The sequence below is a fragment of the Meriones unguiculatus genome, chromosome 4, assembly GCF_030254825.1.
Source record: "Meriones unguiculatus strain TT.TT164.6M chromosome 4, Bangor_MerUng_6.1, whole genome shotgun sequence".
Classification (NCBI taxonomy): Eukaryota; Metazoa; Chordata; class Mammalia; order Rodentia; family Muridae; genus Meriones; species Meriones unguiculatus.
The window spans coordinates 116,276,788-116,335,744 of record NC_083352.1 but is presented as its reverse complement, the minus strand read 5'-3'; the positions used below and the strand labels follow the sequence as shown (position 1 = coordinate 116,335,744).

At 48.6% G+C, this 58,957-nt stretch overlaps 2 protein-coding genes across 4 annotated transcripts; both read left to right on the top strand.

The window, feature by feature from the left end:
* The first annotated feature begins 1,261 nt into the window (after positions 1 to 1,261).
* L3mbtl1 (L3MBTL histone methyl-lysine binding protein 1) lies at positions 1,262 to 26,163 on the top strand. The gene is made up of 21 exons (XM_021636310.2): positions 1,262 to 1,884; positions 2,220 to 2,434; positions 2,667 to 2,799; positions 2,979 to 3,114; positions 3,280 to 3,397; positions 4,201 to 4,282; positions 10,170 to 10,258; positions 10,735 to 10,839; positions 11,288 to 11,423; positions 11,776 to 11,867; positions 13,829 to 13,980; positions 14,451 to 14,527; positions 14,981 to 15,066; positions 15,228 to 15,338; positions 15,756 to 15,870; positions 16,224 to 16,323; positions 16,494 to 16,694; positions 16,802 to 16,851; positions 19,583 to 19,740; positions 20,408 to 20,470; positions 23,473 to 26,163. Exons 1-21 carry the CDS (start codon positions 1,539 to 1,541, stop codon positions 23,605 to 23,607), a joined length of 2,700 nt encoding a protein of 899 aa, XP_021491985.2. The 5' UTR covers positions 1,262 to 1,538; the 3' UTR covers positions 23,608 to 26,163.
* Positions 26,164 to 35,299: 9,136 nt separating this feature from the next.
* Sgk2 (serum/glucocorticoid regulated kinase 2) lies at positions 35,300 to 58,691 on the top strand. Of its 3 annotated transcripts, XM_021636300.2 has the most exons (16): positions 35,300 to 35,481; positions 37,239 to 37,345; positions 37,592 to 37,749; positions 39,992 to 40,284; positions 41,575 to 41,634; positions 42,168 to 42,217; positions 42,720 to 42,777; positions 42,952 to 43,035; positions 43,818 to 43,949; positions 45,623 to 45,735; positions 46,007 to 46,043; positions 46,784 to 46,870; positions 50,458 to 50,553; positions 51,395 to 51,550; positions 53,738 to 53,827; positions 56,153 to 58,691. In XM_021636300.2, exons 5-16 carry the CDS (start codon positions 41,599 to 41,601, stop codon positions 56,315 to 56,317), a joined length of 1,104 nt encoding a protein of 367 aa, XP_021491975.1. In that variant the 5' UTR covers positions 35,300 to 35,481; positions 37,239 to 37,345; positions 37,592 to 37,749; positions 39,992 to 40,284; positions 41,575 to 41,598; the 3' UTR covers positions 56,318 to 58,691. The 3 variants fall into 3 exon arrangements, with proteins under 3 accessions (XP_021491975.1, XP_021491974.1, XP_021491976.1); XM_021636299.2 differs by lacking the exon at positions 37,592 to 37,749; XM_021636301.2 differs by lacking the exons at positions 37,239 to 37,345; positions 37,592 to 37,749.
* Positions 58,692 to 58,957: the final 266 nt, after the last annotated feature.

Sequence of the window (58,957 nt, the reverse complement as noted above, 5' to 3'; positions counted from 1 at the left end):
CTTCATTGGTTCTCCAGGGCTTGCTGAGACCAGACAGCAAGCCGGATCAGAAAGGCTACCTTCAGCTTCTCTGAGACACCTGCAACATGCGACTGCTTTTTGAAACAGAGTTCTTTGAATAGGCAGCCACTCTTCACGATCCTCAGTATTTTAAACAAAAAAGTCTATTCTATTTAAAACGATTAAAAGAAATGAAAATGCGGGGGTGGAGAGATGGCTCAGGGTTAAGAGAACCTGTTGCTATATTGGACCACCCAGGTTCAGTTCCCAGCGCCTACGTGGTAGCTGACAGTCGTGGTAGGAACTCCAGTCTCAGGGAGAAATCAGAAGCCCTCTGGTGTCCGCATCAGGTACTACATGCACGTGGTGGTGGTGCACAGCCTTACATTCGGGCAAAACACACATAAAATATAAAGTATAAAAGTAAACATTTCTAAGTGGTGTAAACGTGTCATCTGTGAGAAGCAAAATAATTGGAACTGAAACTTGCCTCCAAATTTCTGGATTATAAGTTTTCAAAAACTCGTTTTGTTAATCGGGTCATATATCTGACCTTGTCTACCTGTTTATACCAGAGCTTTATGCTTCTAATGATAGACATCTATAATATATTCTATGTTTTAGGGAGGAAAATCTGGGAAATAAGTGCACATATAAGAACAGCTCGAGGGAGGGAGGGCACAAGACAGCAGCTATTGCAACCTGATTTTGCAAATAGGCAGTGTTCATGTTACTGGCTGGAAGTGGCCAGGCTACCTGGAGTTTCTGTCTAAAGGAAGACAGGAAGGATTGCTTTTTGGTGAAGGCCTGCTGGTATCAATACTTCACTGACAACATTCACCAAAGGTAGGTGCCATTACTACTTTATTTCTATTTTACACTTAAGGAAACTGAGGCTCAGAGTGGAAAAGCTACTTCTCTGGAATCACAGTGTTAAGTAAAAATGGAGACGCTCAGAGTCCAGCTCAAGACTGTCCTGAGCTAAGCCTCATGTTCCTTCCTTGTCATATATGCCAGACACCATCGCCAAGTGCTGCTCTGAAGCAGCTGAGTAGCAATCATGTACAGAGCACCATCCTTTCTCTTCTCCATCCCCCAGCCTCTGCTGGGTTTGAGCACAGGATTCATGCAAACTAGGCAAGTGCTTTGCCAATAAGCTATCCCCAGCTTGTGAACCTTGCGATGACTAGGTTTTCAGGTGCTACCCTTTTGCTGTTCAGTTATGTGACCCTCTTTCATCTAACCATCCATGGCTCTTCCTGGGGTTGGAGGGAGTGGTGCAAAGGAAACACAAGAGAACAAAAGCAGGAAGATATCACCTTCCACAAGGACCAACCCTATTTGGATAGAGTTGAAGGTGGTACCTGAAGACTCTTGAGTTCTCAAAGAAAAGGATGGCAGTCGGGGATCAAGGAAGAGGTGAATTTGGACTTAGCCTGGGCTCTGCCCCTGGCTGAAACAGGACCTTGGCCCGAGTCATACTTCTATAAGCCATCTCTGTACACACAGTGGGCACGGTGTTAGCGGTACCATCGTACATGCAATTGTGCGCATCCTCACAAAGGGCAGGCCTGGCCAGAGTTCTGTCAATAACCTGGGTAATTGCCAGGAATCTCACCGAATGCTGGTATTCTAAAACACTATTCTCAGAGAGGAGACCTCTCTCTTCAAGATTCTCCTTCAAGAAGCCCCTTCCCTCCACATGCTCATCACCCTGGTGGCTGTGTTTGGCTTGTAGACCCATTTGGATGGAGGGGTACAGTGACATGGAGATACTAAGGACACTGAAAGGGTCTTCCGCAGGGGAAGTCAATGTGCACCTGGTGGCCAGAGACAGCCCAGCTTCCCGTCCTCACCTGCCTGCAACTGCCTTCATTATTCCTAGTAAGTCAAGGCCAGGGGTCTGGAGGTCCCCATACTTGTTCAAGAAGGTGTAGATATTGGGAAAGTGTGATGCTTTTCGACCCTTTTGTTATTGTTTTTTGAGAAAGGGTTTCACTGTGTAGTCCTGGCTGTCGGAACTTGTTTTGTAGACTAGGGTGGCCTCAGACTCAGAGATTCCTCCCGAGTGTGCCTCCTGAGAGCTGGGATTAAAGGCATGTGCCACCATGCCCAGCCACTATTCAGTCTTCTATAGCTGTTTTTCCGCTCCTGCGTGGCAGGAGTGAGAGGCAGGGTCACCAGGCACATCTGTGCCTATCTTATCTGTGTGTTTCTAGCCAATGCAGCTACCCTTGGTCTGCCCAGCACTGCCCTGAATGTGTCGTACTCCCGTGAGCCAGTCCACGTGGGTGCCCTGGAGCGGGTGGCTGGCGGCGAACCAGTCACAGCCACCATTTTGCCACAGCTAAGCACCGGACCAGGGACCAATAGCACAGTCAGGCTTCTGGACTGGACAGGGGTTTCCCCATCTCCAGCTGGGAGTGGCCTGCGGGTCAGTCTTCATGAGGACTGGCAGGTGCGGGGCGGGGCCTGTAGGCTCGAAGGCGGGGCTTGAGACTGACTTCCTGGGACTTATATATGTAGGTGGTGGGGGAGTGGTCAGGGGAGGGGTTCTGAGGCAGGGGCGGAATCTAAAGGACTGTACAATGTTATAGTGGGTGACCCAAGGTGAGTGTGGAGAGCTGGTATAGAAGCCACAGTCCTCAGAATTTTCTGTATCCCAGTTCCGGATAAGCGAGTATGCGCCACTCAACATGATAGGACTGGAGCGACCACAGAGCCCGGAGCGCCGGCAAGAAGGCCTGGTCCAACATGAAGGTGGCCCGGTTGGAGGTGATGCGGGCACCCAAGACCCGGGTAGGGTCCTACTTCCCAGGGGCAATGCGTGGGTGCATACGGCTTGGATGGGAACGTCACCGGAAGTGGTCTTAAGTAGAGGATGCTGTCCAGTAGGGGATGGGCTATAGGGGATGTGGGCGGAGCCTACGTGTGGCTGTCCAGGGCTGGAAACACTGAGGCCCAGCTGGCTCCCACAGATGTCCACCAGGACCCTCAAGAAGTCACCTCTCAGGAACCCCCAGAAGACGCAAGTTCCTGCAACTGCCAGGCTTGTGGGCCTCAACAAAACATTGGTTCTTCAGGCGACCACAGTGCTCAACCTTTCCAGAAGCGGTAAGAATGAGGGGTTATGACCTTTCCTGACTTTTTTTTTTTTTTTTTTTTTTTTGGTCCTTAAAGCATCTTTCCAGTTCACGGCTTAAGGGAATGTGGATAACCCTGGGGTGCTGCTGAACGTATGGGGTTTTTCTCTCTCTGGTGAGACTGTTCCTTTTGTAGGTCAGTCATTGTGGAGAACTCAAGCTGTACCGTCGCTTCTGAACTCCTAAAACCCATGAAAAAGAGGAAACATAAGGAGTACCAGAGCCCATCAGAGGAGTCGGAGCCGGAGGCCATGGTAAAAAGAGGGCCCCACGGAGAGAAATGTGAAACTGGAGCCTCAGTTTCATATTCTTGTCAATCCAAGATAGGGGGCTGGGTCAAGAAGACTCCTATTGCAACCTACTCCCATCTTTTCAGGTTCCATCTTGAATAATAAGGTTGTAGACCACCTTATTAGAGGAAGGAAGGAAGGGAGGGAGGGAGGGAGGGAGGGAGGGAGGGAGGGAAGACTCAAGGAAAAAACTCACTTAGTATATCATGCAGGCTGGATTTGACTTATTCTGTAGGTGTGACTGGCCTTGAACCCTGTCTCTCTGCCTCTACCTCCTAAGGCAAGCATATGTCACCACACTTGACCTATAAACTACTCTCCTGGTTTTCTGTAGCTGCCATCACACCCTGATGTCAGGATTGAAACACACACAAGCGAATTGACACCCAGGGTGAATTGCAGCACTGGAAAATGTCGTCTCTAGAGTCTAGTACCTACACGAGAGATCAGGAAATGCAGAGCTGAAGCTGTAGATGTATGAAGACTCTTGGGCAGGCAGGAGGAATCAACACAGAGCAGAAATGTTCGCGCACTCAGGCTCCCATCTGTGAATGACGATTGTACTCACACCAATCTTTGCCACCTCCCAGTGGCACAGACCCAAGCAATGGATTGACTGCAGGAGTTCCTGAACACCCTAGAGAAAACTCTTAAGATTCCGGGCATTACATTGAACCCGAGAGCCAGGCAGGGGCCAGGCATCAGAAGGCGAGCTTCCATCCGAACCCATGAGGACAGGAAGCTGGAATCAGGCTTTCTTTTTGCAGAAGCAAGAAGAAAGAAAAGATGCAGAGAGAGAGCCAACCGCCAGCACCCCAGAGAATGAAGAGTGGGGCAGAAGCCAGCCGGGTATGATGGCCTGTGTATATTTGTTTATGTGAAGTGTTTATTTACTTTTGGAGGAGTGAGACTGAAAGTGTGGGTCACAGCTGAGGTCATACATGTGAGCACAGGTTAGTATATATGAAAGAGACAGTAAGACCCTTTGTAGTTTGTTCATGACTATATGTTTCTTTCTTCTGGGGGTTGTTTATCTTGCATTATGCCGCTGTGAGGCAGCCCTAATTAGAAAGTCTGTGCTCAGTATCTGTAGACTTGAGGAGCCATATTGCATTACTTCCATTTGGTGTTGTTGGTAAGCCCACACTGGTCCTTAGCCTGGCCTTTCTATTTAGGCCCCTGGCCTGGTTTTTTGTTTCTAAAAGATCCTTCATGGTGAGTTTTTGCCCTCAGACCTGCTGCTAGTATTTCTGTTTGTACAGCTGCCAAGCAGAGAAATAGAGATATACTATTCATGTTTACTTATGGTAAACCTAAGCAGAGCTTCCCATACTAGTCAGCATCTGTGTAGCAATTTGTTATGTCTTCCTCCCTCAACACTTAAACTCTGTGAACACAGGGCCTGGATTTGTTTGTCTATTCATTCATAGTTTAATTACATTGGAGGGAGGTAGGCATGCGTGCCTCGGAGCCAGTCTCCTGGAGTCAGTTCTCCCCCTTCCACCACAGGGGTCATGGGGAATCAGTGATTGCTCATCAGGCTCGGCAGCAAGTGCTTTTATGCTGAGCCACCTTGCCATCCCAGGGCTGGTGCTGGCAAGAGGTATGGTGGCCTGAGATCCCTGTGTCTTGGCGGCTCAGCCTAGAGCATTATGAATGCTTTTTTAGTAGGTGAATTGACGGTGTGTGTGTTGGCGAGTCCTTCTGGACTGTGCTTCAGTTGCACAAGTCTTTCCCATCCTGGAAAGAACCGGAAGAGTGAGCCGATTAGTGCCCCTCGTGTTAATGATGGTGACGGGTGGGGCTTGCTGTCATACTCCTTAAGTCCCAGCATTAGTGAGGCAGAGGCAAGGGCATCTCTGGAAATCTGTAGGTCGTCCTGGTCTACATATTAAGGTCCAGGCCAACTGTCTTGAGTTACTGTTCTATTGCTGTGAAGAGGCACAGTGACGAAGGAAACACTTACAAAAGAAAGCATTTAATTGTAGGACTGGCTCACATTTCAGAGGTTAGTTCATTATCACCATGGTGAGGTACCTCAGAAGGAGAGGGAGAGGAAGAAGAAGAGGGAGAGACAGACAAACAGAGAGAGAAGGAGAGAAAACTGGGCCTATCATGGGCCTTTGAAACCTTAAATCCAACCCCTAGAGACACACTTCCCCCAACAAAGCCACACCTACTCCAACAAGGCCATGCCTCCTAATCCTTGTAATCTTTCAAACAGTTCCCCTCTCAGGCATTCAAATATATGAGCCTTTTGGGGACCATTTTTAGTCAAACTACCACACCAACCAAAGCTACATAGTGAGACCCAGTTTCCAAACAACAACAGAACAAAGTCAATGATACAGGCTAGAGAGATGACTCAGCAATTCAAGAGTATCCCAGAAAACCTGGGTTTAAGTCCCAGCACTCAACATGGTGACTCACAACCATCTAACTCCAGTTTAGAGGATCCAGCACCCACTTCTGATCTCTACAGGCGTCAAGCATGCACATGATGCACAGACATACAAGCAGGCAAAAAAAAACCCAAACACATGAAATTTTTTAAATGTATTAATAGAAAAAAGATGATCCTTGAGAATCTCATTCCACAGTGCTGGGCATAAGTGCAGAGATATCCGAGCATCTCAGATTTGAGGAAAGACCACGCCAATCTCTCATTCCATACCTATCCAGATCACATCCAGATCTGTCCAGATCTTGGCACTCCAAGATCGAGTGGTCACAGCCTTTTTTAGATTCAGAACATCTCTCACTATTTCTTTTCTTTTCTCTCTCTCCATATCGGTTTTTTAAGACAGGGTTTCTCTTGGCTGCTCTGGACATGCTTTGTAGACCAAACTGGCCTCGAACTCACAGAGATTGACCTGCCTCTGCCTCCTGGAGTGCTGGGGTTACAGGCATGTTCCACCATGTCCTGCTTCTATTTCTTTATTGTTATTTTATTTTTTTTATATTTTACGTTGCTGAGGATGAAATCCATGGGCTTGCGTGTGCTGGCCAAATGACTTGCCCCTGACTACACAAGTATAAAACTTATACTTGTTTTAGACAAATACAATTGGCTTAGTTATCTTCTACCCTAAATTTCTAACCTATTAGCTTTTGTTTTTATTTTGAGGTTTTGGTACAAAATCTCTGCGCTCAGAGATTGACCCAAAACTGGTGATCTTCTTGCCTTAGTTTCCCAAATGCTGGGGTTACACACCTGTGCTCTTGTATGCAGCACCAATAATAATTCTTCTTCTTCTTCTTCTTCTTCTTCTTCTTCTTCTTCTTCTTCTTCTTCTTCTGTAGCTTGTTTATTTGTTTTTATCTTATTGTGTGGCTTGCTTGCCTGCATGTGTGTTTGTTCACCACATGTGTAGAATGCTCACAGAGACTAAAAGAGGGCATTGGACCCCCTGGGACTAGAGTTATAGACAGTTGTGGGCTGCCAGGTAGGTGTGGAGAATCAAACCCAGATTCTCTGGAAGAGCAGCCAGTGCTACTAACCTCTGAGCCGTCTCTCCAGCCCCCAGATACAGTCAGAGGTAAATACAAGTTTTGAGGGTTGTTTTTTTTTTTTTTTTTTTTTGTCTTTTAAAAATGATGTCTTTTGAAAAAAAAGTTTTGGGCTGGAGAGATGGCTCAGAGGTTAAAAGCACTGGCTGTCCTTCCAAAAGTCCTGAGTTCAATTCCCAGCAACCACATGTTGGCTCACAACCATCTATAAATGAGATCTGGTACCCCTTCTGGCCTGCAGGCGTACATGCAGGCAGAACACTGTATACATAATAAATAAATCTTTTTTTAAGAAAAAAGTTTTTAGTTGATTAAATCTAGTTTATCTTTTGGGAGGATTATTGAGACAGGGTCTCTCCATGTCATCCTGGCTGTCCTAGAGCTCACTATATAGACCAGGCTGGCCTGGAACTTACATCCACCTGCCTCTGCCTCCCAAGTGCTGGGATTAAAGGTGTGCACCACCATATCCAATTAGTTTATCATTTTAGTGGTTGGTGTTTTAGACATAGATTTTTTTTTTTTTTTTACAAAGTATAGGGTTTTAACAGCTTTATTCAGAAACCTTATCTCAAAAAACAAAAACACCTCACTAAACCAGATGGGGTGGTACATGCCTTATAACCTTAGTGCTTGGCTGAGGCAGGAGAACTATTTCTTTGAGGCCAACTGGGTTATATTGTGAAACTCTGACTCAAAACAAAACAAACAAGCAAAAACAACAACCAAAAAGAAGGGCTGGGAGTGGAGGCACACATCTTTAACTCTAGTACCAGGGATGAGACTAAAAGTTCACCAGGGGGAAAGGATGCAGGAGACCAGAGGAGACCAGGGCCTGGTCCACAGAAGGAATCCAGGTATTGCCTAGAGGTAGGAAGCCAGGCCTCTTTGCAGTGGATGATATTGAATATAAGATCCTTTTCTCCTCTATGAAAGGGGCACTTGCTAGCTATCTCTGTCACCTCAAGGCACTGGGAGTTCTAAAAGAGACGATGTATATGAAATCCTGGAAGCATCTCTGGCACCAGACGTGCCATACAGGTGGCTCCACTAAACTGTAAAAGGAATAGTTAAGATAAAACAAGGTGGTGCGTGACAGGAGACCGAAGGCTGAAGACCCGTTAACATGTTGTGTCTGGCGAGAGCATGAAGATAGCACTGGTGGAGGCTGTAGAGATGGCTCAGTGAATAAGAGCACTGGCCATAAACCGGGCAGTGGGGGCATCCATCTTTAATCCCTGCAGCTAGGAGGCAGAGGCAGATGGATCTCTGAGTTCCAGGACAGACCAGGCTACACAGGGAAACCCTGTCTTGAAAACAAACAAACAAAAAGCAGCAGAAGAGCACTAGCGGCTCTTCCAGAGACTGCCGGTTCAATTTCCAGCATCCACCCTTTGTGACTCCAGTTCCAAGACTTCATGGGCACTGCATACATGTGGTGTGCAGACAGACAGACATGCATACACATTGAAAAAAAAATCCTGGTGCAGGGAAGGAAGTGGTGTGAGGGTGAGCTGGTTGTATAAGAGCTGCCAGATCAACAAGATGGCTGTGAGAAGTGTCTGCTATGGCATGGCCCGGGGCTCTTTGAGCTTGGTTATATTGGAGGAAAGGGAAGTGAACTCAGGACTGAAGTGCCTAGGAGCATCAGAGGTGCCTGAGGTGAGAATGCCGGCAAGTACTCAGCCACCGACTGAGCGAGTGCCGCAGTTCAGGGAAGGTAAGGCAAACAGTGTATTATCTAGGGAGAAAGACCCGGGTATTGGGAAGGGCTCAGGCATAGCAGTGGTGACCTGGATAAAATAAAGAATCAGACAGAGTGGAGTGGCATCCCAGAGGCAAACGAAACAAACAAACAAAAATCAGCACCGACCTGATTAGCCTGGCATCCTGGGCTCTGACTTTGTTTCTTCTTGTCCCTGCTCAGTGAGTATAGATGAAGCTGTGTAGAGAGCTAGGTGTTCTGGAGGAACGTAGTAGGGGCCTTACTCAGGACAAAGCATGTCCTGAAGAAATCTGCACTAGATTTGGCATTGGCATCAATCTTTGAGAGAGTTTGATAGCTCGATTGATCAGTTGATGTACAAAATACTTGCCTTAGCCCAGTTGAGTCAGGTCATCAGGAGCTCAAGGTTTGGTGCCGTGACTAAAGGGATTTAAGCAGCTGGAGAACAAATCACCACGAGTTTGAATGACACCCCCCCCCCCAAGGCCAAGTGAACCAGAGTAAGGAAGAGCTGGATCAGTCAGTCTTGGGCAAGATCAGGAAGGATGGGTACCATGACTCTAGTCTTGGTATTTCATAAGGACCTATTCTAGACTATGTGTTATAAAATCCTCACACGCTGTCTATGGTCAGTAACACCCCAAAGCTGAGTCAATTTCCTGAAGAAGTTAGAACTGTTTCTTATGTGTTGGTGGGTCTCTGATTGTCTGTGGCCTTCAGTGGAAGGCAGCTCAGCTGAACTGGTCAGCCTACCTTCTGGGTCACTGGCTGTCAGAGCCTTTAAAGAGTTCTGTGCAGGAATCCCCTGTCCTTCCACCCCCAGGACTCTTAAGACTATGGAGTATGAACAGGACCTGAACTGTAGGCTCTGAAATACATAATAGATGCATAGTTGTGTGTGCACGTGTGCATGTATGTTTGCACACACTTGTGTCGATGAATGCGTGTGCTCATCACACACTTGTGTGCCCACACTCAGCATGTACATGTCAGAAAATACTGTGGAATTGGGCCACATATTGAGGCACACCAGGCTCATGCCTACGTTTGTATGTCCATAGCTATAAGTACTTAAGAGAACAACATTTAGAGGAGTTTCTAATTTCTGTGTGCTCACTCCTCCACTTCTTCCTCCCCGTTCTCCCTCCTCCTTCCCTATTTCCTCCTCTTCTCTTCATGAGCTTAGATAGCGCTGTGATTAAGTCCTCTGGCCGGGGCCTCATCACTAATCCTCACCCTGTACATTTCCAAGGAGAGAATGGCTGAGACTTTGTGAGCTTGGTTGCTGTGTAATCCAAAGGGCTTCTGGTGGCCTGGGGGTGGAGGAGAAACAGATTCTGGTGACCTCACCTGAGGTCTGAGCCCCCTGTGTCATAGCTGAGTGGAGCAAGAGGTACAGGTGAACAGTCAGAGGTTTACTGGAGCCCAGTCGGGGAAAAGGAAGAAGCTCCATGCCTCAGGAGCAGCCCGGGAGCCACCCTGTTTGTCTTGTCTCCTCAGTGTCCAGCGAGAAGAAGGAGGGCTGGTCCTGGGAGTCCTACCTGGAGGAGCAGAAGGCCGTCAGTGCCCCAGTCAGCCTCTTCCAGGACGTGAGTTGGGCAGCTTCAGCCTAAGGAGAGTTTATCCTCTCAGGTCAGGGACTCACCACCAAGCGCAGGCCTTCTCGTGTTTTCTGCTGAACAATCCTTGATGCACAAGCAGAATGAAGAAGTCCGGAGTTGAAAAAGGTGTACTGCAAGGGACTTCCTGCATGGGAGGAAATAGGGAGACAGCCTCCAAGATCACCCCTCACTTGCTGACTTGTGGATTTTAGTACCTTTTACCCAGTTCAACATATCATCACCATAAGGTAGATGAGAGAGCCCTTAAGTCTAGCCCTGATCCAGCTCTTCAGAATAGTCCTGCAGCTCTCACCCTCTGGGGACCCCACCGGTCTCATCCCCAATAAGTCAGCCTTGAGGCCAGCAGGCAGATGGGGCCTAAAGACAGCTGCTTCACCCAAAGCCCACTAGACAAGGATAAGGCTGGATGGAAGCTGGGTCCTCTCCACTCTGTGCGTTGACAGTCCCAGGCAGTCACCCACAACAAGAATGGCTTCAAACTGGGCATGAAGCTGGAAGGCATTGACCCCCAACACCCGTCCATGTACTTCATCCTCACTGTGGCTGAGGTGAGCTGGACGTACCCTCCCAATGTTTCAATGTAAAGTGATGGAGCCGTGGGGACTCGGAGGGTGGGAGGGAGGCACTGCCCTGCCTCGGGAAGCCCGGACATACAGGGGGATCCACTGGAATATAGGGAAAGCTGAAAGCAAATACCGGAAAGAAGATGACAGGCAGCAGAACACTGGCATTACCGAATAGTGACCCTAGCAGAGTACAGTGAGGAGGTGGCAGAAGGAAAGACCCCGAGGCACAGAGCAATCTGTAGCAGTTTCCACATCCTGTCTGGGGTCTAGGAGGGCAAGAAGCTACATTCCGGTCTACCCACCTTGCCCTTAGCCCTCAGGGAACCTGCTAGCACTGGACCCCTGAGATGCAGGCTGGAGCAGGAGTGGTGAAGAGGTGGAGGGTGGCATCTGCTGGCATTGACGTGCCTCTGATTCTCTTCACGGCCAGGTGTGTGGCTACCGCCTGCGCCTGCACTTTGATGGGTATGCTGAGTGCCATGACTTCTGGGTCAATGCCAACTCCCCTGACATTCATCCTGCTGGCTGGTGCGAGAAGACGGGACACAAGCTGCAGCCTCCCAAAGGTAAGATCTCCCTAGGTTAGTCCCTGGAAGGCAGTGAGTCCCCAGGCCCATCTCTTCCTCCCTCAGGTCACCCTGCATCCCACACGGTTTTTGTTGTTGCTGCTGCTGCTGTTGCTATTGTTTTGTGTTTCAATCCTGAACTCCAGTCAGTCTCTCCATCCCATTCTGATACAAACTCCACTCCGAGGCTTCTAAACCCTTTACGTGTTTACCAGGTCCTGTCTTCCTTTAGCAAAGGGTCCCTGAGGGTTTTGGGGACCTTCGACCTGTCTGTTTCTACGTCATTATTGGGGCCCTCACCATGGCCCAGCCTCTGCACGGCGCTCTGTTCATTCCCCCCTGAGGGGCCCAGGTTACAAGGAAGAGGAGTTCAGCTGGAGCCAGTACCTGCGCAGTACAAGAGCTCAGGCAGCCCCCAAGCACGTGTTTGTAAGCCAGAGCCACGTGAGTATCTGAGTAAAAGTGAACATCATCCCTGAGGCCAAAGCCACCGCAGCCAGCCCAGGGGACCCGACTCAGCACAATGGAACTCCTCTGTTGCTCTCAGCTCTGTTCGGGTGTCTTTTGGTTCTAGAGGCATGTCTGGGGAAAGGCCGAAAGCCACAAGGTGTGTGTGTGTCGGGGGGGGGGGGGGGGCGTGTCGCTGGTTATACATTTCCCCCAGTTCCCACTTTCATCTTGTCTTCATCCATTTTTTTTTAAATTACCTTTTTTTTTTTTAAGTGTTTTGTGTGTCGATGCACACAGCACACATAGAAGTCAGAGGCCAACTTGTGGGAGTGGGTTTTTCTCCTTCTACTGGGTGGTTCCAGGGATTCAAACTCAGGTTTTGTGACTTGATGGCAGGTGCCTCTACCCCTGATCCATCTCACCAGACCTCATCCATTTTTTTTTCCTGTTGTTGTTGCTATGAAAAAAAAAAAGTGTCTACACCTGGATAATATAGAAAGAAAGGAGCCTTATTTTATCCTGTATCTTCAGAAGCGAAAGTTCATGATCAGGTAGCCTTTTCTGGAGGATCTGTGGCACATGACCCCATGCTGTTGAAGGCATGTATGGAAGAGGTCATAGGAGTCAGGGGGGTTTAAACACAAGCTTGCTTCCTTCCTTCTTTTCTTCCTACCTTCCTTCCTTCCTTTCTTTCTTTCTGTCTGTCTTTCCTTCGTGTCTTCTCTTTTCTTCATTTGGGCTTTTTTGAGATAAGAGTTTCTCTGTGTAGCCTTGGCTTCCTGGAACTCATTCAGTAGACCAGGCTGGCCTCCAACTCAGAGACCCACCTGCCTCTGCCTCCGAATGCTAGGATTAAAGGCATGCATGCCCAGCTTAAGCTTTATTTTTTTTTATGATTTATCTTATTCATTTGTGTGTGTGTGTGTGTGTGTGTGTGTGTGTGTGTGTTCTGTGCATATGCCAGTGCCTATGTCCTGCAGAGTCCAGAAGAGGGCATTGGAACCTGGAACTGAAGTTGCAAACATTTGCAGATCATGGTGATTGAGCAGCAAGCACTCTTAATCACAGAGCCATTTCTCTAGCTTGCTTTCTATTCTTTTAATAAGTATTCCATCTCTCAGTGACTAGCCAAGGTCCTCCAGTCTTTTTCCTGCCCAGGACCCTTTGAGGGATACACCTCAGCCATAGCCTTCTCTGCTGCAGAATTCTCCCCAATACATCACAGAGGCCCTCATTGGCTCCGCAGCCTGGGCGCTGACTTGTGTCTGCTCATTCAGATATTCATCCTTTGGTTTGCTCCTCAGCTTATTATATAAGGGGGAAGTTTACCCTAGAAGCCCTTTCCTTTTTCTCTCCAACATCCTCATCAGCTCACCTCCTGGTTTTAATCTGTTCAGAGGTCGGTGGCAGCTTTAGCAGTTAAGTACCACATAATCCCAAGCAAAGAGTATGAGAGAGAGGGAACCCTGACTGAAAATACTTCCATACTGGCCGCGTAGCCTAGGGGTAAGAGCACCCTTTCCAGATGACCTTATTAAAGGGCAAGGGACTCCACTATGCTATTCACAGGGACTATACTTGGGGTTAACAGGTTAATAAAGTCCCGCATCCAATTGTGACAGGAAATGCAGATTTTTTTAAGTCAATTTTTTTTTAATGTGTTTGTTCAGGTAGGGGAGACTTGTCCTCTGCCAGAACTTTTGGGTAAATACATAGCCTCTGGACAGTCACTTATCTTCTCCCACAGGTCAGCTTGTGGAGATCACTGCGCTTGGAGGACAGAAAGTCCCCAAGTGGCCCAGAGCAACCCTCATTCCCAGCCCATCTCTCCCCGGTGCCCATTTCCCATGCCCAGGCAATCCTCGTAGAAAACCTGCTTCTGTGTTTGCCATGGGCTCTGGGCTAGCTGCCAGCTAGCCTGGCCCTGGCTGTGGCAGCCCTCTTCTTACTCCTAGACTCCTCCACCCGTGGGCTTCCAGGTGGGCATGAAGCTGGAGGCTGTGGACCGCATGAACCCATCCCTCGTCTGTGTGGCCAGTGTGACTGACGTGGTGGACAGTCGCTTCCTGGTGCACTTTGACAACTGGGACGATACTTATGACTACTGGTACTGGGGCCTGCTGGGGAGGAGATACCAGGGGCAGGAGGCATCTCCGCTAGGACCTCAGACACCGTGGGGCCCCACCAGTCCACACCTGGTAGTCAGATCTTGTTCCAGATAGGGGAGGGGTAGGTAGTGAGCTGCCCTGTGGACCTGAGCCATGTCAAGAGATACATAGCTCACTTTTTTCTATTTCCTTTGAAAATACCTTGGCTGAGATGTGTACACACACCCTCCATTAACTGTTGCAGTATGCTAGAGCTTTCAGTTAATGTGGCAGCTCTGCCTCACCTGGGAGCTGCCCCGCTCTCAGCCACAGGAGCCCACCCCACACAAAGACCTCCAAATATAGTTACCTTAGCCATCTCCCTTTCACCAAGAAGGGGGCTGCAGAAGTCCCTGATGCCATGCTGTGAGAACAGCAGGCTCAGGCCTCCCCATGTCTCCTGGGGCAGTGACATACTCTTGGGTTTCAGGTGTGATCCCAGCAGCCCGTACATCCACCCAGTAGGCTGGTGCCAGAAGCAAGGAAAGCCCCTCACCCCTCCACAAGGTGAGGCCAATGCCTGAGTATGCATCCTTCCCAGGCCTGGCTCTCCCACCTTGTCTTATTCATGTTAGACGTGGTCCCTGTATCTCATTAGCAGGCCCTTTGGGATCAGAGTTGGGAACATATAGGGCCTGGAGCCTTGATTTTTGTTTGTTTGTTTGTTTGTTTTTTGGGGAGGTAGGGGTTAGAAAAAGAAAGTTAGATGACTACCTTAAGCATACAGGGGTCTCAAGCAAAGGACATATATGTCCTCTCTCCTAGGACCTGGGAACTGGCTTTGTAAACCAGGTTGCCTTGAACTCACAGAGATCTGCCTGCCTCTGCCTCCCAAGTGCTGGGATTAAAGGCATGAGCCACCATACCTGGCTTCCCTCCATGTTCTTGATCCCAGTTAGGGACAGAGAGTTCCCTGAGTCACCTAGCTGGCTCAGATATTGTTCTCACCCTCTTCTCCAGACTACCCAGACCCTGACAGCTTCTGCTGGGAGAAATATCTAGAAGAAACTGGGACCTCAGCTGTGCCCACTTGGGCCTTCAAAGTGGTAAGTTGCCTCCTGCCTTCCCCAGAACTGAGCTTAGGAAGCTGTGCTCCTGGCCAGTCAGCCACAAGAGAGGTCTTGGCCAAGACACAGTCTTTTCTGTGACTCTGTTCTTGGAGCCTCAGAAGCTGGGCCCCAGCCTGAAAGCACCTGTCTCCCCACAGCGACTCCCTCACAGCTTCCTGGTCAACATGAAGCTGGAGGCGGTAGACCGCCGGAACCCAGCACTGATTCGGGTAGCCAGTGTGGAAGATGTGGAGGACCATCGGATAAAGGTGTCTCTGGGACCCTAGGCCGGGGGGAGTGGACAGGTCAGTGGGACAGGAATTCTGTAGCAGACTTAGAGGTCAAAGGCATGGCATGAGATAGATGCTGAAGATCTCAGATCTCATTATCTCCTTATCTGTGATTCACTTTTATGGGCTTGGATAAGTCCCCCTTTCCTCTCCAAGCCTTAATCTTATCATCTTTAAAGGGGCTCTAATAATTGTTGTTCTACATAAGGACTGAATGGAAATGATGGCATTTTAACCGGTGAAGCCCTCAGAACACGTGGCCAAGAGCAGTTACTGTGTACTCTCCCTCTCCAAGATCTTTGCCATGGCTTGGAGAGCACCTCTGAGCCCAGAGGACCTCCTGACTGAGCTGGGCTCTGAGAGCAACACCTGACCCCCAGGGCCTTTCTTTCCCAGCTCCGCTTTGATGGCTGGAGTCACAACTATGACTTCTGGATCGATGCGGATCACCCGGACATCCACCCTGCAGGCTGGTGCTTCAAGACAGGACATCCCCTGGAGCCTCCTCTCCGTGTGTACCCCCAGGGCACGCTTTTCTTTCCCTTTCCACCAGTCTCTGACAACCCTCCCAGGGTTCCAGTACCCGCAGTGAGCCTGGGATGCCTGTCCCCCTAACTAATCCCCAGGACATCCTGCTGCACTAAACCAAGGCATGCCCACAGGTCCCAGCAAAGTATACAAGAGCCAGACCTTCCTTCCCAAATGACTGCTGGCACCCAGTGGCAGGAATGGTGGCACAGCTTGGCTCAGAACCAGGTCTCCAAAGAACTAGTTCTGAGTACTCTTCCCTCACATGGAAACTCTCCCTTCCCTGTCCAATTGCCCTGTCTCCAGGACTCCATGCTGACTTCTCTTTCCCTGCAGGGTCCAGAGAGTCCAGCTCTGCCTCACCTGGGAGCTGCCCCTCTCTCAGCCACAGGAGCCCACCCCACACAAAGACCTCCAAATATAGTTTTCACCACCGGTAAGTAAAGTCACAGGTGAGACCCAGAGGCAAGCAGGTATCATTCAGGGAGTCTTTTACAGCTGTGGTTTGAGACCCATCAGCCTTTCCCAAGACATGAACAGGACCAAGGTTAGGGAGGCTCTGTAGGGACCAGTGGGTCTGCCCAACTAAAGCCTTCATCTCCCCAGGAAGTGCCCCACTCCTGGCTGTGATGGCTCCGGCCACGTCACAGGCAAGTTCACAGCTCACCATTGCCTCTCTGGCTGCCCATTGGCCGAGAGGAACCAGAGCCGGCTGAAAGCAGGGGAGCTGTCCGACTCGGAGACCGCAGCCAGGAAGAAGAACCTGTCTAATTTGTCCCCAAGGAAAAAGCCTCGCCATCATGGCCGGTGCGGAGGCCAGGGTGTCAGGTCCTGGGCTTCACGGGTGTGGGGCCTCATGTCTTCTTGAGCCAGCCACTGATCTTCTGCTGCGGCCCTGGTCCCTCTCTCTCCAGGATTGGACGCCCTCCAAAGTGTCGCAAGACTCCACAAGAAGATTTCCAAGGTGAGTACAGGTCCCCTGCTCAAGGTCCTCTGTCAAGTGGGTCCCTGAATGCCCTGTAGTTAATGGGATCAGACACCAGGGTACCAGACAGAGAGAAACTGGGAAGGAGGCTGCTGCTTTGAGTCTTTGGGTGCCCAGGACCGAGGCCAGAGCATAGGATAAGGCCTGGAGTGGCATGGCTTCTGGTCCCACAGACCTGCTAGGAGTCTGAGGAAATGGTGAGAAGTGGGTGGGTGATGTATTTCCACAAGGTGGAGCAATGGCCCTGCTCTGTTCTGCAATTCTAGGCATCCTCAGGAGGCCATGCCTGCCAGCTGTGTGTGACCTTGAGCAAGTTGCTGAACACCTCAGAGCCTCCCTTTCCTCACTGGAAAGCATGGAGAAGCATCCACCTTTAGAGTTGATGGTTGAAATGATGATGATAGCTACTACTGTTTACTGAGCCAGGCTTTACATGTGCCCTCTCTCTCTCCAGCCTCCTGTACTGTGTCTAAGGAAAAATGGGAGGTTCAGAGATGAAGCCATTTGCTCAGGGTCATTCCCCTGGTGAGGCGCTGAGCTGGGATTCAAACTTGGCCCTGACTTCTGCTCTATGGCAGTAGGCTTAGCACACTATGCCCTAATGTCCTGTCAGTGCCCAACCTTGTTGAATTCATTTGCATGGATTTCCATAACAAAATATCAAAGAGCAGACAAGTAGTTCTCAAAGTTCTGGAGGTGCAGGCAAGGTGTGAGGACTGGTGTCTTCCTGGGCCTTTTTCCCTGGCATGCAGACCGCTTGCACCCGTGCTGGTCCTGTGTAAGCATCCCTGGTGTCTCACTGTGCAGTGTGGTAGGCGGCTAAGGAGGTCCCAGTAAAGCGTTCAGCACAGCTGCACATCAGTCAAACACTTGCGCCTGGGAGACTCCCTCTTGCCTCTCTCTTCACTGTTTGTTCTTGGTGGAAACAGGACGCAGTTCTTGTTGCCTCAGGCCAGAATGACATCTTGCCTGACTTCTGGGCATAACTGCAGGCTATTTCAGGGTCAGGCTATGGGAGGCCTTTCTTCTGCCTGCCAGGGTCAGCTCTCAGTTGCTGGATTACATTCTAACCACAAGAGGGCACCTCTTGACTGACTGTGTTCTTAAACTGTTAGTCCTGTGTGTATGAGAGACAGACAGACAGACAGAAAAGGGGAAGAGAGAGAAAGAAGAGCATGGAAGATGTCATGGTGTGCACATGGAGATCAGAGGACAACTATGTAGTGTCCGTTCTCTCTTTCTACCTTTATATGGATTTTGGGAATCCAACTCAAGTTCTCAGGCTTGCACAGCAAGTACCTTATGGGCCTTTAGCTGCTAAGCCGTCTCACCAGCTCAGAAGCCAGCCTTTCCAGTGGTTGTAGCTGTGGCCCAAAGAAGAAAAAAGAAAGGAAAAAAAAAAAGCCTCAGGATTCAGCCACAAGCCCCTGAGGCATCTCAGGGACAGAGCCTGTGTCTTTTACCTCCACAGGAGGGACACTGGCCACGCTGACCATTCTAGAGGAGACTCCTCACACATCCACAGCAGACCTCAGTATAGGTTGTAGATGTGACCACTCCATCAGGGGACAGCACCTGGGATTTGGCTGTCCTCATTGCTCAAATGACCCACAAGGGTCATCCCTTTTAGCTGTGTGGCTAGGTGGTTAAGTAAAACGCTGTGACTGCTCCCAAGACTCTGGCTCTGCTCTGAGGAATAAGATAGGACCCAGGGCATCAAAAAGGGTTTTGCATGATGAGAACTTAAAATGTGGCCAGGCAGGGGAGGCACAGCCTTTGGGTCACAGCTGGAGCTGGCCTTCAGTCACAGGGAAGGAACAGCCCCTCAGTGATGCTTAGGTGAGCCGTACACAGGCCCAGGAGAGATGCAGAGGGTAACAGTGGGGCTGTGGTAGAACCCTAAAGGCCTGGAGTGGAGATACGAGTTGCTAAAGAAGTCAAGAGGCTGAGGTGTAGGGAGTGGGTTGGGGCAGGACTGTCTGTAGCAAGCTGGGGCTTCCGTCGGCAAAATGGCACTGGAAGTGCTACACTCTGCATCCAGAATTAGTAGCAAACACTGAAAAAAGAGCACTTACCCTAACTGTAGACTGAGGCAGAGTAGACCCCCAGGAAAATGGCCAAGCTGTGGAGGTCCCTGGACCTGCTAAAGAGCATAGGGTCAGGTTGTCAGCAGCTGAATTGAGTAAAGTCCAAGGGATGAATGCCAGACCAGACCTGTTGAAGAGGGAGCCAAGCAGAGTGGCCTCAGCCACCTGACCCATGGAGCCAGGGACTCCTGAGCAGGTCAGAAAGCAAGCGATAGGCAGCCCAGGCTTGAAGAGCTGATAAGAACTCATTCTCTAGCCACAAAACTGCCCTAGACTAAGAGAGTTGGTCAGAGTCCAAAAGGACTTCAGAAGGGACACACAGAAGTCATCTCTCATACCAGGGACAAACTTGTCTGAACACTGCAGACTGTTTGAAGCCAGCAGCTCCAAGAGAGCATCCTCACAAGTCCCAGGGTACTGGGGTCCCTCCAGACAGTGGGTGCTGGAGCCTGTGAGCAGGCAGCCCATTGGAGCAGCAGGAATAAGCACAAGGTACCCCACATGGCTCTGCAGGCTTTCAATAGGGGCCCTGCTCCTGTCTGCAGTGCCAGCCAGTGTCCCCGGTGGCACAGGCATGAGCTATCCTTGGTTCTAGGCCATCGTTTTCTGCTTCTGCCTTCTAGCCCTCCCTCCCAGCGTGGTGCACCAGTCCCTCTTCATGTCTACCTTGTCGACCCACCCTAATCGCTCATTCTCTGTGTGCTGGGAGCAGCACTGCAAGCTCTTGCCAGGAGTGGCGGGCATCTCAGCCTCCACGGTCTCCAAGTGGACCATTGAGGAGGTATGCAGCCCTTCCTTGGCCGCCTCCTCCTTGTGCTCCCCTGAGTAAGTCTCCCTCTGAAGCACACCCTAGCAGGACACTCAGGCCAGAGCCTGCTCAGATGGAGCCACATAGCGCTCCTAACAGCCTCCAACCCTATGTTCAACCCTCCTAGCCACAGCCCCTTTAGCTGCCCAGCAAGGCTGACCAAAACAGGCCCCTCATGGCAGATAGAGAGGGTTGTCCAGTCAGTCAAGCTGAAGACCATGCTTTAAGGAACAAGGAACCGACCTTCTGTCGTGTGCCACCGTATAAAGACGGGAGGCTCCCCTGAGGCTGATAAGAAAGAACCTGCCCGGGCTGGAGAGGTGGCTCAGGGGTTAAGAGCACTGGCTGCTCTTCCAGAGGTGCTGAGTTCAATTCTCAGCAACCACATGGTGGCTCACAACCATCTGTGAGATCAGATGCTGTCTTCTGGTATGCAGACAGAACATTGTATACATAAGAGAGAAAGAAAGAAAGAAAGAAAGAAAGAAAGAAAGAAAGAAAGAAAGAAAGAAAGAAAGAAAGAAAGAAAGAAAGAAAGAAAGAAGACCTGCCAGCACAGTCAAGGGCACTAAGACCGTAGAGTCTCACCTCCCCCCGAGTCCCCATCCCCTGGTCAATATATCTCCTTTGATTTTTCAAGGTCTTTGGCTTCGTTCAGACCTTGACAGGCTCTGAGGACCAAGCACGCCTCTTCAAAGACGAGGTAAGGTACAAGTGCAGAGGGACAGAGATGGCGTCACTGTCACTGAGATGGCAGGAAACCACTACCTTCACCAGCATTACCTGAGCCTGAGAAAGGCCTCTGATCAATCATAGTCACCCACGTCAGGAGAAATCTTGTAGGGACTGTGACCCCACTTGGGGATACTGTGTTCAGATTCCCTTTGGAAAGGAAAGGGTGCCCTGGAGAAGGGATTCGTTTGCTCTTGTGCTCTGCCCAGGGCTGTTTGAGTTGAAGCTTTTTACAGTTTGTGGTGCCAGGGAGAGAAAACAGCTTCGACCAGGCCGAGCAGGTACTCCAGCAGATACTGGATGGCCTAGGTGTCGATGTCTGCCGCAGAGGTTCTGACACGCTAAAGCAAACACCCAAGAGCTCAGGAAAGATGTGAAGCCGTGAGTTGTAGGGGAAAGAATGCCAGGCTTGAAGGCAGTCTGAGCTGGAATCCTAGCTATGCAGATTTCAAGGGTTTGTCTCCGAGCACACATCTTCCTGTTTTTAAAGTGGAGGTAGAACGAGCGCCTTGGGGGCTGCCTTGCAAGTCATTGTGACATTGTGAACTTTAGAAATAAGGAGTGGGTCTTCACAAGTGTCTAGCATGATCATATCCCTAGCATGGCGGTGCATGTAACAACATCATAGTCAAATAGAAATCCCATTGCTATGCCAAAAGTCCAGTATGGGGAGACCTCTCTAAATGGCAGTCCGACTTTTTGTGCGCAGTTGCCTTTAAATAAAGAACTTTATCCGCGACTCTCTTAAGTTGTAGAGTTTGAAACTGGAAGGTGCCCTTCCGTGTGTTTAAGGCCTCTTTCCGAAACGATAGAAACAGTCCCCTGCACCAGCACAGTGTGGTCTCGGCTGCCCAGAGTGGTCCCCTGTGAGAAGGAGGGATGTCTTTAGACACAGCACGGTCCGCCTCTTCGGATCTGGGTGTAGGTTTGCCCCATGTTGCTGATCTTATGTATGCTTCTCTGGGTGTGCAGCTGGACTCCTGTTTCCTAGAACCTTCTGACTAACGTGGCGCAAATGCACCAAGCTCCTTCTCCAAGGGACGGCTGGTTGTTTCTTCTTTCGTTTGTTTGGGGTGGGACCTGGTTGGGTTTGGTTTTGCTGCCGTGAGTTGAGCCCCGAGCTTCTCGAATGCTCAGGCTGCTCTCTGCCACTGCTCGGTGGCTATGCCCCTCCTCCCCCAGATGAATTTTGACTGAGGTGAGCATCCAGTACCGCAAGGTTTATGAAATGCGTGTCCTTGAATCCACTTGAGTCAAGACAGAACATTCCCTTCACGCCAGAGAGCTCTGCCTTCTAGTCAGGCCCCACCCTAAAATATAACCACTGTAGATGATCACACTTTTCAGCACTGTGGATCGATAGTGCTGTAGTTTGGCTTTGCCTGTTCTTGAGTTACTGTGAGCGGGATCAGGCCCCAGGTGCCCTATGGCTCTCTCTTCGTTCCCTGTAGTATTTCGGGGAGGGGACTGTGTAGTCCTGTGTCCGTAGTTTCTCTCCATTTAATGAACAGACCCTAGTCCTGTTAACGGACATTTAGATAGTTTTCACTCCTGAGACCTTGCCCCGTACAACCACCTTCCCCTGTTTTTTTTTTTCATCTCACTCTCTCCTCACAACTGGCTTTTGGCCTCCCTGACTAGAGTGCACACTAGTCAGCCTTTCACACACTCGCTCCATCTGAGGGTGTTTGGAGTAAACTATTGGCCTCACTAGTGACTCCCCTGAGCACTGAGACTCGTGACTTTTTCATACAGTGTTGTTACTTCTCCAATCCCCCACACCTTGTCCTCATGCACATTTCCTGTTACCTGTTAACTATTTTTTAAAAATAGTTTTTGAGCCATGTAAGGCCTACATAAATCATGTCAGGTGTTACATAGCCCTTAAATTCTTCCATTCTAGGATAGTACTCTCTTTTTTCCTTCTTTTTCTCATTTTTTTCTTTTCTTGTGACTTTTTTAAAAGTGTAAGTCAGGACTAGCAAGTTGGCTAATAAGCAGGTAGAGGTACTGGACACCAAGCCGGAAGGCCTGAGTCTGATCCCTGAGACTCACATGATGGAAGGAGAGAGCTGACTGCCAAAAGTTGTCCTCTGGCCCCCACACACATGTAGTGACATGCACATGCCCACACTCACGCATACACAAAATAAATAATTATAGCAGAAAAAAAAATTTAAAAACTAGAAATCAGATCCAAAGGCTTAGTTAGAGTCAAGTGTTCTCTATCTCTCCGATTTGGGGGTCAGGAAGAGGTCAGAGGTAGCACCCCATGCTGCAGTATCTGCCCAGCTTTCCATTCGTAGCACTGAGATTGTCTAGTGGGTTCCCCTGGGCTGCACTGTTGTCGTTGTTTGTGTTCGCATTGCTTTGTTTTGACTTCAGGCATCTCCCAAGTGCTAGATCATATGTGTACATGTGGAGGCTGTTACCCAGGTTACAGAGTCCAGGCAGCACTTCGGAAGCTGATGACTAATGAGTGAAACTGCCTAGACCAGGAGCCAGGTTGTCCTCCCGGGCGTGAGACCTGCGCATCCTCCTGGGGCCTTGTGCACTTGGCTTTGTGCTCAGCTGCCGCTGTTTTGACTTCTAGTGGCCAGCCCCAGCTACACAGCAACAGCTGGTTTCTCAAAGCTACCGTCTGTGAGGGCTCCCACCATGATTTTCCAGTATAGGCGGAGACACAGAAAGAGAAAGAGAAACTTGCATGTGTATGACACGGGGGACCAGACTGGCTTGCTCTCCTTCTCCATCCCCATTGCTCTCTTCCTTTTCTCCTTCCCCTGCCCCCTTGTCCTTCCTCGTTGCCCTCCCTCCTTTCTTCCCCACCTGCCACATGCCCTTTCTTCCCTCATACCCCCCCACGTATCTGCCCACACCTTTCTTTCACCTCTCTCCCACACCCCTCACAACCCCCCAACACACACCTTTTCCTCCTCCTTCGATTCCTTCCTCCCTCTCCCGCCCCCTCAGATGATTGACGGCGAGGCCTTCCTTTTGCTGACACAGGCGGACATTGTGAAGATCATGAGTGTCAAGCTGGGCCCAGCCTTGAAGATCTATAACGCCATTCTCATGTTCAAAAACACTGACGACACCTTTAAGTGACGGGCCCTCCTCCCACACTTGCTGGGCCCCCTCTGCAGAGGTGCTTTTCTCCTGACTTGAGTTCTGTACCCCCCGTCCTCACTGTCTGACTAGGCTGGCTCTTCCCAGAAGGAGTCTGGGAGCAGAGGAGTCTGGGGGTGGGGGTCTTGGCCCTCAGTCCTGGAGTTCATTTGTCTCCAGTTGCCCCAATGAGGGTGTGACTAACCTGAGGCCTGGCTGATAGGAACGACTGTAGGTATCCTGGCTAGGGCAGCCTGCATCTTCAGCCACCTTGGTTGTTGTCTTAGGAATTAGGAGGAGCCGGTACAGTGGGCATCCTCTACTCAGACTTGTGTTCTTTTTAGCATCTCTGTATGCTTTTTTCTCTTTGGTGCCTCTCCTACTGAGAAGTGACCATGACCTTGGCATATATATTTACACTTAAAAGGTGCCCCCTCCCTCTCTGCTGTTGGCTGTGTACCTTTGTTCTGCTGCCCAGTTCCTGAGCAGCACCCCCAACCCCCATCATGGTCCAGCCAGGCCCCGCGGCTCTTCTCCCGTAGTTGGGTAAGTCTCAGAAATATGGGAGCTTTCTTCTAGGAGCCTCTGGCTGTCTTTCCCCTTTTGCCTCTAGCCAGAGATTCAGAGCCAAGGCACCTTCCTGAACATGTTCCATTCAGGACCACTCAGCACTGAAGTGATTGAAGTGGCCAGTACCAGGGTTTAGTTCCAGCAGAGCAAGCAGTTGGGTAGAGCCCATAGAGCCCATGTTATAACAAGCGGGACCCAGGCTCGCTGATGCCACCTTCACATCCTTGTTGGGTGTGGGAAAGATGAAGTCTGGCCCAAGACACCTTGGAGACTTTGGCCTGAAGGGTAGCTCCAGAGAACATGGTGGCTGCAGTGTTCTATCTGCATCTGTGGATCTCAGCCAAGATATTACACGTGAGTGAGAGGCCCCGGCCAGCCCAGCCTCCTGCCAGGAGAGGGTAGCACTGTCCAGCACACAACCCCTGTGACATCGCATTCACTCTGTCCCTTAAACATTTCTCATTTTGCTCTTGAGTCTAACGAAGGCCACTCACAGTAGAGAGTTGGGAAGGTTCCCTGTCCCTCCTTTGGACTCTCTGAGCTCTCGTGCCCTTCTTGACACTTTCCAACAGTTGTTCACTGCCACCTAGGTCCCTGCTGGGGCCTGGGCCTGGACCTTTCCCGTCTAAGTGAAGGTTCAGCCTCCATTCAATTACTGCCAAACATGACTCCCAGCCTATGCAGGGAGCCCCGGAGCCCGGCAGGAGCCGCCCGGCCCATAGGTGGAAGCCAGTGCCAAGCTTCATCTGGTGCTGAGGTGGATCTGCAGGCTGAAGAGCAGGGCCATACCCCAGTCCAGTATACTTGTAAGTCATGTGTATGATGTGTGTGTGTGTGTGTGTGTGTGTTTACACATGTCAGTCAGCAATATCTGTTAGGTGGAGGTGTAAGGTGCAGTATTGGGATACTGAGGGCTACTGTTAAGCTATGAAAGTTTTATTATTTTTGTCAGAAATAGGAAACCAAAAGTTGTTGAGTTCCTGTTTCAGCCGTTTTGGACCTCTCCTCCCTAGGCCAGACAGCTTCTGGGAGACAGCCATTTAGCACCCAGCTAGCTTCGGGAGCCTCAGATTTCCCCTCCCTTTCAGCCCTCAGGGGTAACTCTGAGCATAACCTTTCTTGGAGGACACCAGGCATGGCCAAGGGGGCGGGAGGGCTAGGTCGACAGATGTGACATCAGTGCCCCTTTGCTGGGAATAGAGAGGAGCCGATCTGCTATCTCAGCGTGCCATGGAACCTGCCACCTCCTTGTCTTTAGTCTGCTCCGTCACTCGCTGACCAGTCTGAGAGGACAGCAAATGTTCCGTGTTCTCGGCTGGTGCCGTGAGATCATACAGCCCCCTAGGAGAGGGACCATGCAAATTTTGCCATGCAGTTCTGGGAAAGGCCAGCTGGACCAAAGGCTTTGGAGAAGAGGACCTGCAGCCTCTCAACCCTGAGGCCACAGCTCTTCGGCACTAATGTCAGACTCCTTGGAAAGAAATCTGCCGTCTGACTGTCCACCAGCCATCCACCGGACTGGGTCTACAGATGACATTGTTGTACCTTGAACTGAGAACATGGGAGTAGGTGGCTGTTTCTGGCACCCTGTGCCCTGGTCTCTAGCAACAGGAACTACTTATACTTTGTCCCCAGCAGGCTTTCCCAGCCTCTGCTCAGCCATGACCTAGGACAGAGATGAACTTTCTGTTTAATTCCTAAGGCAGAGAAAATGGTTCCTGAGTCTGAAAATGAAGCCTGTTTCACTTTCATTCACATGCACTGTGATGGGGTTATGTTTTTGCTGTGTGTGTGTGTGTGTGTGTGTGTGTGCGCGCGCGAGCTAGCAAGTGCACATTCTTAAAATCCTCTGGTTTAAACTAAAGTGACTCTTGAGGAAGGAAACATTACAAAGAAAATAGAGTATGGTTTATTTGTCTATGTATTGAAACAAGATAAATAAATAAATAAATAAATAAATAAATAAATAAATAAATAAATGGGTGAGCAGTCTGCAGCCAGAGTCTGTATCTCTTTTTGTGGTGAAATGCCCAGAACACACAGGTGAACATCAGTGCTGCCATGTGTGAGGAGGCCAGTTTCTTCCCTCTGCTGCTTGGTAGAGGTCCTAGAGCAGTGGTTCTCAACCTGTGGGTTGTGACCCCCTTGGGGGGTCAAACAGTCCTTTCACAGGGGTCACCCAAGCTCATCAGAAAACACAGATATTTACATTATGATTCATAAAAGTAGCAAAATTGCAGTTAGGAAGTAGCAACAAAAACAGTGTTATGACTTGGGGTCACCACAGCATGAAGAACTGTACTAAAGGGTTGCAGCATTAGGAGGGTTGAGAACCACTCTCCTAGAGAATCTGAATTTTATGCTTAAAAGAATCCAGTTTATAAAAATAAAAATGCATTGAAAGGAGAAAGCCCATTTGAGAGCACTGTGGAAGGGATTCCTTGCTGAGAAACAACTGCCTAGGAAAGCGTTCTCACAGTCAGCCGCACAGGCGATTGTGACAGCGTTCTCACAGGTGCACAGAGGCTGTGATAAAGTGGTCCAGACCATACCTCGGGCTGACAGGGGAACTTAGCAGGATCATTCACGTGGTGGTGTTTGTTTTATAAGAATGAGACAGGTAAGAGCGATGGGGTCATGGAAGCTTGTTCCAAGGTTCCAGAAAGCTGCTTTAGTCAGACAATGTGCTGTGGGGCCAAGTTTTCTGAAAGGGGGCCTCGGGTGGCCATCGTGTGAATCTGTGAGGGTGTGCCCCAAGTTAGAGTGAAAACACCAGGATCTCTGAGATGCCAGGACTGTGGGGCGTCCACTCAGGAAAGCTGCAGCTGTGAAATAGAACTAGGTGAAGAGAGAGGTTATCTGTGTTGCAGGGAGCAGACCGGGAGATGCAGGGGTCCTGAAGGCTGTGAGAGCCCAGATGATTCCACCAAGCACTCCAGATGCCAGATATGGAGTGTGGGGATTTGGTGTCAGCTGAGGGTGGAGCTGTTTGGTAGGGCACTTGCCTAGCGCGCAGGAAGCCTAAGATTGATGCCCTAAACCCCATTAGGTCTGGGGGTGTGCTACTGTAATCCCAGCACTGGGGAGATGGAGACAGGAAGCTGAGAAGCTGAGGTCATTTTGCTATAAAGTGAGTCTGAGGCTAGCCTGAGATACAGGAGATGATATCTCTAAAAAGAAAAGAAAAGCTATCCATATACCTGCTCGTCTCAAAAGTGTAACCAGCTGAAGCTGGGGAGATGGCTCAGTGGTTAAGAGCATTACTGCTCTTTCAGGGGACCCAGATTCAATTCCCAGCACACACCTGTCGGCTCACAACTGTAACTCCAGGTCTAGGTGATCTGACACCCTTTTCTGGCCCACCAGGCATGCACACGCTGCATCAATATGTGTGCAAGAAAAACACATAAATCACTGCTTGGCACAGAAAAGTGTGTTCAATAAATACATGTTGTATAATTAAATCCACACTTTAAAAAAAAAAAAGTGTAAACAATAGGGCTGGGTAGATGACTCAGTAAAGCACCTGCCCAGCAAGCTGAAGAGCTAAGTTCAGATTCCTGGAAGCTTGCCGGCCAGCTAGTCTAGCCTGCTTGGTGAGGACCTAAGGCCTCAGGACCAACACAGGATTTTTTCCTGATCACCACACGTACAGCACACCCACCCCAGATGTGTGCCCCGTACACATACAGATAAGCACACACAAGCGTACAATTGTTTTAAATTAAAAACAAACCATAAGAGCTGCTGGGGCCTGGTACCTTGACATTTTACATAAATGGTCAAGGCCAGAGAAGTCAATGGAGCCTCCATTTTTATAATCAGAGTGACGCTTTCCGGTGTCAACCTGGAGGGGTCAACTTTACAGTTAGCAGTCATGCTCAATCATTGTAGCCATCTCATGAAAACCTTTAATTCCTCTCCTCCACTGCCCTTCCAAACCACTTGGTTAGGAGAATAACAGCGAAAGAGCTGTCCACGAGCTCAGCTTCCTCCCCTAGAGCAGGAATTTTCCAGGGGTACACATTGGTGTCCCTGCAGACTGGTGGCCTCACGCTCAGTGAACTGAACTCCCATGGCTATCTAGGGGGCAGCTGCACCTTAAGGAGCTTGGCCCCAATTTCCTTTACATGTTCCTCAAGGTTCCCGGCCGTTACCTTTTTCATCATCTCCTATAAGACTGCTCACCATCTGTGTCACAAGAAACAAGACGTGCACCTCCCCGCCACCACATCTGGGTGGTATCTTTCACCCACATCCACCCTCCTTTCCAATCCAAGTGGAGAAGTTGATTCTTCTTCCTGGAAGCTAATCCTTGGCCAGCCGGCTGCAATAAAAGAAACTGACACATAAGGAAAGGCTTTGGAGCAATAAAACGTGATTGCAGAAATAAAACTGTAATATAAGGCACAAAAGATAAAGGTAAGGAGGACACCACTTAGGTAGTAGAGTGTGGGGGCAGGGCAGGGAGGGACCGACAGCTGCAATCCTAACACTCAGGCGGCAGAGGCAGGAGGATTGCACATGTTCTACCATACAAGGCTAGTCTGTCTCCAGACAAAGACAATGAGATGAAAATAGGAAAAATATCTGAAAATCAGCAGACTGGTCAAACATTGGATTCTATCAATAAACAGATAAGCTCAGGGGCTGGAGAGATGGTTTGGCAGTTAAGACACAGGGGACCAGTGCCTATGCTCAGAAGCGCCCGTAGCTCTGGTTCCCGAGGATCTGACACCCTCTCCTGGCCTCCTTGGGCACCAGGTATGCATGTGGCACACAGACACACATGCAGGCAAAACATCCATACACATAAAAAGTGAAAGTAAGAAGAAAACAAAAGGGAGTGTCTATAGAATCGAGATACGCTAGTGTCCAAATTGAGAGGTGGCACCAAGTGCCAGGATAGAGGAATAGTACCAAACTGCAACATCGTAAAATATCAGAGTAAGGAGAATAAAAAGAAGGGAGGAAAGCTTTCAAGGAAAACAAAACCAAGGAATGTGAATGATCATGACACTGGGTTTCTCTACAGTAATTGCTGAAACAACGTGGTAGAACTGTATCTTAACTATTTTAAAGGAGAGAATGGGGACTGTAGTTCAGTGGTAGAATACGGCCTATCTATTATGCATGAGGCACCAGAACCAATTATCATCAAGGAAAAAGGGGAAAAATATGGTAAAAGAAAAGAGACCGGCTTGAGAGATGGCTCAGTGGTTAAGAGCACCGAGTGCCCTTCCAAAGGTCCTGAGTTCAATTCCCAGCAACCACATGGTGGCTCACAACCATCTATGAGATTTGGTGCCCTCTTCTGGAGTGCAGGTGTACATGCAGGTAGAACACAGTATACATCATAAATAAATAAATCTTAAGAAAAAAAAAGAGACTTGTGTTTCCAACGAGGTTGTCAGTCACTCATGAATGTGGGAGAACACAAGCATACTGCTCTTCATTCTTTTACCTCCACATATCTGTCCATCAAAATATAAAAGTATCCGGCCATGGTGGCACACACCTTTAATCCCAGCACTTGGAAAGTAGAGACAAGCATATATCAGTGAGTTCAAGGTCAGCCTGGTCTACACAAAAAGTTCCATGTTTTCCAGAGTTACCTGGTGAAACCCTATCTCAACCTCAGCTCCCCACCAAGAGAGAGAGAATATATAATTGGTTGTTTTGATACAGGGTTTGTTTGTTTTTTTTATGTATCCCTCGGTGTTCTGGACTTGCTTTGTAGATCAGGCTGGCCTCGAACTCACAGGGATTCACCTGCCTCAGCCTCCCTGAGTGCTGGGATTAAAGGCATGTGCCACTACACCCAGCTCAAGAAAATAGATTTTTAAAGAGGAAGATCTCAAAACTTCAAAGATGGTTCGATTAAGAAAAGCCAGGATTGCCAGGTGATGGTGGCACATACCTTTTATCCCAGACAGATCTCTGAGTTCAAGGCCAGCCTGGTTTACAGAGTGAGTTCCAGGACAGAGAAACTCTATCTCAAAAAAAAAAAAAAAAAGAAAGAAAGAAAATCTAGGTGCTAGGACATTAATAAAACATGAGGGGAAACATGTGATAACCTCAAATAACACAAAAAGGCATTTGACAACATGAGAAAAATGTTCCCTATGAGAGAAATGTTCAGAAGACTTACACAATATGACATACTTTCCCTGAGGAAAAATGTTCAGAAAGCATGAAGAAAATTTACACAATATGAGAAAGGACATCTGCACAGAGTCCATAGCTAGCACCATACTCAGTGGTAAAGAGCTGAACATTTCTGTCAAAGGTCAAGAATGAGACAAGGACTCCTGCTTTCACTGCTGCTGTTCTGTCTCATATTAGATGTCTCAGCCAAAGAAACCAGATTAAAAAATAAATAAATAAGAGGAATTCAAGTTGGAAAAGAAGAAGTAAAATTGTGTTCAGAAATAATATGATCTTATTTCTAGGGAAGCCCCAAATCAATAGGAACCCATTAGGCCACAGAACTGTCAAGCTAGTTTGTCGGAGTTGCAAGCCAGAGGCTCAACACGCAAAAATCAGTTGCCTTTTTAGCCACCTGTGCTGTAACCTGCTTAAATTCTGTAGCCCCTCTGTTGAGACCTACTTTATTTCTTAGCATCCATAACTATGGCTCCTCTGTTAATACCCGCTGTAGCCTTTCGCAATTTGGAAGCCATTTTGCCTCTAAGCATGTCTCTATGGTTTCACTTCTCAAACTTTGTATATTTTGCTACCTGGACCCTCTGTGAAGTCCCCCAACTGCAGAACCAATCAAATTAAAGGTCGGTTAGAAACCCTTTGTCTAGCTAGTCAGAATGACGTAATGTTGCTTCCTGCACCTGGCTACCTGGTTGTGTTTTTGTTACCTGGCTGTTACCTGGGTTTGGTTTGTTTCTTGCACCTGGTTATAGTTTTGTTATCTCGTTGTTACCGGTTACAGTTTTTGTCTTTTTGTTTTTGTTTTGTATAAAAAAAAAAAATCTGTTTTAGGAGCAGACCAATGTCATAGTCTGGCTCCGAGTCCAGATTATGGCCCTGGCCGGTCAGTTTCTGCTTAGCGTTCAATAAACATCTGGTGAGCTCAGTCTGGCGTCAGAGTGGTGAGTGAGTGGCTGTTCCTGAACCCATAACACCTGCAATGACCAATCCAAAACCGTGTCATCTTCCCACTGCTGTGCTAATCATCCCAAAGCAAAGCACAGAGGGACCATTCCTCTTAACATCCAGCAGCTCTTAGTGCCACTGAGCTTCACGCTAAAGGTGGTTAGAATGGTAAATACCACCATATATATATATATATATCACAATAAAATCATTTATATACGTGAGTGTGGGTTTGTACGCACCTCTCGGAGTGTGTGTTTGAAGGTCAGAGGACAACCCTGGATGTCCATCCTCACTTCCCACCATGTTTGAGACAGGCCATCTCTTATTCAACACTGCGTACACTAAACTAGCTGGCCTGGGAGCTTCTGGTGGTTATTCAGGCTCCACTTCCTACCTCCCAGGAGGGGCTCATCGGGATGACTGATACTTGAGCTATTATTGTCATTGCTGAGCTATTACTTGGTTTTGGGGACCGAACAACTTCTCAGGCTTATCTAGCCATCACCTTATCCCTTGAGCCATCTCCCTGGCTCACAAGAAAATAATTTCTAAGGGAAATGCATAGGATCCATTATGCAGGCCATTAAACAAAAGAGACAAAGTGATGGGAAAGGAAGGGACAGTGTGATACCAGACACTGTCTGTGAAGAATACAAGAATGAGAAGGGCCAGAAAGGACGGGAGAGATCCAAATAAACTCAGTCTGACTTATCAAGAGGCTGTGCTGGTTTTATCAGACTTGTGTGTGGTCATGCAAAAGTCTGGGTAAGGATATTCAATATGTAGTCATTTTATGCAGCCATGCACCACTCCATGACCTCAGGGTCAATAATCTACCATAATTAGGATAACTGAGTCTGAGTCTATAAGGTTAAGTCTAGTAACACCATGTCTGTTTTAGTTTATGGAAGGACACTCTACGATCCTCATAGAAGACTAATAACACACATTTCAGATCAAGCAATCTGGGATACACGTATGTTCTCTTTACATATACTGACCGTATATGTATATGATACACAGAGGCAATTTTTCAAGCCATTTGTCTTAGTCTCTCTCTTGGTTTTTGAGGCAGGGTTTCTTGGTGTAGTCTTGGCTGCCCTGGAACTCACTTTGTAGACCATGCTGGCCTTAAACTCAGAGATCTGCCTGCCTCTGCCTCCCAGAGTCCTGGGATTACAGGTGTGCACCACTATACCCAGCTGCCTATTTGATTTTATTTTTAAAGAATTATTTATTCGTTACATATACAATGTTCTGCCTGCACACCAGAAGAGGGCACCAGATCCCATTATAGATGATTATGAGCCACCATGTGGTTGCTGGGAATTGAACTCAGGACTTTTGGAAGAGCAGCCAGTGCTCTTAATTTCTGAGCCATCTCTCCAGCCCTGCCTATTTGATTTTTAACTTTTTTTTCCCCCGGAACAGAAAAATGTCCTTCCTTACTGTGTATAAGTCTGCTATCTCAACCATGCATATTGGTGTACACCTTTAATCCCAGCACCCTGGGAGACAGAGGCAGGTGGATCACTGTGAGTTGGAGGCCAGCCTGGTCTACAAAGTAAGTCCAGGACAGCCAGGGCTACACAGAAAAACCATGTCTCAAAAGAAAAACCAAATAATAATAATAATAATAATAATAATAATAATAATAATAATAATTCTACTATCTCAAGGGTTCTGTTCCCAGCTCACATAAGTTTTCTGGACTGTTCTAGAGTGAACATGTGATTCATTCTGCCTGTGAATGAATGTGCAGGTGGCCATAGTGGAGGGTGGAGAAGTCAGGCCAAAGGACAAATTGTACCAGGGAATGCCAACTTAGGGAGAGTATTCATGGAGATTTGTTTCCAGTGGATCAGTATCTTGTGTTCCCATCTTCATCCCCAAGACTATACCTTTTTATTAAATTTATTTTCACTTTACATGTACATGAAGTACACTTCAATAGAATCCGCTAGAACTGAAGTCTCACAAGTTTAAGCTGCCACGTGGGTGCTGGAAACTAAACTTGGGTCTTCTACCAGAGCAGTCAGGGCTCTTAACCACTGAGCCATCCCTACAGCCAGCCCCAAGAATGTATCTTTGACCTTCATACCCACACAGCAGAGTCCATCAAAGGAGGAGGAAAGGAGGAAGGAAGAGAAGCTGGGAGTGTGATTCAACCGTGTGTGGCAGCACAGGAGATGTCGTGGCTACTTTCTGAGAGAGAAGGACAAGTTCAAGGATTGCTGGGAGAGCAGAGACCCCCAGTTTAGTTCCTATCCAGCACCCACATCAGGCAGTACACAACCACCTATAACTGTAGTCCCAGGGGACCAGATACCCTCTTCTGGCCTCCTCAGGTATCTGATGCACGTAGCGCATATGCATGCAGGCACACATACACATAAAATATTTTTTTAAAGGAAAATCAAACCTGGGCTGACATGGAAAGATATACACAGGGAAAAAAAAAAAGGAAGAAACGAATTCCTGAAAAATGAATGGCTGAGACATGTGTGCAGTATGATTCAGTTTTGTACACATATATGTCCATTAGGGCACAGACCAAGGTTTGGAGGGGTTCTCACCGCTTAGTTAACAGCATATACCTCTAGAAATATGAGTGATGATGGGTGTGGAGGGAGCTTTCGCTTTCAATTTAACGTTCTTCTGGGGGCTGAAACTCTTGCATTCAGTCTGTACAATCGATACCATTGTGTGATTGTGTGGGTGGCTTTTTTTTTTTTTTTTTTTTTTTTTTGGACAGCTCTGGGAATAAGGGGAGGAGCTCAGTGGAGAAAGAGACAGGGCCCTGGCCAGAGTCCTGATTTGCTCTGTAGACTCAGGCCAGCTGCCTCCCTTCTCTGGGCCAGGGCCAGACATGTGCTGGTGTGTCTATTGGGAAAGGTGGTTAGTTGAGGCTATACGAGCTCTAGAGAGCATGGGAGCAGTAATTTTTAAGGCACCAGACTTGAATATTGAGTTGTTGGCATTTTTAACAAAGAGCTTCCGTGAAGGGATGTGGGAGGAACTCAGGTGGAGTGCTTGCTTGGCAGATGCAGGGTGCTGTCTTTGGTCCCCAACACCACTGAAGTTCTGGGCATGATGGTACCAGCCCGTAATCCTAGCACTTGGGAGGTGGAGCAGGCGAATCAAAAGTTCAAAATTGGTCTCGGTTATATAGGGAGTTTCAGGCCAGTCTGGAATTCGAGAAACACTGTTTTAAGCAGGGTGAAGTCAAACTCTGAGGTGCCTACTGCAGAGAGGTCACTTGGAAGACCTTGTCCCTCCTGTCCAGTTGCCTGACCCTGCCCCCTCCCAGACTCAGAATGCTTGGCCTGGCAGCTTCAGACCAAAAAAAAAAAAAAAAAAAAAAGCCTTTGGTTCACATGAGGTGAGGTAGGACCAGCTGAGCCCTGGTTCAGAGCAGGATACAGTCTCCGTCCACTATCATTCTTCCCCTAAAATGATGCCAGGTCAGGTGACCCTGGGTGGTCAGGTACTAGCTCAGTACAAGGGAGAGTGAGAGGTGTCTAGCAAGGCAGCAGGACACAGCAGGACACAGCAGGAATAAGCTTCCCAGCCCTGAAAGTTATGGAGAAAGGGCTGGATGCAGAGGGAGGCATCAGGGAAACGGTGTGAGAGAGTTGGGTGAAATAGGCCTTTTTATTGTCCGTTCTCTATCTTCCAGGAGAAGGGGAGAGTGATTCCCATGATGGCGTCTGGGGTGGCTGGGTGGACTAGCCTAACTTTCAGCTGGACCTTGGAAAGAAGGTGATTTCAAGAATGAAAGTGACAGTGTCAGGAGGGATTTGGGAGAACCTCCATCGAGGCACAGGAATTCACGTGAGGCTCTGGGACCCGAAGTCATTTGCCCAAGGTCATATGAGCCTAAGTTGGAGGTAGCTTTTTAACAGTCCGGAGGGCTCCCGGGGCACAGCTGTCCAAAAGCCAGTGGCGCAGCAACCGTGGTGATTCATACCAGCAGTTAATTAGTAACCGCAAGGTCCTGAAGCCGGCTCCCACCTGGCAGGGCCTCCAGGCTGAACCTGCGCTGGTTTGAGAGTCAGGCGAGTGTGTGACAGGTCACACATGCCTGGAAAGATTGTAGGGTGAGTCAGGATTGGGTTTCAGGTCAGAAGGACCCTGCGGAGGAAGAGAGCATAATTCTCTAGGACCTGCGCTGGGACCTAGGGCTTCCAGGTGAGGACCCCCCCCGCCCCCATGAGCAGGGAACCTGCCTTACCCCCAGCTTTAAAGCAGCGTCTGTCTATTCCAACGGACTACCTAGGCTGATTCCTCCCCAGCTACCCACTTTGTTTTTATTTCATGCCCTTCTTCCCCTTTCCCTCCCTAACTTCATCTCTCGGCCTCCTCTATCTGCTTTTTCTTACTCCCTAACTCCTTTTCCCTTTCTCCTTTCTTCCCATCCAACTGATTCCTTAATTAATTTCTTTTTTCTTAATGAACCAGCTCACACATTCACTTCATCCCCACTTTCGTTCTTTCCATTTCTAACTGTCTGTTCTCTTCCGGAGATTCTAAGTTGTGAGTTTTAGGGCTGGATTTGCCTGGGTTCAAATCTTATTTATGTCATTTATTAACATGGTATGTCACTCATGTCATTTCTCTTCACCATGCCTCTGTTTCCTCCTCATTTAAACAGGGATGATAGGGCTGAGAGTGTAGCTCAGAGGCAGAGCACTTGGTTAGCAGTTAACACACATACACACACACACACACACACACACACACACATGCACAAAGCGTGGATAATGATAGTTCTTATCCTATGGGGTTTATAGGAACTAAAGAAGCTCAAGCTAGCCCTCGAGTTAAGAAGGCACATAAATGACATATTCCAATGGAGTGAAGCCAGGTATGATGACAGAAGCAGATACAAGGAGGGAATATTGGACAAAGTTTTTAGAGTTGGCGAATGAGGACCTGTGAAAGGGTTAAGCAAGCAAGCCGCGTTGGTGGCAGAATGTCCTCAAGAGAGAGAACTGTACGTTGTTCCTATGCTGGCCCATCGCGCAGGTCTAGGGAGATGGAAGCAGGCCCACCAGAGATGGGCCAGAAAAGGGCAAGTCTAGGCAGCAGCAAGTGATGGGAGGGATGAGAGAAGGGCTGGTGAGATGGCTCACTGGGTAAAGTCACCTGGCACCAAGCCTGATGACCCGAGCTGGATCTCGGGGACCCTCATGGTGGGAGATGGGAATTGACTCCTGCAAGTTGTCCTCCAACACACACACACACACACAAACAGCCAATAAATGTAATAATAAAAATAAAATAATCAGGAAAAGATACTGATACCAAGTTGGGCCAGGTTGTATCACAAGACAGTACTATAGAGAAAAGGAACTTCAGGGGTGGGGTAGTATCTTAGTCAAGATGACAGGGAGAGTGGGCAGTGAACGGGTTTGAAGGGCTGATGAGGCATGGGACAACAAAAACAAATAACGTAGGGCTGGAGGGATGGTTCAGAGCACCATCTGCTCCTCCAGGGGGTCTGAGTTCAATTCTCGACAACCACATGGTGGCTCACACATCATCTATAATGTGATCTGGTGCCCTCTTCTGGAGTGCAGTAGTACATGCAGATAGAGCACTCATATACATAAAACAAATAAATAAATCTTTGGAAAAATAAATGGAAACAAATAACCTGACCTAATAAAGGTGGTCATGACTTCCTGCCTTTCGTTGTAGCTATCCATTGTCCTTTTTTTTTTCCACTTTAAAAAAAACTATTACCCCAGTGCACCCACCATTCTGAAATTTGCTTTCTCCTTGATAATTGTATAGATGTGTACCCCCATTTTGATCCATGTAGGCTTATAGAGACAGAGGTTTGGGTTATGTAATTTTTTTTGTTTTGTACGTATACCATAGTCGATCATTCCATTCCTTGACTTCATTAGTCAAATGTGTCATAAAAACCTCCTTTATTTCAGGCCTGTTCCAAACGTAGAGGATTCAATACTGAGCAAGAAAAGTCGGCCTTTCATGAACTGATGTTCTAGTGTGAGATGGTAAAGCAGAACACGTGACTAGTGGCATGGTAAGAGGGCAGGAGTGATATGTGAACAAAGTTGTATGCAAAGTCTCCAGAAGAGAGGGCGGGGAAGGAGGGAGCAGTCATCGGGCTTTGCTCAGGACTGCAGAGTCTCTTCACTGAAAGCCCTAAACCCCAGATAGACCAAGACAACCTATCACCTGATGTCAGTCAGCACAGGGGCCTAGAGGTGCCACTGAGGCAGAGGCCTCTGCCACGTTATTGTAAGTCAGTCATGTGCATTCTACACAGAGGACATAAGCCTGAGGCATAAGCCACTGATCTGGTTATGGACATAGGAAATAAGTGAAGATGGAGACCCAAGGGCTGAGCCAGGGTGGAAGGAGAAGAGATTCCAGTGAGAAGACTGAATCAGAAGGAACCCTGGGACCTCTCAAAGCTACATAAAGGTAAAGGAAGAGTGCCAGGGAGGGTGCCAAAGCCTCAGCTGGCTGAGCGAGGTGAGGATGCTGGTGTCATCATGACACTCGAGTGGACAGCTGTCCACTGTCCACTGATCCCTTAGGATCCTGGGAAGAAACCTGAGATGGGCCCAGGAGTGGAACCGAAAAGGGGTGGAGATGAGGAGTGCAGACAGCCCTTTAGGGGAGTTTAATGAAGAGAGAGAGGGAGAAATGGGCAGTCTAAGCCAGGATGCAAGGTGAGGGGCAGAACCAGCTTGGCTTGAGGTGTCCCTAAGCGCCGGGCGGGAATACTTAGACTGTCGATTAGCTGCTGTTGTTTTGTACTTCTGAAGTCTCACTGCCCAGCGAAAAAAAATGTCCTTGGAAGGACATGTGTTTTGTCAACACTTCACCCTGCAGACTTGTATACTGGCTCAACATTTCCATTTTGTGGGGAAATGAAAGACTTTGGTGCTGTGTATTGCAGCATTCGTAGGCCAACACCTCCAGGTGCCTTGAATGTTAGGGTCTGTGAGAACGCCTGACCCCTCTCCTCAATTTCTGTATCTCTCCTCTGCTCCTTCTCCTCATTTTATCTTTCTTCTCTCTGCATGTGCTTCTCTCTGGCATGGCAGCTGCTTCCAGTAAACCTGCATTTATTTTTTAAAAATAAAAATGCTTGACCCACCTACTCTGCCCCTAAAGCTCCAGGAAGAGAGTTGCTGGGTTGATTCTACCAATTTCTTCTTTCCTCAGAACGCCTATCTATCCACACCTAACAGCAAGGCCTTCCTGAGCTGGAAGCTCCTGAGCTGGGAGCCCTTACACAGCAAAAGAGCTGTGAGCCAGTCAGGCCTCCTTTAGGTTGAGGGCCAGAGCTCTTGAAGAGCCAGTGGGGAAGATCCAGGTAGCCAAGTGCTCAGTAATCCAAGACCAAAGCCAGCTGGACAGAGAGCCAGCTCCAGCTTCCCTGAAGCACCTGCAAGGTTTTGGCAGGTGGACCGTTCTCTGTGGCCATAGCTCAGGTCCCTGGACTTCTCCTCTAGACCTATAGGTTTACATGATACCAGGAGAGACTCCTGGTTCTAACAGATAGGCCCTTTATATATGTATGCACATATTTATACACACATACACACACACACACACACACAGGTAGGGAGAGAGGGAGATAATCCAACACACATCAATATGGACATACAGTGATAGACCTATACATACATATGGTTACATAGTCACGTGCACATATTATTACACACATTCTCATCTGAAGACACACACATAGACACTCATGCAGACTCACACACAAACATAGTAATATATTGTTTAAAAGGAAAAAAAAAACCCAACTGTCTTATTTTACCAATAAAGACTCAGGAGCCAGATGCAGGGGTGAAAACCTGCGAGCTCAGAGAGGCAGAGAATGTAACCAGTTGACCTTCCTTCTCAGCTCAGGTCTGGATGGAGAAAACCCAAAAGGCTCACTAGCTCAGCTGACAGACAGCCCAGGAGCAAAAGGTGAAAAGCAAACAAACAAACAAACAAACAAAACAAGGTCAAAGGCTTACTAGCTCAAAGCCCCAAAAGCCAGGGAGCTAAGGAGCTGAAGACTAAGCTGAAGCCAGAGCTTGAGCTGATAGGCCTTTCTTCTCCACATTGACTTAAATACCCCTCAACTCAAAGTCCCTCCTACTCTTTAATCCCTGTCAGCTGGTTTCTTGCTCTGTCTCTTGACCCAGGGTTAACTTTATTAAATCCTGTGTACAGAAAACTCTTGGATTAAAGGTGTGTGCTAGGGCTGGGTGAACCACAGCGTAATCACAGCTTTACAATAAACATAACGTTCTTGGATTAAATGTGTGTGTAGGGCTCAACCACACCAAAGAAACAGGGTTTTACAGTTCACAATTTTTGGGTCCGCACTGGGATCAAACATCCTGCAACAGTGTACATATATTGGCCCATCTATATTCACACTGGCACATACCGTACAGTGACATCCTAAATGTCTGGGGAAATTGCATCCACTACACACAGCAAAACGATGATGAACTCAGCACAGATGCACACTCAGATGTACACATGCTGTCATGCCCACACACGTACACATTCTTACACACACACACACACACACTGACACAAATACTTGAAATCCAGGGCCACACTGACATACCAGAGACACGGCAAAGCACATCTCTGAACGAAACACTTGCAGAGAGCACATGCCCTGACTCACACATTCTTTCAGTCCCCAGTGGTCCCCAGGTTCTTCTGGGAAAGCTGTATAATCCCTCATCTCCTGGGGAGAAACGGTCTCCCTGAGGAAACAGAGGTCCCACCCTAAGCGCTGCTGCTGGATCCTTCGTGACATCACCAGCCCCGTCACTGCTGCCACTGCTGGAAGTTCTGAGCTCTGTGCTGGGGGCACCAGGCACTGACACTTGCCTCTTGTTGGGAGAACAGAGGGAGCCTCTCTTGTCCACAGCCTGTGCTCCGTTCCAACTGCTGCGTCTCCCGGAGGCCTCCACCCAGGCCGCATAGGTATGTGGGACCCGGGCAGCCAGGGCCAGGCACAGGACCCGCTGGCAGACAACCTGTGGAGGGGTGCTGGTGTCCTAGGCTAGCTAAGGGAACACAGCCTGGTGTGCGTCAGAGAGACCAGGACTCCCTCCCTCTGCTGAAATTAATTCCGCAGTCTGCTGTGCAGGGGTTTGACAGTGCTGGGCCTCCAGAGCAGCCTGGCTGGGGAACGCCCTTCCTTCCCTCGCAGCGACTTTCTCTGCTGGGTGGCCTCTGACATTAGGTGAATGGGCCACAGGTGAATGGGTTTCAGGGTCCCACCCAGTTACAGAGCGGTGCCTCTAAGACCTTTCCTGGAAAGAGGGTGATCCAAGATATGCCAGGTTATGTAGCCCAGGCCCCACAGCAACCAAAACTAGGGTCTTTGGCTGTACAGTTTGCACCCACCCCCGTACATGGCCTGTGAGGCTCCAAGCCCCTGAACCAAATCCTAGACAGTCAGCTTCTTCCACTGTGCTGCTGGCCACATAGGCCAGCTGCCCACTCCTGCCACCTGAACTCAAGTAGACACTGACTACTTGGGGAATTCCATACTTCTGTTCCAAAGTCCCCAGTGCAGTTGCTGTTACTGGACACTGGGGAAAGCACCTAGGCAAGAAGAACTGTGTTCAACACAGAGATCAGCCTGGGATTGTCCACAAGAGCTCGGGGTTGCCGACATGCCTGTATGGGAGTCTGGGGAGCTCAGTCTACCCACCAAAGATGGGACCCTAGAAAGTCCTTTCTAAATCAAGTGTGGTAGCACATGTCAGCATTCTCATTATTTGGGAGGCTTAAGTAGTGTACAAGGCCAACCTAGGATATACAGCAAGTTCAAGGCCAGCATGGGCTACAGAGCAAGACCCTGTCTAAAAAGACAGAGAAACAAAAACATACATAAAGCCCCTTTAAAGATTTTGAGTACCTCATTGAAAAGTAGAGGGACGTATTCAGCTTCAGGCCTGTAAGGGCCCTTCCAGCTCCAGCCACCTTGGAGTTCTGGAGCTTCTGTGAACACAAGGATCTTCCTGTCCTGAGTGTCCCCAACCTTTGCAAGGACCCTACCAGGCAGGGACCACCACTATCTGTCCCTCTCCATCTCTCTTAAATTGTTTGCTGAGAAAAGCTGGGCTGACAAATGTCACTTGTCCCATCTGTGCATGGACTGCTGGCCTTAGGGGTGGGAGCCGCTAAGGCTGTATTAGAAGTTCAAGAGGGCAATCCTGCCAGGAGACCAAGCGACTTAATGTCTGTCCTTCCCTGTGCCCCCAGAGCCTACCTGATCACAGCTACAGGATGGCCTCCAGCCCAGTTGGAGTTTCTAGGCCACAGGTGAGTGGTTCTTGGTCCTCCTCCCAAACACCCAGCACCCCATATGAGGGACTCCCTTTCTCTCAAGGCCAAAGAAATATATAGAGATCCTTGCCAGCCCCACGAGCTTTCAACCAGAACTTGGATCTTCCTGGTTACTGTGAGCTCACAAGGAAAATTGAAGGGAGGTTTGGCTGGGAGCTATAAGAAGAATATTTGGTTAGAAAAAATTATGACATTGGTTTTGAAAATACATAGGTTCAAATCCCACCCTGGCAGCCTGTAAGGCCTTGGACAACTCCTCTGGCTTCACTTTTCTTTCTTTACAATTGTCATGATGGCCAGCAGCCTCTCAAGATTGTTAGAGAAGTGTGAGTGTGATGTGAGTGCCTAGATAGAGGAGTGAGCGGGTATGAGGGACAAAATCCAAAAAAGAAAGGCGGTGGGGGGAGGAGGGGTAGCTAGTAGTGACGTTGGCAGAACCAGGACCTAGACAGAAGGAAGAGGAGAGGGACTTGCTGATCTTCAATGCTCTTTTCTTTAAATGTCTTCAGCCATCTAGGGCCAATGGGAACATCAACCTGGGGCCGTCAGCCAACCCAAAGTGAGTTCTGGTTTCCAAGACAAAGTTCCTACCTGGCTGTCCCATGACAGGTTCTCTTTGCTTTAGAAATAAAACCTAAGGTCTCTGGTGTGCTCAGAATCTTTGCCAGCTGGTCCCTAGCCCCGTGCCTGCTCAGCTTCATCTCTTATTAACTTCCCTGCTTTGACCCCAGCTGAGCCTTCTGCCTGAAATGACCGCAAACATTTGCACTGTCAACAACTCTCTAGGCCGTTCTTGCACTGGGTGTGGGCGTGAGGGAAGATGGGGCAGCCTGCCTTCTGCATCATGTACCTGATTTGTCTCTCCTGGTATTAACTCGTCTATGAGCTGGGTAGGTGTAGGGGAAGTGTGTGAGGCTGAGTCTTCTAAGGTTTTTTTTTTTTTTTTTGGGGGGGGGCGGTGAGACATGTTCTTCAGCCTCCTGCAAAGCCACCTGAAATTAACCAGAGACACGGCTTCCTGAGGGTCCAAATGCAAATCCTTGTTTCTCTCTTGTCCACAGTGCCCGGCCCACAGACTTTGACTTCCTCAAAGTCATTGGCAAAGGGAACTATGGGAAGGTAAGTTAGGAGAGTGGGAGGCTGGGGTCTTCCCCTTCTGCAGCCTTCCACCTGTTGTCTTCTATTAGCATATGTCAAAAGAAGGGCTCACTGGCCACATAGCTGCAGAATGGGGGTGGGGCTGCCAAGGAAACCCAGTCATCCCTGAAGTCTCGTGTCTGTACTTTTCTTCAGGTCCTACTGGCCAAGCGCAAGTCCGATGGTGCCTTCTACGCAGTGAAGGTGCTGCAGAAGAAGTCCATCTTAAAGAACAAGGAGGTACCAAAGCTCAGGAATGGACACTTCCCCGCCTGCTTCTTCATCTCCAGCCTAGGGTGGAGGTGGTGACCAAGATGTTCCCATCTCCAAGAGGTCCAGTGGGGACAGCACAGAAAACCCAGCTGGCCTACAGGACCCTAACCTCCCTAGAGGAAGGCAGGCCCAGCCATGTCCCTAGGAGCCTTCTGGAGGATGTGAAGGCCTGTCGCTAACAGGATCCACTGATGGACCAGCTGTCTTTGCCTTCTATAGGTGTCAGGCTCCCCAAGTGCACACTGTGGGCTCACACCCATCTCCTTCAAAGGCCCTTCAGCCTGGCCAGCTTGGACCTCTAGATGCCTCAGTGACTTGAATCCCTTCAATGCTGTTAGGAGGACAGATGTCAAGTCAAACTACTCAGGAGACAGTTTCAATCTGTGTGTGTGTGTGTGTGTGTGTGTGTGTGTGTGTATAAGCGCTTGCTATGGATATCTCCCTCAGTCACTCTCCATAATATTCTTTGAGACAGGGTCTCTCTCTAGACCTATCTCCACAGCACTGGGATTAGAGAGATACCCCAGGGCAGGATTTTCTGAAGTTACACTAGTCTGAAGTGGCTGGGGTTGAGGCTCAGGACACTGACTTCTAATTACTAGACAAGGAGGCAGGGAAAATAGAGAGCCGGTGTGGGTATTTGAGCTGGAACTAGGAGAAAGTCTTGGGCAGGACACCTCTATAAGCAAGGTCACCTGGGCTGTGTCAGACTGTGACATGGACCCCTGTGTGTGTGTGTGACTCCACAGCAGAGCCACATCATGGCAGAGCGCAACGTGCTGTTGAAGAATGTGCAGCACCCTTTCCTCGTGGGCCTGCGCTACTCCTTCCAGACCCCGGAGAAGCTCTACTTCGTGCTGGACTATGTGAATGGGGGAGAGGTGAGCAGACCACAGGAAGGGGCCTGTCCTCCCAGAAGCCTGCTGTGTACCCCACTTCACCCCTGCAACAGACCCACTTGGTAGCCTAAGAAACTGGGAGGCTCAGCTCAGGAAGTCGCTTCTCAAGACAACCTTGGTCCTTTGACTGGGGGGGGCTCAGTCTACACCAGGCCCCTTTCATGACTGCTGTTGCACTTTCTTGCCTTTTCCACAGAAGGCAGCTCTGACTCATTTTCCTAGACTCCAGGAAAGGTCACTGCCAAGAGAATGATGGTCACTATTTCCGATACTTCCATTTCCCACACCCAGGCCACAGGGCAGGGATAACCCATCACTGTCATTTTTTTAATCTTATTTATTTCTGTGTGTGTGTGTTGTACATGCATATTTTTATGTGTGGAGCAAACAAGTGGTTGCATATGTGTTCGCACATGGAGGCCAGAGGCTGATGTCAAAAGTCATCTTCAATTTCCTTTCCATCTTTTTCATCAAGCAAACCCAGAGCTAGTCTTGCTAGCCAGTTTGCTCTGATGTGACCCCGTCTGCATCTTCTGAGGCTGGAACTACAGGTAGGCAGCCATGCCCACCTGGCACTTGTATCAGTTTCTGGGGATCTAGACTTGGGGCCTCATACTTGTAAATTGTGGGCATCCCCAGCAAAGGGCCACAGCCTGGGGCAGCTTCCATTGACGTGACTACGATAGCAGTCGGGCTGAGAATATGTGATCTGATGTTGGAGATTCTGCCCAGAGATGAACAACCACTGGCAGGCTCGGAGATGGCGTGGAGGAATCTGATTGGCTGCCCAAAGCTATATAATATGCTCTTTCTTCCGAACAACCTCTCTAGCCTGATGTCGTGCTCCTAGGTAGAGCCATGAGCCACCTGCTAACCTGAAAACGGGCCAGGGACAAGCTGGGCACAATCTTAGGCTTTGCTTTGTCTCACTAAACCACGGGGCAGTGTTTAGTGGGGGTCTCCTCAGTTGCACCAGCTTTCACCTGCAGCCAAATGTTTTTCGGTCCGAGTCCAACAGGAGAGGCGTTGTCCTGCACAGTCCTAAAAAGACGCCTTTGCAGCCAACAAACAGACCAAACAGGGAGATCTAAGCTGAGCTTAATGTGAGATCCTAATGCTTGGATAGGGGGAAAAGTACATTTTTTGCTGGGCCTGGTGTATCACACCTGTAATCCCTACACTTGGGAAACAGAGGTAGGAGGATTGTGAATTCAAGGCCGATCTGGGTTACACAGAGTCTGCCCCCGCCCCCCCCCCCCAACACAAAGTATGTCTTGAACAATCTGGTTTCAAATTCCAGCTCTGCCAACTCTGAACTGTAGGACCTTAGACAAATCATTTAACCACCACCACCCCTCCTCTGACTTGAAGCTGGCACCACAGTTGAGATCTTGAAGGTGGTCATGCGGATTAAATAAGAGGAGTGAAAGGGCCTGACCTGCAGCCTGGAACACAGCGCTGCTTAATGATACTGACTGCAGTCATGGGGAACAGAAGTGCCCTGAGGGGTGGGGTCACCATGCAGTCTTTTGGTTCAAGTTCACTGCGGTTTAGAAGAGGGTAAGTGGCCTGCACAGAGTAGGGGGTCTTGAAGGCCCCTCTCTTGTGATCTCAGAGCTGGAATCCAGCCACGGCTTCACTGTCCTCTCTCCTAGCTCTTCTTCCACCTGCAGCGGGAACGCAGGTTCCTGGAGCCCCGGGCCCGGTTCTACACAGCAGAGGTGGCCAGTGCCATTGGCTACCTTCACTCTCTCAACATCATTTACAGGTGAAGCCTGCTCTTGACTCATGGTCGGTCCCAGGGCCTTCTTACTCCACCAGGCAGGGATTGTGTGGGCCATGAAGTCCCAGTGACCTTGGTCCTTTGACTGAGGGGGGCTCTTATTTAGATTTGGGGATATGCTCCTTTCTGGAGTCAAGCACCCAGCCTCCCAGGGTTTTCCTTATTTTCCTGTGGGAGCTTCCATGAGGAGTTCTCCTGCTAGGACCAGACTCCCCAGTTCACTCAGTAAATGGCTGTTTTCTCTTCTTTTCTGCAGAGACCTGAAGCCAGAAAATATTCTCTTGGACTTCCAGGTATGTGAGGTGTGTGTGTGTGTTTACACATGCAGCTCAAATCTGTGCTCTCTGTGTACACTGGTACTTATGCATTACATATGTGTACGTATGGTAGCATTCATTCTTGCGCATGTGTACATATGTAATCATGCACAAATATACTTACAGAAGCATGTGCACAGGAGTCTATGCCCATGTGCACACACCAGCGCAGATACATATACAGACCTGGCACACTGTAGTTTCAAGAGAGGCCTCAGCGAACTTCACAGGATGGGGCCCTAAGCAGGGATTGTTCTTTAGGATGGGGGTAAGTTGAGTCAAGGAGATTTGGGCTTCCATGATCCTCACTGCAGGATGTGGATTGCCCTCTAGAAAGCAGCATACCTTTGGAAAAGAGTTCAGTGTCCGCAGTAAGGATTAGGTCTGGCAGCTCCCAGAGTCTGGTATGAGCCCCTCACGATCTGTCTACCTTGTCCATCCTCATGCCCAGCTAGCGCTGGTGGATTTGACTTCTCCAGGCCTCCATGAGGAGGATTGCTACCCAGCAGGAACATCCTGATGCTGCTACAGGTCTGAGTCATGATAGGGAAGACAGCCAAGTGCCATGTCCCCAGCCTGTGCCCAAAGTCTCCTGGCATCCAGGCCCGAGCCCTGGATCTCCATAAAGCATGTCGCTTGGGTCTCTTCACCATACTCCACAGCTACTGCTCTAGGGTGTGACATTTGAGCTCTGACCTATCGTTTCTCCTCCACAGGGACACGTGGTCCTGACAGATTTCGGCCTTTGCAAGGAGTGTGTAGAGCCTGAGGAGACCACCTGCACCTTCTGCGGCACCCCTGAGGTATGGGGGAGACCTATGGAGAAGACAGAGTGAGAGTGGCTGAGGCCACAGACACTAAATAAAGCCTCCAGGCTACATAGGGGGCCCTCACTCCATTCCCCCAAGCTCTTCCCTGTCAGCCCTGGGCTAAGCACTCATTTCCTCATGAGTGTCAGGGAAACACCCTTCGGAGGGTTGGGGACCCACAACCTCTGGTCCATTCTGCTGCTGCCGCCCAGGAGAAATAGGATGTGGGGTTGCATGCCTATCATCCTAGCACTTGGGATGTTGGGACAGCAAGATCAGGAGTTTGAGGCCAGCCTCAATCATAGAGTAGGCTCCCGGTCATCAGGGACTTTTGGGTCCAAAGCCAAATATACGCAAACCTTACTTATTTAGGATTTTGAGCTCAGATCCTCAGGCATGCTAGGCAACTACACTTAAAAAGTAAAAAGATGTGCCGGAGAGATGGCTCAGTGGGTAAGAGCACTGGCTACTCTTCCAGAGAACCTAGGTTTGGTTCTTAAAGCATACACATGGCAGCTCACAACTGTCTATAACTCCAGTTCCAAACGATTCAACACCCTCTTCTGGCCTCCATGGACACTGCATGCAAGTGGTGTGAGGAAAAAGCCCATATACACAAAACTGAAATAAACAAATCATACGCACATGTGTATACATGTATGTGTGTGTGTATGTATGTAGGTATGAGGATGGGATGAAGAGATGTCTCAGCAGTTAAAAGCATTTCTTGCTCTTGCAGAGGATCAGGAATCAGGTCCCACCACCCTCATGGCAGCTCAAAGCCATCTCTAACGCCATTTCCAGATGATCTGACATCCTCTTTTGGCTCCTGTGGGCACTACACACATGCGCCACACAGACACACATGTAGGCAAAACACATGACATAAAATCAAATAAATCTTTAAGAAAAGAAAAAAAGACAGGGACAGGGGTGCAGCCTGAGGGCAGAGTGCTCATTGAGACCCTGCGGTAGATTCCCAGCATCACGAATGCACACAAAGTTAAAAGAAACAGGTGCCGGGGCTTGCTGGCACACGCCTTTAATCCTAGCATTTGGAAGGTGAGGCAGGCAGATCTCTGTGAGTTTGAGACCAGCCTGGACTACATAGCAAGTTTCAGGCCAACCAGGGCTGCATAGTTAGGTCTTGTTTTGGTGTGTGTGTGTGTAGAAATGGGTGGAACTAAATTTAATAATATATTTTATTCCACTCAATATATCTTAAATACTCTCATTTTAACACATAATCAGTATAAGTTTGTGAAATGGGGCCATCATGATGGCTTAGCATATAAGGGCACTTTTTGCCAAGCCTAAGAACCTGAGTCCAATGCTCAGAACCCACACAGAAGAAGGACAGAACTGATTTTTCCAAGTTGGTCCTCTGACCTACACACACACACACACACACACACACACAAATTTAAGAAATGCTGAAATAATGAATTTTTCATAGTCTTACAATGTAGCATATGAGTGTAATTTGCTTGTATCGTCCATCTCAGCTGTGATTGCATGCATTTCAGCAGACACAAATGCCACAAATCTTGATCCTCTGGAAAAGCAATTGTTTGGTAACCGAATGTGTCTAGTGTCTACCGTATTGGATGGCACTGCTCCACAGGGTCAAGTCCTCAACCAGGGGAGCCTGGCCTGAGAGGCCTGGAAGTATTAAACACAGATCGACTGCCCTCTTCCAAACAGAGATCGGAGGAGGTTAAAATCTGTGGATTTCTGTAATCCCACACTCACCCTCATTGAGAGGACGAGACAGGGGGATTAAAAGACACTGCCCCAAGATAATAATCAGGACTGGGTATATAGCTCAGTGGAAGGGTGGCTGCCTGGCATGCGTGAGTTTAACCACCAGCACCTCAATCAGTCACTCACCCAATCAATCGATTAAATAATTGGTAAATATTGCATGTCTGAGCAGGAATTCACATGTCTCTCTGACTTGCCTCGGGTTTAAAAACCTTTCCTTGAACAGCCAGCAGTTTTGGATGTTGAACCTTGAACAGGAAGGGCCCCAGTATCTTGGATAGGCATTAGAAAGGGCAAAGGGTTAAGGCTGCAGTGGAGCTATGCCTCTCTGTTTATCCTGGGACAGGACTTTAGAGCCTCCCTGTTGGTCTCCACCAGCCTGCAGAGCTATTCTGGATCTTCAGCTGGGTTCCTCCAGTTGGTACTCAGGGAGCTGATGGTCACGCAACCTCTCCCAGCAAGGACCATTGTCTATGTTTGTGCATGGGGTACCTATTGGATAAAGCTGACCCCCAAAGCCTGACAACAGCCGGTCCTTTTTTTGGGTGCCGCTAGCATTAAGGAGTGAGGGATATAGAATTGTGGCTCATGTAGGAGATATTCCTTCTCCTATATATGCCACTGCTGACGTGTAGGCACACAGACAAAAGTGTCTACCTTTGTTCCTGTGTCTGCAGTAGAGACTCCATGTCCCTGGTGTGTGTGTGTGTGTGTGTGTGTGTGTGTGTCTGTGTGTCTGTGTGTCTGTGTATCTGTGCAGTATGGGCACATATTCATGTCACCATGACAGGTTCATCTGCACATGCATACAGAGGCCAGAGGTTGATTTTAGGTGCCTTCCCTAATCACACTCCACATTGTTATTGTTGTTTGTTGTTGTTTTGTGACAGTGTCTCAACATGAACCTGGAGTTGATCAGTTTGGCTAGGCTGGCTGGTCCGTGATCCAGGCATCTGCCTGTCTCCACCGAACCCTATGCCATCTCCCTGGGGCTGCAAACGTGAGCCATCCCAGCCAGCTTGTATGGGACTGCTGGGGATCTGGACTCTCTCCAGCCACTGCTCTGGTCATGTCTCCATTTAAGAATAAGGAGGCCAAAGTTCTGGCAGATCAAATGCTCTTCCTGGGCCCACCCTCTGAAGACGGCTCAGGGCTGTAGGATTCTCTTTCCTTCCGCAGACCCATACAGTCCTTCAGGGTAACTGTGTCTGTTGCTGGGACTCTGTTCCTTAGCAGCAGAGAACCCCAGGCTAAAAGGTCACCAAACCCTTGGGACAGGCAGAAACACAACACAGCCTCAGTTTCTTTCCCTGGTGTGTTCCCATCAATATGGCCTGGAATGCACCTTTTTCTCACCCTCTCCCCTGGCATTAAGGTTTCCAGAACAAGAGTATGCCACATTCTTTTAGCTTTGCCCCTTCGTCACCTCACTGCACTGTGAGGTGCTGCTAGGATCTTCCCAGTCCTGGGACACAGGTAGACCATATACAAATAAGAAGGCATACCCTGCTTCTGAACTACGAATCTGTCTTGGGAAGGAGATCACAGATTGTGGCTCCCTTTACCCCTTTGGCTGTTCTCCTGTGAGATGTACAACGTGCACAGCTATGCAGGGCACTTTTGCCTGATTCTCTGTCTGTCCCCAGTGCACTGCAAAGAACCCGACATCAACCAGACCTCTAGTGAACGAATACTAATGTTCACAGGAGAACTGTGACAGCCGGGGCAACTCCTGTTGATGTTCTCCTTTAGGTGCCTTGTTTACAGATATAGAAACTGAGACTAGGAGTCCTCAAATAGCTGTACTTCCTCAACAGTACCTGGCTCCGGAAGTGCTTCGTCACGAGCCTTACGATCGAGCGGTGGACTGGTGGTGCTTAGGGGCAGTGCTCTACGAGATGCTGCATGGCTTGGTGAGTGGACAGAGAGGTCTACAGGACACATGTGGCTTGGGAGAACTGAGGGTGGCCTCCATTTTATGTAGCTTATTGGAGCTTTGCACGGGAGTTAATTGAGCTATCTCCCCACCCTGGGAAAGAAAGATGAGGCCAGAATGAATATGAAGAATGTGTATCTCTCTTAAATAATGCTATTTTAGAAGTTTCCATTTATAACATGCCCTCTCTGCAGAGCGTAGAGTTACTTTTATTGTACCAAGAGGGAAACTGAGGCTAAACGGTCACGGTGCTGATAGATTAGGAGCCTTCCTGGGCTGTATGCTTTAGGTGGAAGCCTGTGTGTACCTTCCTGAGGTTGGCTTTTCTCTGGGCAGGGTTCTCCAGCATAGCGGGGTACTGCAGAAAGAGTAAACTCTGAGTGGTCAGAGGGACCAGGGGGTAGAGGAGCTGGAGGAAGAGCAAGGAGAGATAGACTGGGAATGGAGTTTAGAGTCCTGCTCTTTTCTTAGCTAAGTGGTTTGACGATCTCCAGTCTTGTCTTCTCATGTACTAATCTGTAGCCTCTGACAGAAGATGGTTGTGAGGCCAGGAAGAAATGATGAAGGGGAGAGTAAAATACTCAGTACACAGGTGGTCCCAGGACCTCCGGGAACCTCCTGTGGCTGGGCAAAGCCTGTGACTTTCTCAGCAATCCTCTCTCCTGTGCTGGAAGCCTGGAGGTCCTTTCTCTTCCCATCTGCCCCATGAGCTGTGGCCCTGGACACAGGCCTGGACGAATTGTCCTGGCTGTCCAGCTTGCTCTAACATTCCCTAGGACCCCCTCTCCAACCTCCAGCTTTTCTCCCTGTCTCCCTAGCCTCCCTTCTTCAACAAAGACGTGGCCCAGATGTACGAGAATATTTTGCACCAGCCGCTACAGATTCCTGGAGGCTGGACAATGGCTGCCTGCAACCTCCTGCAAGGCCTTCTCCACAAGGACCAGAGGCAGCGGCTGGGCTCCAAGGAAGACTTTGTAGGTGACCAAGAACTGGGATGGGACTGCCTTCTGCTGCCCTCTAAAACTGGAGCTGCTACTGCATTTGCCTAGAAATTACCTTTCTTCCAGTTGAACCCTTTCTCTCTGTTTTGTCTTGTCTGTCTGTCTCTTTTTCTCTTTTTGTTTGTGGTGTGTGTGTGTGTGTGTGTGTGTGTGTGTGTGTGTGTGTAGGTCAGAGGTTGATGACAAGCTTCTTCTCCAACTGTCCACTTCATTATTTGGAGCAGGGTCTCTTACTAAACCTGAAACTCACTAACTGGTTAGCCTGGCTGCCCAGTGAACCCCAGGGATCCTCCTGTCTTTGTCGCTTCAGCTCTGAGATCACAGAATATGCCCTCATTCTCAGCTTTTACGTAAGTGCTAGCGATCCGGACTCAGGTCCTCATGCTTGTCCACCAAGCACTTTACCAACTAAGCCCCTGACTACTTTTTAAAAAATAGATTTTTTTTTTTAAAGCCAACCAATAGTTACTGAACCCTTATTTTGGACCAGCACTGAGCTAGGTAGGAGCTATAGATTTAAAATCCTGGGTCTCTGACCTTGAGTAAGCTTGAAGGTGGAAAAAGACTGACAAAAAAAACAAAACAAAACAAAACTAGAGATTCTGTACAATTATCACCATGTGTGACAAATTTCAGGAAGAAAATGAACAGTGAACAGAGATGGACAATAAGAGTGTATGGGAATGGTTCCATTTCACACTGGTGTGGCCAGGCAGATCTAAGGAGGTGACAATCTGAACTGAGAAATGAGGAGCCATGCAAAGAACTGGCTGAAGGGTCACCAGCCATAGGCACAGCATGTGCAGAAGTCCTGTGGTCTGAGCAAGGAGGAGAATGGCAGGAAGTGGAGCGTGTTTGCTGAGCAGCGGAACAGCATGATGTAAGCTTTTAGAAGCTTTCTCCCGCGTCTGTGCAGAGGACCTGCAGAAATATGCTGCTTTTCACGGGAATCTGAACAATTCACTCTACCAGATGCCTGGCTGGACACTTCAGATATGGAGATGAATAATTCATAGAATTCGTAGTCTGTTCCCTTGACACACGCATTTAAAAAAAAATTTAAAAATAATCTTATTCATTATTCAATGTAACACCGTTTGGGGGCCATCAAGGTAGTTTGGGTGTAAGGAGCCTGCTACCGAGCCTGACAGCCTGAGTTTGGTCCCCAGGATCCATGTGGCAGAAGGAAAGAGCTGACTTCCACATGTACCAGAGGTGGGCAGATCTCTGTGAGTTTTAGGCCTGTAAGACCCTGTCTAAAATGAGAAGGAAACAACTTCCCTGCTACACACACACACCCACACCCACCCACCCACACCCACACACCCACACACTATAGGTCGCACAGCTTTTTGTCCTATGTCTGGCATGGAATGAGATTTTGTAAGCATTATATACACTAAGAGACCTCCGTGCCAGGTACTGTGACCTATGAAAACCTTTTAGCTATTTGCCTATTCATAAATAGGCAGCTTAAAGATCCAGACTTCTGTGAAGACAGATCCCTTCCCTCCAAAGAGGAGTTTGCATCTTAGGACATGCCTGTGACTCTTTAGATAAATCGTGAGTTCACAAAAATCAGACCTCCGGAAGGCAATACTGATGCAAGGAGGTGGAGGATTGTTCAATGTGAAACAGACAGAGGGAGGAACCTGCTGGGAGGGAAGGAGGTTTAGGAAAGAAGTGGGGAATCATGTCCAGCACTCATTCCTCACTTCTGGGTCTCTGAAAATCTGTTTTTCTTGGCGGGGGGGGGGTATTTCTCATGCCTTTGTGGGTGAGTGGGTTTGTCCTGTTTCCCTGGATAGCACTCTGGGAGAACCAAGTCGTATTAATGTGTGTGAAGGTGGGAGACTATCTTCAAGAGCATACCCCCTGCACACCCTGCCCCTCTACAATCAGTTCTGCAGTCTTGCTCACAGGCATGCCTCAGAGGCTGGTATAGTGTGGGTGCTGCGCTCTAACTGTGGAGGGCACCTGTGCTGTAGGGAAGAACACTTTGGGTTCAGATGACGTGGGAGGTGAGATAAGATGTCTGTCAACAGAATGATCTCTTACCCATAGCTGCAGAGGTCTGTCTAGTTGTCGGGCCAGGAGTGAGTACCATTTAGGGAGCAGCCACGGCGAGGACGGCTCCTGAATAATGTCTTCTTCCTGCAGCTTGAAATAAAGAACCACGTGTTCTTCAGTCCCATAAACTGGGATGACCTGTACCACAAGAGGCTGACTCCACCCTTCAACCCAAACGTGGTAAGTGAGCTCGGAGTTCTCTCCAGATTTAGGAGACTGGATTTCCAGGTAGGATATAGGCCAGCTCTCTTTATACAGCTGGTAAAGCTAAGTGCCCAGGGGTCTCAGTGATTCGTGCAAGGCAGTGAGAATCAAAACTGGTTCTAGCTGCCCTAGCCTCTGACAGCTAGCTCAGCCTTAGAAGGATAGGTCCTGAGCTGCTCCTTCATCTTTTATCTTCAGCATCATAACCCCACAGAGCTGATGCAGTATTTATTTTTGAGACATAGTAACCCAGGCTAGCCTTCAGCTCAAGATGCTCCTACGCACCCTCCTGAATGCAGATCCCCTGGAACTACAGTTACAGACAGCGAGCTGCCATGTGGGTGCTGGGAATTGAACCTGGGTCTTCTGGAAGAGTTGCCAGTGCTCTTAACCACTGAGCCATCTCTCCAGCCCCCAATTACTGATGTTTTAATCAGTTAATCAGACCTTTGGCAGGTGCAGTTCTTTTCAGGAACTTTGGCTCACAAGGGAGAGTGCAAATAGAGTCCTAGGAAAGAGATACAGGAAAATATAACAATGTTTGTGTATCAGAGTGAGACACCCTGAAGGATTCTGCTGTCACTTTTGAGGCCTTGTGTACATTTCCTCAGTACCATATCCTTTATTTGTCAAAAACAGAAACCGTTTGGTTGTCGAGAGCTACACAGCTCACAAGGCTAGGCGAGGAGCATGGGTGGGATTCACATTCTTTTCTAGGAACTCTGAGCCCTGGGCTGGACCACTGCACCCTGTGGACATTCTGAGAAGCTGGAAGCCATGGGTTGTTTGTTTCCTCAGTCCAAGAGCTGCTTGCTAAAGCAGATCTGCAGACCCTTCCACAACTTGCTCACCTGCTTACGTCATAAGCCCCGGGAAGCAGTATCTTCTTCCCTGCAGAAACACCAGTATTGGTTTGCTCCTGCCTTCTAAAGTAGGGAGTTTCAGACAACAACTTAAAAAAAGATTTTTTTTATTTATTTAATAATTATTTGTATGTATGTAGGTGGGTATGTACAGGTGGGTATGGTGTAGGTGCCACATGAGGTCAGGAGAGGTCGTGGAGTTACATGTGGTTGTGGTAGCTTCCCAAAGGGTGCTAGGACCCAGACTTGGGTCCTCTGTGAGAGCAGCAAGCACTGGTCACTACAGAGCCATCTCTCCAGGCCCTGAACGTCAAGCTTCTCTCTGGATTCTATCGGGTTTGCAGAGCAGATCAGGCCAACTGTTCTCTGTGGAGCCTCAGTCTGTGGTTAGCAGTGAAGCAGCTCACACTGGTGGTCTGCAATTGTCTTACTTGGTTTCCCGTCCCCAAGTCCTCTCTACCTCCATCAAGCCAGTCTGAGTTTGAGTACATGGTGGCCTCAGAGTACCAAGAGCAACAACTCCCAAAATACCTTTTACAGGCTTTTGCGTGATCGTTTGGTAGTCTTATTGGGCAGTCACATGACTGGCCATGTTAAAAAGATGGAGACATACATCTTATCTCTGAGGTGGAAATGGAGAATCTATTATTTCCTTCTTTCCTTCCTTCCTTCCTTCCTTCCTTCCTTCCTTCCTTCCTTCCTTCCTTCTTTTTCTTTTCTTTGTTTTCATTTTATGAGTGTTTGTTTGTTTGAGGTGGGGTCTGACTACATATCCCTGGCTGTCCTGGAACTCTTTACGCAGGTAAACCAGGCTGGCCTCACACTCTTAAGAGAACCGCCTGTCTCTCCCTTCTGAATGCCGGGACTAAAGGTGTGCACCACTATGTCCAGCATCCTGTCTTCTTAAAGATAACCTCAAACTTATCATATAGCTGAGGATAATCTTGAAGTTCTGATCCTCCTGACTCCACCTCCAAAGAGCCAGGATTTCAGGTGTGCACTACCATGCTCAGTCTTCTGTGATTTTTTTTTTTTTTTTTTTTGCCATTTCCCGTATAGATCGCCCTCCAATATAGCTGAGCAGCCCCAGTGTCTCTACCATAGTCCCCTATTTTTGTCTCTATTATCTAGGACTTACCAGTCCCCTAAATGACCTGTTTCCTCCTCCATCATCTAAGGTCCTTGAAAGTAGAGGCTTGCTCTGCTCTGTCCTCCCATATTCCCAGCTCTATGAGCTGAGACTTGGTAAGCATTTAGGAAGTACACGTGACCAATGACTTGTCTGAGGATTGGTGTGGGGTGGGAGATAGTGACTGTTAAATAGGAATGACCAGGAGATACTCGGTGGGGAAGGCGTGACGTCCCTCTCCCGCCTCTGTGATTCTTAGTTGATGCTGATCCCCTGTGCCTCCGTCTCATCCTTGGCTTCTACTGACAGGAAGGGCCCGCTGACTTGAAACACTTTGATCCAGAGTTCACCCAGGAAGCTGTGTCCAAGTCCATTGGCTGCACCCCTGATACCATGGCCAGCAGTTATGGGGCCTCAAGTGCATTCCTTGGATTTTCCTATGCACAGGATGACGGTGACATCTTGGACTCTTAAGAGACAAGGACTTGTGAAGCCACCAAGACCAGCTGGCAACTGCAGGGACTATCTTCTGCTGCCAGTAAGGCACAGTGAGTTTGATGACTCAAAAAAGAGGGAAGTATTTTCCATCACACAAAAGAACAGTGCAGGGCTCAGGCTGGCAGGAACAGTAACCAAGCACCCAGTTGTTTGCAGTTCTGATTTGCCCTTCTTGGGAAAGGACTTCTGTGTTTAGTTCCTGTTGCTGCTGTGACAAAATATTCAAGAAGAGTAATGGAAAGATGATCTTTCCATTACTGTGGATCACAGTGTCAGATGTTTCAGTCCATGGTTGGCTGGCCCCATTGCTGTGGGCTTTAGCCAAAGCTGATTCATCTTGGTGGAGTACAGCTGCTTACCTTATGCCTCCCAAGAAGCAGAAACAAAAGACTGGAGCAGGAATAAGATATACCCTTCAGATAAGATATTCCCAAGTGACATACTCCCTCCAAGGGGCCCACCTCTTAGTTATCATCACCTCTCCATGCTATAAAATTATGACTCTGTGAATGGACTAAATCACTGATGAAGCCTCAGCCCTCAAGATCCAATCCAAGGCCTTAACAGCTGAACACAGGAACCCTCAGAAAACACTTCAGAACCAAACCGTAGTAGCGTGAATATTGGGTTACATGATCACAAAACAGTTCCTGGTACCCATAATCACTTTTCTGTTCTAAGCAAGAGAAGAGGAGGAATGGACAGGAATGGATTTTTTGGATATTTGTTACTGCATATGGCAGCCTCAACACCTTTCAACATTCAAGGAATTCCCTACTTTTGAACCGCCACTGGGGGGAGGGGGGGTGACGACCTTCATTTGAATAGAGGTGGACTTCATCCACCCCTTAGTTCAAGTGAGATATGTGGTCCAAGATGCATCTGTGCCAAACCTGGGCCCAAGGATGGGACTTCGAACTCTCTTTGAGTCTCTCTTGTAGAAGGGGCACTGGTGCAGACTGCAGCAGCCAGCCCTCAGTATCCCAGGGCTCCAGCACTGCTCCTGTAAGCCTCAAGCTTTTCTTTGAAGATTTCACAATCTCTTAACACACTCCCTTTTTACTTAGCTGTCCAAAGAACACTTCTCTTGGGTGAATTGTGGAGCAGATGTTCCTGTTGTTAGCAATCTTCATCCAAATGACTCTAATGTAGTCATTACTTCCCCTTCTTTTGCCAGTGAAGAGACAAGGGCAGAGAAACTGCTCTTTGCTTGAAGGCCACACCACTGGGCTGGTAACTATATTTGACATAGGGCTCTCTCTACCCTTTAACCTTTGAACAGGTCCACTCCTTCATGCTTTTAGGGCCAAGAAATGAGTCACCATCTCTCATGAGAGATGGGCACAGTGCACATGCCCTGGAAATCAGGGAAGCAGAGATGGGTGGAACTATAAGTTCCAGGGCAGCCTGGTCTACAAAATGAGTTCCTGGCAGTCAAGGAGACACAGTGAGACCATATCTCAAAAAAAGAAAATCTCCTAGATCAAGGCAAAAATTGGCTAGAACAAGCAAGCGAATGATAAAGGGTCTTAGAGAGACCCTCACTCCTGGTCTTGGCCTGGTTATCAAGTTCATGTGCTTTACCTCAAGTACAGAATCAGATCTTGCAGGCTGATCTGGCTAGCTACTAAGCTCCAGGTGTTCAGATTAGTCATTTCAAAAGGTAATTCTGGCTAGCCAGAATGTGAGCACATAATGCATGCTCAGGACACAGCCCATGTGGGGTAGATTATTCTGCTTTATTTCGGTTTCTTTTCCACAAATTCCGGGCACATACTTCAGGGTGGCCTCATTAGCTTGCTAATTTGGGGATAATGGGAGGACTTGCTTTGACTCACTTTATGCTGGTGATTTTTTTTTTTTATTGTTTTTCAAGACAAGGTTTCTCTGTGTAGTCTTGGCTGTCCTGGACTCCCTCTGTAGACCAGGCTGGCCTCAAACTCAGAGATCCACCTGCCTCTGCCTTCCTGAGTGCTGGGATTACAAGTGTGCACTATTATACTGGTAATTTTTTTTTACTGACTTTTCCTCTCAGTTTTGTCCCCTCTGTTCTCAGCCCTAGGAATTAAGGGGGAAGGCAAGGCTGGGACACATATAAAGAAAACAAAACACCAGTACGATCTATTGGAGATCAAAGCTGAGTCAAGGGAACTGATTTCCATCTTACCTAGTATGAGTTAACTGCTAGAGGTGGGACACAAGGAGAGCACAAATCTTTCCTGTTACAGAAGCGTCAACTGTCAGAAACCTGGACATGCTGTGGAAAGTCCACAATCAGCTGGTTCTGTTCTATAATTGTAAAGTCACAGAATGTTTCACCAGGATAGAAAATAAAAATGAAGAACAAGTACTGATTGTGTTATATCTGTATTTATTGAGAATATCCCATTTAAAAATTCGTATTTGTATGTGCGTGTGCACGTGCATAACCACACCACGGGATAAATACAGAGGTCAGAGGACAACTCAGAGAAAACCGTTCTCTACTTCCATTATGTGGGATTCGGGGCTTTAACTCAGGTTGTCAGGCTCAGCAGCAAGTGCCTTTTTACCAGCTAAGCCATCTCGCTGGCCCCATTCCAAGTTTTATAAGCATCATGAACAACCCTCATAATA

Coding starts and splice junctions, on each gene's coding strand:
- L3mbtl1 (XM_021636310.2), top strand. CDS start 1,539: ATGCAATTGTGCGCATCCTCACAAAGGGCAGGCCTGGCCAGAGTTCTG. Junction 2,435..2,666: donor CAGCTGGGAGTGGCCTGCGG/GTCAGTCTTCAT, acceptor TCTGTATCCCAG/TTCCGGATAAGCGAGTATGC. Junction 15,871..16,223: donor TCCCCTGGAGCCTCCTCTCC/GTGTGTACCCCC, acceptor CTTTCCCTGCAG/GGTCCAGAGAGTCCAGCTCT.
- Sgk2 (XM_021636301.2), top strand. CDS start 41,599: ATGGCCTCCAGCCCAGTTGGAGTTTCTAGGCCACAG. Junction 41,635..42,167: donor TTGGAGTTTCTAGGCCACAG/GTGAGTGGTTCT, acceptor AAATGTCTTCAG/CCATCTAGGGCCAATGGGAA. Junction 46,871..50,457: donor CCTTCTGCGGCACCCCTGAG/GTATGGGGGAGA, acceptor CTTCCTCAACAG/TACCTGGCTCCGGAAGTGCT.